We start from the raw sequence: 72,089 nt of genomic DNA on the forward strand, positions 1-72,089 counted from the left end.
AATATCAAAATTTAAATATCAAAATTCTCTGGCTAGGGTTTTCCCGGATAACTTCCGAAGCCCGCATTTACGAGTTTGGCTACTGAGTTCCCATCTTCCACTTCCCTTAAAGGAAGGGGTCCGCAGCTCAGCTTCACCGCAGTCGTTCACCGCAGCGCCAACTGCGGCCGCGCGCAATGCAGGAACGTTGAATGAACCAAAAAACTAGCGGCTGAATGAATGGGCTGCGTCCGCGCCCGGGCCTCTGTTACGTCGCCCACTGGTGCGGGCGGGGCGCCGGCCCCACAGTCCCACCACCGCGCGGCGAGCTCCGCCACGAGCGCCGGAGCTCCGCGCCGCCCGGCGCCGCCTCCCCCAACTCTCTGCCCCACCGGGACTCGTCACTTCCGCCATCCCCAGGCCGGGGTTGGGGCGGGGAACGCGGGGGAGGGGGCCAGGTCCGAGGGAAGCCCGCCCGCGCGCGAGCAGGGACTACATTTCCCGAGGGGCCTCGGCGGCGGCGGCGGCGGCGGCGGGCGCGGCAACGTCCCCCGGAAGTGGAGCCCTGGACTTCCACTCGTGCGTGAGGCGAGCGGAGCCAGAGTCGAGACCAGAGGCCGAACTCGGGATCTGACAAGATGGCCGGGCTGCCCCGCAGGATTATCAAGGTAACCGCCCAGGCCAACCCCCGGCTCTGTGCTCTGCTCTTGCCCGCTCGGCGGACCCGGCGGCGCGGCTCCTCGCTTCCTTCGGCCCGCGGCCGGCGCAGGGAGGCCCGAGGCCAGCGCGGAGAGGGTCTGGCCGCGGCGGCGAGGGAAGTCAGGCGCTGGGGAGGGGGCTCCGGGGAGACTTCCGGCCGCGGTGGGGCAGCCGGGCGGCGGAGACCGGGGGCTTCCAGGTGGCCGCCCCGCAGGCGGGGAAGGCCCGGCCTGCACATTGGCGGAGGGTGGGGCCGCTGGGTTGCGGGGCTCTGGTCTCGGGTGCGGGCCGGTGCGGGCCTCTGCAGTCTCTCAGACCACCTGGGAGGAGGCCGCGGGCGCGCGGGAATCGCGGCGGGGCCCGGACTTCGGGCGGGAGCTGTGGCCCGACACAGCTCCTCAGCCCTGGAGCCTTCTTTTGGGCCGGGCGGGAGCGCGGGGGTGCGGAAGCCCCGGATTCAGAATGAATGAACCAGGAGAATGAGGCCGGGCGGGGCCCTATGCACCGGGAGGCGGCTCCGGGAGGGCCGCGCGTCCTGCAGCAGTAGGCACATGTCCGCCGCTGGCTGCTGGGGTCCGGGGACGTGGGGCTCCGCGTCCCGCTGCCCTCGCTTTCGTGATCTCCTCCCTTTTAAATACGTTTCCGCCCGTTATCTCTGTGAAGTGATTTTACTCTGGTTGGCAAACTCTGAGAGCTGTTTTTGCTCAGAGGGAATAGTTTAACACAGCATTGGGGGAGGGGAGGGGCAGCGCAGGTATGGGAGACTGAAATCCTTTGCCTCTTGATTTTATGCACTTTTAATTTTAAACCATTCTTCGGCTCTTTATAAATACTACACTTTGACAAATGCATATGGAAGCATGGAAATCGACATACTTGTTTTGTAAATTCTTTACGTAATATCAGGTCCTCAGATGTGCAATATTTCTTGCAGTGCACAAAAACAAAACCTTGAACTTTCTTGTCATTTTTAATCAAAATTTTCGTTGCACCTCTATTGCTCAGAACCTCAGAACCTCTGTATGCGAGTTAAAGTGACTAACTTGCAGCATCGTTTCCTTGGCATAGCCTGGTTTGTTCTTCCAAAGTTTGCGGGGAGATTCATAGCAAGCCCAGGATCTTTTGAAGGATGATGTATTGTGTAGTGCTTCGTGCAATTGCACTTAAATATATCTGAGATGGCGAGGGTATCTCTAACCTAAAAGGTGCTTGATTTGGAGAAATAAGACGTTTTATGTGGTAGAAATTCTTAGAAATCAGGGAAGTAGCGTAGATTGTCATGGTATGCTGGAGTTTAATAAAGTGAACCTTCATAGTGAGAAATTTGTTGTATTATGGATTTGTCTCAGATTCTGCACAAGGCAGTTTAATTGCTGTGTGCACTGGATGGTTCTTAACGATGTAGTTTTGCTCATGTGGCCACATCATGTTTATTTAAGGCCCAGTTGAAAATGAGGGATAGAGGATCCCTCATTTAAATTTTTGTTTTCTGTATTTGGGTCATCAACTACATAATACGAATTGATATTCAAGATAATTCTCCAGAACACGTAATGAATTAAAGATTTAACATTTTTTTTTTCCAGTTTGCTTGACTCTGGACATATTCTGCAGTAATACAAAAGCCTTGGATGGAAAAATAAATTCTGTGAAACTTTGTTTAATGAAGTTACAGAAATGACTTATGACAGTGAATTGAGGTCCTCATAATTTAGTTCATTTGGCACACAATAATTTAGTTTACACTAGGTATTTTCATTTTACTACTTAACCAAGACAGTGATAACTCATGATCATGATTTTACAGTATCTTGTGGGTAGCACATCTCTATTAAGGGGGCTTGATTTGAGTTTTATCTTGTAAAAGTTAAGTGGTTTAACTTCAATGCCTTTTATAGCTTATCTTAAAAGAACTGTTTTCTCCAATCCCTTGGAAAGATTACAAGCCTGTAATGTTTTTCCTAGTGCCTGTTGTTGTTATGTTATGTATATTTTCCTTTACTCAGTAAAAGTGTTTTTAATGAATTTATTTTTTAATTTTCTAAAATTTACTCGCAAGTTAGTTAGCATATAGTGCAGTAATGATTTCAGGAGTAGAATCCAGTGATTCATCCCCTACATATAACAGCCAGTGCAAAAATGTTTGTTTTTTAATTAAAATTTTTTTATAAGTTTGCCTCCTCTTTGTCAACCACAATACAAGGTTCCATATAGAATGTGATGGTGGTGGTGGTGGTGGACAGCTAATAATAGGATGCTGTTTACCTCCAACTGGTCATTATCTACATTTGCAAAATTCTTTTATTTTTAAGTAATCTCTACACCCAGTGTGGGGCTTGAACCCACGACCCTGAGATCAAGAGTTGCATGCTCCACTGACTGAGCCAGCCAGGCACCCCTACATTTGCAAAATTCTTGAACCTTTTGATACTTGCAGATCTTGATCTTGTGAAGTAGACTACCTTTTATAGTCTAGAAATCATTCAAATGACTTTCCTGGGGCCTTAAAACTGGCAAGAGGCAGAACTTGGATTTTGACCTGGTGTGACCTTCCCTTGCCTCTTATTATAATGAAATTACATAATGTATGTAAACATACCTTGACAACTGAAAATAACTATACAAATATAAGGTGATTTTTTGAATTACTCTTCACACATTTACTGTCCCACTCAGATTCCCCTATACAATCCACTAGCAAATTCTCTAGGCACTTAACTTTCAAAGTACATTCTTTTTTTTTAAGTTTGTTTATTAAAAATTTTTTTCTTATGTTTATTTTATTTTTGAGAGAGAGAGTGACAGAGCATGAGCAGGTGAGGGGCAGAGAGGGAAACACAGAATCTGAAGCAGGCTCCAGGCTCTGAGCTGTCAGCACAGAGCCCAGCGCCGGGCTTGGCTCAAACCAAGAGATCATGAACCACGAGATCATGACCTGAGCTGAAGTCAGGGGTTTAACCCACTGAGCCACCCAGGTGCCCCTAAATTTTATTTTGAGAGAGAGAATGTGCATGCACGCCCTGCGTGAACACACATGGGAAGGGCAGAGAGAGAATCCGAAGCAGGCTCTGCACTATCAGTGCAGAGCCAGATAATGGGGCTCAAACTCACAAATCGTAGATCAAGACCTGAGCTGAAATCAGGAGTCAGACAGACGCTTAACCTGCTGATCCACCCAGACATATTTTATCAGACACATTTACTCATCTCTCTGAAATCACTTTTCAGTTCTATCATTTGCTGCCTAGTCTACTGTATTAGCCTCCTAAGCAGCTGCTAGTGTTACCTTTTAAAATACAGATCATGTCACTCCCCTTCTCAGAACTCTACAAAGGTTCGCCATCACATTTAGAATAAAATCTGGACTCCCCCCACCCCCACTTAGTTTCAAGGTCTGCCTTACATCTTCCTACCTCGGAGGTCATCTCCTGTGTGTCTCTCCTTGGGTCACTCCACTGCAGCCACACTGTTGCTTTGCTGTACACTGAACAATAAGAGACTAAGTTTGTTCCAGTCACAGGGCTTTCCTTCTGTTTACTGCATTGCTTGTTTTGGCTTATTGTTCAGTTCTTGACTCACGTGTCACCTCAAAACACAGTTTTCCTCTCCCCCTCCTCTGTAGTTCCTCTTTATTCCCTTTATTTCCCTCTCTGTGTAGCAGTTATCACTATTTGAAGTTATATTTTATACCATTTATCTCTGCTCCTACTAAATCTCCATGAAGACAGGGATTCTTAGAATACTTGGGCATTGCTCTAATATCTAAAGGATGTGGTAGGCACTGAACCGTTGGTTGAATGAATGAATGTGCTTTAATTTCTGGAAGACGTTTTAGGAGAGTTAGGCTATATCATAACTTGACATTGTTATTGCTTAGTAGATTCTGTCTAAACCAGTGTCTGAGCTAAAAGTCAATCTCTGAGCTAAAAGTTAATCTCTACTTCATTGAAAAGTAAGTCGATTTTTTATTCTGTCTAATAGGGAATACATACGTAGAGCACAGCACTTGAAAGGTTCTAAAGGGTATATGGAGAAAATTAATACTCTCCTCTGTCCTTCAGCATTGAAGTTCTCCTGCCCAGACAACCATTATTTTTATTGTGTTCTTCCAGAAAGACAGAGAGACTTAGTATGTATATAGTAGGTTTGTTCCCCTCCTCCTGTTGCTAATACCTTACTTAGTCTTTTCCCTCCAAACCAATATATCTTTGAGGTGACCCATTTTTTTTTAATGTTTATTTTTGAGACAGAGAGCGAGCAGGGGAGGGTCAGAGAGAGAGGGAGACACAGAATCCGAAACAGCCTCCACGCTCTGAGCGGGCAGCACAGAACCTGATGCCGTGCTCGAACCCACATACCATGAGATCGTGACCCGAGCTGAAGTCCGATGCCTAACCGACTGAGCCACCCAGGCACCCCCGGGTGACTCCTTTTTTAAAGGGGTTCTTTGTGGAACCGTATGGTTAGACCTTATTGCTGACTTTTAGATTGTCCTCCAAATTTGCATGCAAACAGTGCTGTAATAGTCTCATAGTTAGAGGTATTTTGTACACATGTGAGTTACAGTGAATCTTGGCAGTTTCATGTTTTGCTAGAATTTTTAGAATTTGCTTTTTTCTCTTTTCCTGGGCCAGAGCTTTTTTAGTCTCTCAAAGTGACTGAGCAATTAAAGCTTGAAATCACATTAAAAGACACCTAAAATAAAAGGTCCTCCCTAACCTACTCGTCATAAAGAATTACAGTTACTTGGGGGGCAGATAAATGAGATCTGTCGTTGTGGCCTTGGTCAAAAATTTATTTCAGATTTACATGTTACGTTAAGAGTGGTGTTCTTTTGGGGTGCCTGGGTGGCTCCGTTGGTTGAGTGTCTAACTTCTGCTCAGGTCGTGATCTTGTGGCTTGTGGGTTTGAGCCCTGTGTCGGGCACTGTGCTGACAGCTCAGAGCCTGGAGCCTGCTTCAGATTCTGTGTCTCTCTCTTTCTCTGCTCATCCTCCACTCATGCCCTGTCTTTGTCTCTTTCACTCTCAAAAATAAACAAAAAAATAAAAAAATAGAGTGATGTTCTTTTGTCTTCTCAAAATAAATCATGAAAACTAAAATATAGCCTTAAGAAACAGTAGTTAACTTACTCAAGGAGTTGACTTATTTGATTAAAACCTGGCAAACCAACCTGCTTAGATTAGATTTTTATTCTTCTGTTGGTGAGGTTTGGTTCCAGATTTTTAAAAACCTGATGTGATCTGACTCTGCATTTAGGCTTGAGTTGTGTATACTGTTTACTTTAATAATTTTGATTTTTAAAAATACAGATGTCACTTTTTCCCTATCACTGTTTATTTTCCTTATTTATTTTTTGAGAGAGGAGAGAGAGAGAGAATGGGACAGACAGAACACGTGCATGTGTGTGTGCGTGAGCAGGGGAGGGGCAGAGGAAGAAGGAGAGAGAGAATCTTAAGCAGGCTCCATGCTTAGCTCAGCCTGAGCTGAAATCAAGAGTATGGTGCTTAACCAACTGAGCCACCCAGGCCCCCCCTCCCCCAGCACTATTTAAAAGCCACTCATTTGATCATTGGATATCTATTCTAGTATATAAGGTAGTTTTTACTAAGAAAAATTATTTAGGAAACTGGCCCTTTTTTTAAGCCTTGAAAGTTCAATAATGTTTTTTTCCCATTTAAAAAAAAGCCATGAAATCCTTACGTGATGAGGATGGACTTGTTATATGTAATTAAAACATCCTTAGGAAACTGATAAACTTTTATAGTAAATATTTGACCAGAAACAGTGTGATTCTTGGCTCTTTTGGTTGTTGTCCCAATTTAAGAATTTTCTGACCATCCTAGGAAAATAAGCCTTACTTTTGCGGGTGACTTCTGGGGATTCAGATTTTTTTTTTTTTTAAAGTTCATTTATTTTTAGAGAGTGTGCACATTCTAGTGCTGGAGAGGGGCAGAGACAAAGAATCCCAAGCAGGCTCTGCCCCGTAGAGTATGCCAAAATCTAGTCAGGACGTTAAACCAGCTGAGCCACCTAGGTGCGTTGGGATTCAGATTCTTGACAAGCTTATTTGTAAATCATCTTGGTCTCCATGGATTCCAGGTTAAGAATCCCTGGACTACTTTTGGTAGTGATTAAACTTTCAGGTTATAAGGATATTGTTTAATATACTGCCTAATGTTTTGATTATGAAATGTGGGCATAATTGAAAGTAAATTAAAAATAGTTATTTATTTTTTAAGTTTATTTTGAGAGAGCATGAGCAGGGGAAGGACAGAGAGAGGGAGAATCTGAAGTGGGCTCTGTGCTGTCCGTGCAGAGCCCCATGCAGGCTCAAACCTATGAAACTGTAAGATCATGACCTGAGCCAAAATCCAGAGCCTAATGCTTAACTGACTGAGCCATCCAGGCGCCTCTCTGGTGTTATTTAAGCTTCTCTCTGTCAAGCACTTTCTTCAGTCCAGGTTGATCAGCTCTCCCACAATAGAAACTGAGTTTTGTCAGATTATCAAGCATTGCCTGAGTATCCACCATGCTGACTAATTATGGCATCAGAAATATGCATTTGGTTAGCAGAAGTTCATAATTTTTTCCACACTTGTGACCACTTCATAGGCATAGAGTTTTACACGTTAGAATGCCGATTGTTTTCATTCTCTGATGAGTCTGTAGGCAAAGAAGTTGGATAACTAGGATTCTGCTTACAAGTTGATATCTTTGCTTTTCCCCTCTATACCTTATAGGATGGTTTACTTGCGTGTAAGTGGTTTTAAGAAGAAAGTAAGTTGTGCTACAGATTCAGGTAGTATGGATTGTGAACATAACATTTAAATCTGTTATCATGAGTTACAGATACGTATGCACTAGAGAAATACAGAAACAAGGAGATGAGGATAGCATCCACCAGGGCTTTGGGCATTACAGTTGTAGTAATCACAGTTTTGATGCAGGTGCCTAATTACTATATAATTTCATTTTCCAAAAACAAAATAGATCTGAAAGGCGTATGTAGTAATTTTATATCAAGAATACTCCTGTATGAAAGAAGAGTTGGACTTGTATTTTATTATATAGTTGAAATTTTCTTTGCAAATTTAGGGTATGAAGGACATCAGCATGAATATATAAATTAGGAGGTGGAATAATAGGGAATCAGTTAACTTCACCTGAAGTCTTAGCAATTTCTAAAAATGCTTCCTAAGTGACTTTTTTTTTTTTTTTTAATGTTAAATAGTTCTCTTTAATTTGTGGATTAGATATGATGTAAGATCACCATAGTCTGAGAACTGGTCCTAGCATCTCTGGTGGCAGAAACTATTATGTGATTGGATGAGCCCTCAGAGAATCAACAGAAAGACTTCTTTGTCTTTCAGAGCTGTACCACACTATTCAGGGTATTGTATATTTGCTAAAGTCCTGGTTGTAGCTATTCTAAAATCCCCTGAGGATCCTTAGAGATCAAAATTTTTATAATTCTGACTTGGCCTACAACTCAGATGTTTCTAAATTATTAGGATTCAGCTATAATATAACATATTATATATATGTTATTATATAATAACATAATAAATATAATATGTTATTTATTATAAATAAATAAGTGTAATCTCTGTGCCCAACTTCAGACTCGAACTCATGACCCCGAGATCAAGAGTCGCATGCTCTATTGACTGAGCCAGCCTAGTGTCTCTAAAGTGCTTTTAGACATTGGTTTCAGAATCTAATGTTGACATATTTTGCTTTTTGGCTATTTCCTGTTGAGATTTTAAACTCTTAGTTTTCAGTATGTGTCTCTCAGTAATTTGGTCTGTTTTGGGCCAATCTGTTTTTTATTTTCAAAGTCTTTACAATCTAGTAACTGAAGGCATTGTACAATACCAGGAAAATACTAGAAGGAAGCATAACATGTTATTTTTATGTTTTGAGACTATGGGTGCCTTTATTTCTTCACAACTTTTAAAGATGTTTTCATTTATTCTAAGGAAAATGTCCCCATAAAGTCTGTGTTTTTATGACCCTTAAGGACATTACCATCCACTTCACCCCCTTAAAATAGGGCAGGGACAAAAGTGACTTTAGTAAGCTATTTAAGAGCCCAATACCGAGTTTCATTTTTCCATAACATTGCAATTTGTCTGCCTTTTTATTATCCTTTTTTAAAAATCCATTCTTAAGGCATGTTTCAGTTCAATTAAATGGGCATTTATTGAAATGCATAATGCATATTTAGCTCTAAGCTAGGTGAACAAGAAAGACATCCCTGTCTAAAGACAATCCCTGTCTAAGAAACACGTCATGAAACAAGAAATTAGGTGAGGTGAGTTGTGAGAGAAGATATACATGAGATTTACCCTAGTCTGAGGGTCCAGGAAAGTAAGGATGAGAGAATGTTATTAAAGTTGAAGAGAAGGAGGGAGTGAGTTTGGGTAGATGGAATAGCAGGTAGGAAAGCTGGAAGGAGAAAGGGAGTGGGAGAAAGTGCACAAAAGTATAGCATATTCCAGAAATCCAGTATGTGTGATGGATAGGGTCTTATATATAATTATCAAGTTCCCACAAGAACTATTAGTGTCCAAATACTACGTGTAGAGAGTTGACATCAAGAACTGTTGGGCAAAGAAAGCATTGTTAAGTTTTGAATTGTTAAATTCAGACTTAGGGTATGAATCATTCACCAGAATGCCGTGTGGCAACTGTTCTTGAAGTGAGATTGGTCATACGGTTTTTATTATGTAAGGAAGACATCTTTTATTGAGCACTTACTATGTATGATGCATTGTTCTAAGCATGTTACATGCATTAATTTATTTAATTCCAACAGCAATCCTATGATATGGATGTTAGTATTAGTCCTGCATTACAGATATAGAAGCCTGCACAGAGGTGTTAAATGGTTGGCGGAGCTGTGATACGAACCTCTGCAGTCTAAATCTATAGACTGCAGGTGCTGTAGATGGAAGGCGCCAGAGCTTATCTGCCCCTCGATAATAACTGGCACTGTATGTATTTTTATATTTTATCATTTGGACAGATGAAGTGGAAAAACATGTTCATGTGCAGAGTCTAAGTGCTTAGCTTTCTTCTTTTTCATCAGAAGTCTCCTTATTGCAGTTTAATTAGAGGCTTTTGCACAAGTGAGTCCCTGTTTAGTAATAGTTTCACATAGGACGGAATGCCTCTGGTCTGGGGCGGTATATTCCTCTCCTGCCCTTCTGAATCCTTGCATTTGGGGAAGTTTGGGGTTCTGGTGAGAAGGAACTAAAGAGCAGCTATTCCCTTCTTTCTTGCTATTTCTTACTAGCAAAATACATTTGAGGTATCACTGCATCAGAGCATAGTGTCTCTAATGTTAATTTTAAACGATATTTTCACCCAGGGGCACCTGGGTGGCTTAGTTGGTTAAATATGCAACTCCTGATCTCAGCTCATCTCGGGGTCATGAGTTCAAGCTCTGCGTAGGGCTCCATGCTGGGAGTGGAGCCTACTTAAAAAAAATTTTTTTTTCACTCATTAAGCCTAAAAATAGATTAGAATTATTACACTCATTTATACATTAAATTGAATTTTGTGTTTTCAACCCACGGTGGATATTTGTGTCTGACTGTTTTCCTCACTCTCATTTGGAGAGAGTAGGGAAGAGTGCTGTTCCAGTAGAATTTTCCCTACACACCTGCATATACTAGAATTCTTGTTTTGGCTTTTTAGAAAAGTCATTTTTTACAGTTGGAGGCACAGTGATTTACAGCTGTAAAGCTTGCAGTTTCTTGCCTTTACATTTTTTCAAATAAAGCACTCTGTCCACCCTGTCTTTATTGGTGCCCTTCAGGAAAGGGTTAAGCTGTGCTGCAAGCTCCATTCAGGTTCCTACCACTGATACGTTGGAGATCAGTGAATACTTGGCCAAACCTCGCCTGTTTCCTGTCAGAATCTTCTCCCAGTTTCATTGGGAAGGCTGCTGGTGTATGGGTGTAGAAACTAGAAGATATTTTCTGTGAACACTTGTTTATGATCTGAGTTCATGGTTGTACATCAGAATTATCCGGGGCATTCATAAATTTGACATACACCAGCCTAGCATGGTTTGTTGTTGTTGTTGTTATGTTTTAAGATCTCCAGATGGTTTTTATGGGCATTTTGCAGGTACAATGGCCTTGTGTGTGCTCCACTTCAATGTAAAGATGGGTAGAATGTGGGGGATACAGGATATAAGTAAAGTCACATAGCCAGGACCTTCTCATTTGTAGAAAGCACGGCATCAATGGAAACGCCAAAGACATGACAGTTTGGGGGTGGGGAAACCTTCAAGACTGGTTTAGGGAAAGAGTTTTTAGAATGACATTTGAGTTCACATTTGAAGGCTGAGTAGAAAAGTGAGGTGGGGGTGTGTGTGTGTGTGGAGAGTAGAATGTCATTTCAGGTTAGGCATCTCAGAATCTCCAGGAAGATACTTGAGCAGTGCTAAAGCTGTAATGTGAGTCAGCACTTCTTTGCTTGGACCACAGACATTTTAAATGCAGTCTTAATTTGAAAAATTTTTTTCTCCAGAAGTCTAGTTTATGAATGTATTCATTATAAACATTCAATTAATAGACTATGTTCTATAATAAAATAATACAGAATTATTTCCTCCTCATTTTCTTTTGCTATTTTAGTCTTCAGTTCATAGGTTGAATGACTAAAATCTTACTGAGTATGGAAGGAAAAACCTAAATGCTCCATTTATTTTTTTGAGATATAACTCGTGTTCCATAAAATTCATCCATTTGAAATGTACACTTCAGTGATTTTAATAATTGACAAAGTTGTGCAGCCATAACCACTAATTCCAGAACATTTTCATCACCCCGAAAAGAAACCCTACACCCATTAGCAGTTAATATTCACCCCTTCTCCTTCAACCTCCGAGAACTGTTTATCTACTTTCTGTCTCTCTGGTTTCATCTGTTTCTGGACATTTCATGTAAATGGAATCATAATACATGGCATTTTGTGTCTGGCTTCTTTCACTTAGCATGTTTTCAAAGTTCATATTGCAGTGTGTGTCAGTACTTCATTCCCTTTCAAAATTTTTAGCTGAAGTTTCCTAAGTTAATAACTTTTAAGAAATGACAGTGCTGAATGAAACAAAGCAGTACTTTCAGCAGGTAGGTAATCTGTATTTATTCCCCCAAACTAGTCACATTTGAAACCTGCATTGCTTTAGAACATTTAAGAAATATTCTTGAGCCTTCTAAGCCATTATTGTTTTTTTAAATTGTCAAAGGTAGTAAATCTTTATCTTTAAAGATTAGATTTGATTGCTGGACATTGAGAAAATTAAGCCAATGCTGGTGAACAATGGTTAGGGATCAGCACTGACTTTTATTCTTACCTCAAGGATTAAGAAACTTTGTGACCTTGGCCAAGTCACTTACTTTCCCTGAGAAAACAAGCATGGGAGGGGCGGAGGGAGGGAGGGAGGGAGGGAGAGAGAGAATTTTAAGCAGGCTCCATGCCCAATGAGGGGATCGATCCCATAACCCTGGGATCATGAACTGAGCCGAAATCAAGACTTGGATGCTCAACTGACTAGTCACTCAGGCGCCCCTCAAAGTCCTGTTTTAAAACTTGGTGATTATTTGATCCCTTTGGGCAGAATTTAAAACAGTGAGAAAAGGCCATGATCGCATAGTCCTGGAACTGATTTTCTCTTTTGGCTTTTAAACTGGATCTTAGGCAATCCCTCCCTCCCCCCCCCCCCCCCCCCCCCCCGCCCCATGTTAAAATGCTGAGTAGTAAGCAGTATTCTGAAGTATATGTATAGTTTTCTAGTATAACTAATATGCAGGCCTGTATCCTATCAACTTTGAAAGTTTTAAAGCCTCTTTAAATGTTTATGTTCTCTTGGGGTCTCCTTGGACCTTTTCTCATTATATATTCCTTTGAACACATTTATTTGCTTAACTTGGTTTCAGTCCACATCGATCAATTATTCCAAAATCTAGTGCAGAGTTTCAGGTCTTTCCAACTGCCTGCTTTTTATCTTCACTTAGATGTCTTGCAGACATTTTTTTTCCTTTTTTTTTTTTTTTTAATTTTAGTTAAATAACGTACAGTGCAATATTCGTTTAAGGAGTATAATTCAATGATCACTTGCATTGAAGTGCTCATCACAGCAAGTGCCCTCCTTAATACCCATCACCCATCTAGCCCATCCCCCACCCACATCCCTCCATCAGCCTTCAGAGTTCTCTTATTATCTCTTGTGGTTTGTTTCCCTCTCTTTTTTCTTTTCTTCCTCCTTTCCATATGTTCATCTGTTCTTCTTAAATTTTACATATGAATGAAATCATTTGATATTTGTCTTTCTCTGACTTATTTTGCTTAGCATGATACATTCTAGCTCCATCCACATTGTTGCCAATGGCAAGATTTCATTCTTTTTGATGGCTGAGTAATATTCTGTATATATATACCACATCTTTTTTTTTTATGTTTATTCATTTTTTTGAAAGACAGACACAGAGCACAAGCAGGGGTGGGGCAGAGAGAGAGGGGGACACAGAATCCGAAGCAGGCTCCAGGCTCTGAGCTGTCAGCACACAGCCTGATGTGGGGCTCGAACTCACGAACTGCGAGATCATGACCTGAGCCGAAGTCGGACGCCTAACTGTTTGAGCTACCCAGGCGTCCCTATACCACATCTTCGTTATCCATTCATCAGTCAGTGGGCATTTGGGCTCTTCCATAGTTTGGCTATTGGCTGTTGTTGATAATGTTGCAGACATTTTAAAATCAACTTTTTTTTTTTTTACAATGAAATGTATTCATATTGCTGTCTCCCCTCATGTGAGTCAGCATTTCTAGTGTTTCTTCTCTTTATTATGTCACCATTAACCCAGTTGCATGAGATTTACTCCTTCTCTTTCCTCCCCTTGTTTCTCTTCCACATGCAGATTGATTCAGCCTGACAAATGTATCTGGCATCTGTTAACCCATTCCTGTCTTCTCTCTTTCCAGTTGTCTTTGTTTGTGGGCCCTTATTCATCCTTTCCTGATTGTTTTTGCAATCTCAGAACTCCTCTCTCTGTCTTCACTCACTGCCAACCCTCTCTCCCCATTTTCCACACCATCATTCTAAAAACATTGATGTGATATGGCTCTCCACTGTATATAGGATGGAGTTCAAACTTTTCAACTTGGCATATATGACTTTTTGACCAGCTGGCCTTTTCATCTTATTTCATTGGCATCTCTTTCCTGTCTCCTCTTTCTTATACAACCTCCGATAGTGATGTTGTTTACCAGCCAAGATGATGTATTTTCTGGCTTCTGGATTATGCCATGTTTGCAAGGAAGCATCCCTCATCAAGTGTGACTGCCCAGCATTCTGTGTTGTTTGGGTTTGTTTCCTCTGCTCTCCTGGGAATGTTCTTAATAACAAGTAGATTGTGGTTTAGAACTAGAAATACTATTTTCTGTTATTTCTATACGTTCCATGAAAAGAAAATCAGGGATCAAATTTAAGTTCTTTGCTTTGTTTTCTGGGATCCTGTTGAGGCACTCTGGGAAACCCATTGTTGGGTCCTGTTGTTGAGTCATTAATTACAGTGAAAAAATATGTTAAAAAAATTTTTTTTTTACAAATTGTATACACTGAAGGTGTACAGCATGGTGTTTTGATATGTGTATGTATACCTTTTGAAATGATTACTACAAACATGTAAACGTAGGTCTTCCCATAGCTATTTTTTTTTGTTGTGGTCAGAACACTTGAGGTCTATTCTCAGCAAATTCCAAGTGTGCAATACGGTACTATTGTTACATGTGATAAATTAGGTCTCCGGAATTTATTCATCTTATAACTGAAAATTTTTACTTTTTGTTTTTTTCTTATTTTGAAAAATTTTATTCTCCGATTCATACCGTCTTCCCTTTTCCTCCACCTTCTAGCCTCTGTGGTAACCTCTATTCTACTTAGGGTTTGTTTGTTTCTTTTCTTTCTCAAGATTCCACACATAAGTGAGATCATGCATATTTGTCTTTTGGCTTACTTAGCATAATTTTATTGTTGCAAATGGCAGGATTTACTTATTTTTTTAAAGCTGATGAAAAAATATGTTAATTTGCTCTTTGTAACCATTGGAAAAATAAAATATTTGGCACTCCTTGGGTCAAAGTTTTAAGCACCATATATACTTATTAAAAAGCCTATATAGATCCTTGCTCTGATGGTTCACACACATACATACTAGCCTTTTTGTTTTCTGCTGTTTAATTGATAATAATTGATTAGTCATAACAGGACAATAAACAAAGGTGTTGGAGAATTCTGATGCTGGCCCCTCATTGTAGGGATTACCTTAGCAGGTTTTCCTGTGTTAGAATGCAGTGGGACCCTGACTGCCAAGAACCGAGTCCTAGTCAGTGAACAGGCTTTCGTTCCCTGTGTCCTACAGGTATGTATTTTAAAAATGCAGCTCTTTTAGTCTACTGTCAGTGAAAAAAGAAAGTGAAACTAGCATATGTTCCACCTTATGAGTAATCAAGTTATAGCAATTTTAATATTCTTAGCGTGCACACACATACTTCTTTACTCCAAAGTAGTCCTTTATTTCTTGAGTTGAATCATCAGGCCAGTTATGGTTATGATTTATGCATGTTAATTTTTTAAACATTACAAGTATTATTATGCTGAGTATGTTTGTTCTTTGTACTGATTATAGTTAGTTTTCTCTGTTTATGGCACTGAAAATATTTAATTCTTTCTGCTTCGTATATGTGAGCCACTTCATTTTGCCAATAGCTGGCATATGTAGTCAGAATAATTTAATATTTGATTTTAGTAAAATGAAAGCAAATGTATGGCTGGAGTGGGGGGGGGGGTAGAAACAATAAATTTAAGAAAAAGGGGAAGAAAGAAGGTTATTTTTTTTCTAAGACCCCAAACAGGTTGTATTCCAAGTCCAAAGATTCACTTTAAAATTATAAAATTATGAGGTATCTTGGTGGGGTACCTTGGTATTTCAGTTGGTTAAGCATCTGATTCTTGATTTCTGCTCAGGTCATGATCTCACTAACCAAGAGACCTTGCAGTGCAGAGCTTGCTTGGAATTCTCTCCTTTTCTCTGCCCCTGCCCCCAGATTCTCAAATAAATAAACATTTTAAAAAATTATAAAATTGTGCATGTTTCACATTATCATGCTGCCTCTTATATCGTAGAATCAATCCCACAACCTTGGTTGGAAAACAAGTATCTGGAAAAAATGTGATTAATTGCAAAGTACAGAAATGTTGCCCATTTCACTCAGTATTCAGAGTCTTGTTTTTATCTGTAATGAAAAAGCTTTATAATGGAACTGAGAAAGACTGAGAAGGGATATTTATTTATATCCTCTGGCAGGGAGATCCCAAGGATTATTCTCTTAATCTTGTTATCTGCAGTTTACCTTTTTCTGTAGATTCATTTGACTCCCATAGATGTGAAGGTGTTGCCTCAGAGTATTGCTGGACTCTAAATCTTCTGTCAGGGGTATTGGAGAAGTGTGGCTGGGGAGAAGTTGGTCGTATAGGGGTTGGGAATCTCAGAAATCTTGCCAGATTATGAAATTGGGTTGTTCACATTTGGGTATGGCTTGCGTTGAGCACGAATCATCAGATTGTTCTCTGAAGGGCATCTAGCTGTGGTCTGCTGCTTTAAAAAGTGAGGAATGGTGGATCTTAGTTGGTATAGTGTTGGTCTTGACCTCTGTGAAACCTATACATTGTTACCAGTAAACCACATTTTTAAAATGTTGAATTGCAGAGCGCCTGGGTGGCTCAGTCGGTTAAGTGGCCGACTTCGGCTCAGGTCACAATCTCGCGGTCCGTGAGTTCGAGCCCCGCGTCAGGCTCTGTGCTGACTGCTCAGAGCCTGGACCCTGTTTCGGATTCTGTGTCTCCCTCTCTCTCTGACCCTCCCCCGTTCATGCTCTGTCTCTCTCTGTCTCAAAAATAAATAAACGTTAAAAAAAAAATTTAAAAATGTTGAATTGCACTTGACACACAATGTACCATTAGTTTAAGGTGTTACCACATAGTGACTAGGACAAGTTTATACTTTATGCTGTGCTCACCACAAGTGTAACTAGAGTCTGTAACCATGGAAAGCTATTACATTACCATTGACTATATTCCCTGTGCTGTACCTTTTATTCCCATGACTTATTCCATTACTGGAAGCCTGTGTCTCTCACTCCCCTTCACCCATTTTGCTCAATCCCCACACCTTCCTCCCCTCTGGCAACCATCAGTTTATTCTCTGTATTTGTCTGTTTGTGCCTTTTGTTTGTTGTGTTTTTTTAATTCCAAATATGAGTGAAATTATGGTATTTGTCTGTATCTGATTTATTTCACTTACATTATACTCTCTAGGTCCATCCATGATTGTCTCAAATGGCAAGATCTCATTCCCTTTTTTTATAGCTTAATAATATTACACACACACACACACACACACACACACACACACACACACACCACATGTTCTATATCCATTCATCTGTTGATGGACACTGGGGCTCCTTTCATATTTTGGCTATTGTATATAATGCTGCAATAAACAGGGATGCATATATTTTCAAATTAGTGTTTTTGAGTAAACCACCCTTTGAATACTGAATTTGATTATTTGATTCTAGTTGTTAGATATGGGCATTGTGGCTTCTACTCATATCCAGTGGAAGGGCTCCCAAACATGTAGGGGCCTGAAGTACTTGCATGGGCACCCTCTAGGATTGGCATTTCCTTAACTGGCATAACTGCCCTTCTACTTCCCAGCTGTCCTTTTATCCTTTGCAGAGTGGAGGGCAGGAGTGGGAGGTTGGGGTGGTACTAAGTGGTGTGCAGGCAGCTGGACTAATCCTTAGTCTGGCAGTTCTGTGAACATGTGGGAACTATCACAGATAAAATGTGTTACCAGGGGGCACCTGGGTGGTTCAGTTGGTTAAGTGTCAGACTTCAGCTCAGGTCATGATCTCATGGTTTGTGAGTTCAAGCCTGGAGTTGGGCTCTCTGCTGTTAGTGCAGAGCCTGCTTTGGATCCTCTCCCCCCTCTCCTTCTCTGTCCCTCCCCTGTGTGTGCATGTGTGCGCTCTATCAAAAATAATAATTAAAAAGTGTTACTTGACTGAAAGGGTGAAAAGAGAGCTTTAAGGTATTGTGGTAGAATAGGAAGCAGGTACCACTCACAAATCTGGGAAGAAAACAGAGAAAAGATTGAAATTATTAAAATTTAGAAACTTGGGTTGAGGGGCCCCAGCTGGGATGTAGACATCTGAAGGGAGATAGGACAATTACACTTAGGGTAAGGGGACCCCTGCTGCAACTCCCCTCCCCCAACATACACACCATTTGACAGTCAGGATTTTTAAAAAGCAACATATAGGGGTGCCTGGGTGGCTCAGTTGGTTAAGCGTCTGACTCTTGATTTAGGCTCAGGTCATGATCTCATTGTTCGTGAGGTTGAGCCCTGCATTGGGCACCACGCTAACAGCACAGAGCCCAGAGCCTGCCTGGGTTTTTTTTCTCTCCCTCTCTCTGCCTGTCCCTTGCACGTGCACACGTGCTCTCTCTCTCAAAATAAATAAATAACCTTAAAAAAGTAAGCAACATATACTATAGAGAAGTGCCTTTGTTCCAAATCAGTTGAATCTTTTCCCCTGTATTTTGGACCAACCTTCAAATCTCAGGAAAGACCAGAACTGCGTGTCTTCAAGCTAGGATGTTAAAGCAGGGTTAGAGAGAGAAAAATGCCAAAGCAAATGGTACTTCCGCAGTTTATCCTTGGTGACTCTGCATCAGCTCTAAGGACACTTCGTATATTATGAGAACAAATGAAGAAACATTTTGTATTTGTAGCTCTGATACACCTTATAGTTCTGACTCTGTCGTTCACCTAACATGAGTGTGTGGATGTGAGTGAAGCACTGCTGGATGCTGAGGATTCAAAGTTCTGACTGTTGAGTGTAAAGAGAGCCCTTGACCGGAAGTGGGCTTCTATCCATGTTCTGTCACTTGTGTACATTTCCAGAGGTGGTTCTGGGGCTTAAATGAAACAACATGTGTGAACAACCAGGTCAGTTTTAAGGATTAATTCTGGTGTCAATCCCTACACCTTGGAGTTCTAACTAAATTTATCTAGCTTTCTAATTCATTAGCTTCTGAAAAGCCAGTATCCTTCCTAAGGTTTGGCCATTTATCAAGTAGTTGAAGGTCTTGAGGTTTCATTTTGCCTGCTGTTAACTCAGACACACGGCTCAGCCCTTTCAACAGTTTCCATAAAAGAATCCACTGTGTGATTGCAAGCATTTTGCAAGTTGAGTGATTTTTTTTTTTTTAATTTTTTTTTTTAACATTTATTTATTTTTGAGACAGAGAGAGACACAGCATGAACGGGGGAGGGGCAGAGAGAGAGGGAGACACAGAATCGGAAGCAGGCTCCAGGCTCTGAGCCATCAGCCCAGAGCCAGACGCGGGGCTCAAACTCACGGACCGCGAGATCGTGACCTGAGCTGAAGTCGGACGCTCAACCGACTGAGCCACCCAGGTGCCCCCTCAAGTTGAGTGATTTTTATTGGAGAGTTAGGAGTTTAAGCAGCCAATGGTCATAAGCCATGTCCTTGGCTCTTGGTGTTTTTCCTCTAGTTTCTTTCTTCCTGTGTTGCTCCACTGCTCAAATTCATAACTGCTTGATCAGTGTAACTCCTGCCTCTAAGTCTCAACAAATAGGTGAATAAAGAGCCCTGTCTACCCAAATTAAGACCCAATTGCTGCCCTCAATATGCTCAAGACACACACTACACTTTTTCCTTTTATATAAACTTTATTGAGGTAGAATTCACATACAAGTGATGCATCCATTTTAAGTGTACAAATTTAAGTTTTGACAACAGCTGTAAAACCAACATCTCGTTAAGATTTGGACTATTCCACCCCAGCACAACACTTAATTAAAAGATTATACTGTTTTGAAGTGTGGTTTCACTTTATATAGGGGGTGTCTTTCTTTGGTGTTACACATTACCTTTAACAACATCTTTTTCTCATAGGCTTTGGTGTGGTCATTTCTGGAGGTGTACTTTTGAACACATCCACAGGTTTCCTTATGATAAATTCCAAGATGTGAAATTTTAAAGATTGGGTTAGTTTGTAATCCATCCCACAAGTGATGTATGTGAGAGCCAGTTTTCTCCACAACACTAAATAACTTAAAAAGTTTGTCTATTCTGAGTTTTAAGGGTTTTCTTGATAATGAGACATTGCCACTTTCAGAATAGGGTTACTTAAAATGCTTATTCAATTTCCTTGGGTGATTTTATTTTAAAAACATTTTTTCTTGCTGTTTTTGGTAAGTAGCACTTGCATGTGTTACAAAATCAAAAGGATACTCACTGAAGTGTCCCCCACCTCTGTGTCTCAGTCATCTAATTACTTTCCTCAAAGAAACCACTATTGGACCACATAAATCAATTATTTTATAATTTTGTAAGCTTTTGTTATTTTTGTTTGAAATTTTGTTGTTGTTTAGGTGCAGTTTTACATGATATCATATTCACACTGCTAGCAAACCCTAAGTCCAGCATTCATATTGCATTATTGCAGAGACTAGCTGTCCACATGAAGTGGGTGAATCTGACCCAGTATTATACACAGACACTTTGTCATATAATATGTCTGCCTCGGTATGTGAATTTGTGGTTATTTCAGTTACATTAAAATCTGAGTTGTCTGGGTCATTTCCTTCTCTGGCTCAGTAGCACAGGACAAAATAATCATCTGAAATCACAGAAGAATAAAATATCTACTGAGTTATATACTCCAGCTGGATCTTTTGATATTATTTAATTTTCAAACTAGATTGGTAATGTGTGAAACATTAAAATTTCTAACCTTGGTTTCTTGAGAAGTTTCATTTCAAATTGTTCCAAAAACCTTGAGGTAGAAAACTGAATCTTTAATACATCAGCCAGTATTGAGCAAATGATCATTATTAAACTCGACAAAAATGATTATTAGATCATCAAAGCTGCTAATGGGGCAAAGGAAACTTAAGCCCGATACTCTGGTGCTTAGTGTTTGGTCCTTTAAGTGTACAACTTGTAAGGAAGATATCAAGGCCATGGTTTTTTTTTTTTTTTTTTTTTCTTTTTTTGTTTTTAATGTTTATTTTTGAGAGGAAGAGTGTGAGCGGGGGAGGGGCAGAGAGTGAGGAGGACAGAGGATCTGAAGTGGGCTCTGCATTGACAGCAGCGAGTCTGATGTGGGGCTTGAACTTATGAACCGTGAGATCATGACCTGAGCTGAAGTCCGACGTTCAACCCACCGAGCCACCCAAGTGCTCCAGGCCAAGGCTTTTAGCAAAAGTATGAATTAGTTCATAAAGATTGGGTTTAAAGCCTTAAAAAGTCCTTTTTTCTGCATACTCCTGGCCATTTATGGCCACTGTCTGGCTCCTTAAAGCCTTGGGCCTACCATTTTTGGAAGTTCTTGAATCCCCCTTTACCTGTCAATATATGTATATTTTTCCTCTCTAGGGCTTACTTCAGTAGTAGATATGTTCATTCAGCCACTATGGAACGTGAGACACTATGTGGTGCTCATTATTAGGGCTGCAAATGCTACACCTTGGCCTTGACCTATAGGGACTAGTGTAGCTGGGGAGTCAGACGGGGGAAAGTGCATAAGGGATAGTTTTTGCAGAAAGTGCACTCCTACTGCCCAATAATACTCTTGCTTTTTTAATTAGCATCTAGTTAATTGCTTACCTCTTAAGTGACAGTTGATTTTCAAAATGGTAGAAATGCTTCTCTGTGGGCAAAATAATGGTTAGTGTCTTAAATGTCTTAGATCTATTTGCTAATTCTCCATAGCAGAAGGATTTTGGGTATGTGGAACTAGGTGTGTGGGATATATGTGGTAGGAGCACAGGATGGGGGGCTGGGCTTTCTGGGCTTGACTTACAGCTGTGCCAAGTACTAGCTTGTACAGCCTACTTGACTTCTACTTCTTTATCTCTTTAATACATTAGTCTAGCTTTAGGGTGGTTGAGAGGGTTAGAGTGCAGAGGAGAGCCTATCGTAATGCTGAGCATTATAGTGTTATCACTGCTTTCTGATTTGCAAAGATGCTGCTTCACTGTGAATTGGGAAAGAATGAGTATCTCCTCAGTGTGGGTAAACTTCATCATTTATGTATTAGTTCCATAAAATAGATGACCTTAAACATAATCCCCTGAAATGGGACAAATCTTTATAAAGCACAGTCAATGCCCATTTGTCAACAGTGGGTAGGGAAATGGTATATTTGAGGTAAATAATACATTGTGATTTTATTAGAATTGTTTTGATTTTAGTATAATCAATTTTCCCTGAGATAGATAACAATAAAGCTGATTTGTACAGCTGCTAAACTGAAGTTTTATTCTTTAATCCAAAGTATTTAGGATCTTGCCCTGCACAGCTTCAGGGGGTGCTATTCATACAGATTGTGATGTGAATGGTCCTCTCTTGGAGTTGTGCAGTGTGGCAGGCTTCTTAAGGGATGCTTGTTTTGGGGGGAGACAGAAATCCTAATATCTGATCGCTTCCTAATTTATCTCAGAATTAGTATGCAGTATGTGAAAAAAATAATTTTTTCTTCCTGTGGTTTGGATTTTGGACAAAATTATGTCAGCACAATTGAATTAAGAATGCAAATCTGGACCAACTATAACTTGTTTTTGTTTGCCTCATTGAAAATTCAAACTGCTTTTGCTTCTGTCCATCTTCTTGTCTGTTAATGTAAGTGTAGGACTTTTAGTGGAGACCTAAGGCATTTAGCAGTTAAGTTTTATTGTGATTACCACATTTGAAACCTGATGTAACTAGTGATCAGGGATTAGGTAAGTGATATATGGTAGCTGTACAAGTGTAGCCACTAGCTTGTAGGCTAGTAAAAGTGCCTATTTATGCCATACAGTTGGCAAAGATTATTGATTAATTTACCTGTAAAGCAACCAGGAGAACAGGATGCAGTGACACAGTAAACGAAAAAGTATAAAAATATTAAACTGTTTTTAAGGGCTTTTATTTTTATCAGGATAAAATATAAACATACTAAAACGTTAATTAGATTTTGGCTATTAGGAGTGTAGCCTATTTAAGTTGATACTGTATTTTTCTTTAGTAAGCAGGTGAAAAATAATTCGGAAAAAAGCAGGTCTCATTAGCAACAAACTTCTTTATTTAGTTAGATATTGGGCATTGGTGTAGATGTTGGGGATACAGTCCATAATACCTCTTCCCTCAACAGGGAGGTCAAAATATTGAACAGTAATTGTAAGGTTAAAGAGTATTATAAAAGGGACCTTCTACTGGAAGGAGGTATATAGCAGTAAGATTTAACCCATTCCAGTAATAAAATTTCCAATCAATTTTAGTGCTAGAGAGAACCTTTGAAATGTTCAAGGGACTACATTTTTAGAAGGCTAGGGAGGTAAGTGAGTTTGTATGGTTGGGTAACAAATTGGTACAGTTAGAATTGGGATTTAATTTAGTAGGTGTCCTAGCTCCAAGTTTTTTCCCCAGTAGATGTACCAGACTGTCTAGTTGAAGTTGGCTCTCTTAATGTGAAATTAGCTCCCTCTTTAAAGGCTGTTATACTAGGTAGAAGTTCTTTGATAAAGAGATTAGCCGACTTGGGTGCTCTCCTTTGATCTCATTTAATCCCGAAGAGATATTTCACTTCTTAACCTCTTCATCCACACCCCACCCCCTAGTCTATTAATTCTTACCTTCTCTTCACTTTCTTCTCTGTCTAGCTTAGACTTTGTATTTTTAGCAAGCAGTGGAGGTCAACTTTGGCTAGGTTGAATGGAAATAGTATTTATTGAGTTATTAGGTACCTCACATGATCTTCAAAGGTGCCAACGAGGCATTCAGGATCCCGAGGCTCAGAATCCCATCATGGTGGAGACTTCACTGCCAGCATTGTATGCATCACACTCTGCAGTTTGATTGCAGATGCCAAGTACAGCATGCTACTCTAGAACCCCTTCCGTTGCTGTCTGAAGGTAACTACTCCACAGTGGATCTTTCTTGTGTATTTTAGCTTTGATACACAGGTTTTGACTGAGCCTAGGTCTTAGATGCTGGGCAGACAGCTAGGAAATCTTGTGAGACTAAAGCTGCTGTTGAGGGAGCTGGGAATCCATAAAGGCTAGGGGATTATTTATTTCACAACAAGGCTCTTTTGCTTGTCAGGTTGTTAAAAGGAATGATGAAGGTCCATTTTGAACCTCATTTTGCCTCATGCTGCCAGGCATTCCTTCTACGTGACTATAGATAAGTTTTTCTATTTTCAAACTTCCACATTCTTAAGCTCCCAGTTTCAGCATTACACTCAGGAAGGGGAGGGAAGATATGAATGAATGGGGGGGATTTTACTATTGCTTAATAGATGAGTTTGTAGACAAATGGCTACAATTACACATAAAGGCCTTAAAATGAATTATCAACTTCAAGTAACCAGTTAAAAGTTTAAGAAAGAAACCCACAATTGAGGTAATTTCTAACTTAAATGCTGAATTTTTTAAAAAGTACATGTTCACTGGTTTTTGCTAATACATCACTCATAATTTTAGTTCTCACTATATAGAAACAGGCATTTAAGAATTTTCCTATTTTCATTCAGGATGAATACAGAAGACCTTTCCTCCTCTGCCTACTAAGTTACATACGTCTTCCCCAAACCTAAAATATGCAAATATTTTAAAGATGCTTTTGATGGGTTTGTTAATGGTGCCTTAGGGACCTTGTTCAACAGCCCCAATCTCAGTGAAGTGTTACTAAGCCAGATCCTCTGTTCAGAGTTCTAAGACATCATTCCTAAGACACAGAATTCATTAAGACAGAAGGACAGTTACATTATTCAGATCATTAAAGACATATTTACAATTTTTGAGCTGGTGCTAAAGAAAGTCCAGGGAATGAAGTGTTTATATTATCCATCAAATCAGAAATCAAGAAAAAAATGGAGATGTTAACTTTCATGAGTCTAATTACAGTGCTGGGTATCCAAAGGACAGTTTTATCATTAAGAATTTCATGAGTGTTTTATGAAGGAGTAGTTGGCATGTCTTTAACTGTGATGCTGATATTTAGAAATCTTTCAAAAATAGAAAAAAAAGAAAGATGGAGATGTAAAGTTATCTTTCCAGAAATCAATCTTTCTTTCTTTCTTTCTTTCTTTCTTTCTTTCTTTCTTTCTTTCTTTCTTTCTTTCTGTATATTTATTTTTAATGTTTATTGTTGAGAGACAGAGAGAGACAGAGCATGAGCATGTGGGGGGGCGGGGAGCGGAGAGAGACAGAGACAGAGACTGAGAATCTGAAGCAGGCTCCAAGCTGTCAGCACAGAGCCCGACGCGGGGCTTGAACCCACGAACCGTGAGATTGTGACCTGAGTTGAAGTTGGACGCTTAACTGACTGAGCCACCCAGGCGCCCCCAGAAAACTTCTAAAATGTCTTTAGAAACCAGCAGGGACATAATGTACTTCTAGTGTAGTGCTGTTTTTCGTGTTGTTAGTATTCTTAATCACATCTGTACCACCTTCTCTAAGACCTTGACATACCCTACTCTAAAATGCATCTTCCAAAAATTGACTAGGGGAGCCTGCGTGGCCCAGTTGGTTGAGCATCCAACTCTTGGCTTCAGCTCAGGACACAATCTTTTGGTTGTGGGTTCAAGCCTTGCATCAGGCTCCACGCTGTCATCGAGGAGCCTGCTTGGGATTCATTCTCATTCTGTCTCCCTCTCCGTGTCTCTCTCTCTCTCCCCCTCCCCATCCCTCTCCCCTGCTTCTCCCTCTCCCTCTTTCCCTCCTCTACCTCTCCTCCTCCCCCTCCCCCTCCGTGGACCCCTCCCTTTCTCTCTGCCCCTCCCCCGCTCGTGTGCTCTCTCAAAATAAATAAACTTAAAAAAAATTGAAAATTGACTTTTATGTGTACTTCATACTCAACATGAAATAACTTCTTGAGGGGCAAGATCTTTGTTTTATTCTTCCTTTGAATTAGTTGATACCGTAATGTCATGTACAAAGTAAACAATAAACATTTGTTAGTAAATCCATATTTCAAAGTCATAACATTTCAGAGCATAGTGGTTTCATGTAATATAAGAGATAGGCAAAGTAGCTTATGTAATAGATAATTCCAGGTCAAAATGGCATACACCCAAATTTTCCATCAAAATAAAGCAGATTTATTCTATTTCATTTATGTTAATAAGACTATACTTCTTCAATTGCCAGTCCCAAAGGAAAAAAAAAAATGACATTATGGCTTAAATTAATTTACCTCTTTCATGAAGCATTTCTTCATGATTATGAACTACTGAAAATAGCCCTTGACTTCTGTGTTATTTACTATCCTGCCAAACATTTGACATTTACTGTATATTGTTAATTGTCTTTCTGTATACCATTGAGATTAAGCAGTCAGGCTCTGAAGCCAGACTGATTAAACCCAGTAATCTGGATTTTAATCTTGGCTCTGCCACTTGCTAGCTTTGGTTATAATGTAAGTGGTCATTCTTAGTTTCTCATTTCCCTCGTTTGTAAAATGGGTATGAAGATTAAATGTTAATAATACATGTAGAGCACTTAAGTCACTATTTGCCACAGTTCGTTTTTATTGTTACTTGATCTTTTATTGATTCTCTGCCTATCTGGGCATAGTGCTTGATAATTGCATAGAGTCCCTGCCCTTGGCGGAATTTACAGACTAGTGGGGGGAGGAAAAGAAACAGACTATAGTATAACCTGGTGTACTTATTAGTGGGACAAAAGAACTGGGAGGTGCTGGACAAGGAATTCAGGCTAGTGGTTTTCCTTATTGTAGGCACACTCTGTTAGTAGGATTTTCAGATTTTTGTCTTGTCAATGATTGGAATAATTTTAAATGCCGTTCCTGGGGTGGAAGTTACCAACTAACACAGTAAGTATAGTAATTCTCAGCTCCATGTGGTACCTAATCATGCAAGTATGTATTCACTGAACAAGCATTTGCTTAGCACTTCATTCACCACCACCATTTGGTAGCTGGAGTTCCTATCTTCAGACAATTTAGGGCCTGACTAGTCAGCTAACAGTTACTGTCCTAGCTATAGTAAGAGGAATGGTATAAATGCCCAGGAAACTGAAGTACAGGGAAGAGGCTTCCAGACTAATTCAAACCAGAGAAACAAGTTGGTTGACTGTACTTAGTTTTTCAGAAATCCTTCTCTGGCTTCCAGAAATTTGATAAAGTCAAATTATTGATATAGTCTTCGGGAGAAAAAACTAGAGCTTCTAGCCCAGGTTGTTCCGTCCCATCTTTTGGTTATTACTCCAAGTTGAATACAGAGTACAGTTGACCCTTAACACAGGTTTGAACTGTGCTGGTCCACTGACACGTGAGTCCACTCATACGTGCATCTTTTTGTTTTGATAAATTCAGTACAGTACTGTAAATGTACTTTCTCTTCCTTATGATTTTCTTAACATTTTCTTTTCTCTAGCTTGATTTAATGTAAGAATGCGGTGTATAATATGTAAAATTTGTGTTAATTTACTCTTACAGCTAAGGCTTCTGGTCAACAGCAGGCTGTTAGTAGTTAAGTTTTGGGGGAGTCACAAGTTAAATGTGGATTTTCAACCATGCTGGGGGCTGATGCCCCTAACTCCTATGTTGTTCACGGGTTAACTGCACTTTCTGCTACTTACCAGTCCAACTGGAAAAAAACTTTTCATTAAAGGGGTACCTTGGTCTGAACTCTAAGATGTAGTCCTTGATACCTAGAGCCTTTGAAACAGCTTCTTCCAGTTTTTCCTTCTTTTCAGAGAAGGAAATTGTGAGGTTGATGTGTGTGGGAGTAGAGGGAGAAAAAGAGGAAGGTGGAGGGTATGCCTTGAGAATCTTTATTCTCATCTGACTTCAGGATAAGCATTTTTTAAAAACTTAGTGAATTACAGGAAAATAATTTATGAGCCATTTGTGAAGGAAAAGGTGTTGGAATAGGTAAGTGAGGTCTTTCATCCACTAGGGGGTAGTGTGGACTGTAAAAATTAAAATTATTTCTCAGGGATTGACCCTTAATTTCCTCATGCGGTTACCTTGTTTGAATTAATTTTTATCCATCTAGGTTTTTTCGAAATTGCTGCAAATCATTATTTTCAAGCACAGTCTTGTGACTGTAACAAACTAACACCCACATTCCTGTTATTAGTGATTCCAATGGTCTGACATTACTTTTTGTGTAGAATTTTTGGAGGGGAAAAAGTGATGCTTTTCTCTACCAGATTTTACTCACTGTATGAAATAAAATTAGTTTAATAACCTGTAAGTAACATCATTCTAACAGGACTGTCTTGTGTTTTCAGTTTCCTGTTCAGTAGCCCCATGTGACTATTGAGCAGTTGAACTGTGGCTAGTTTGAATTGATATGTATTATAAATCTAAATTACTGGATTTTGAAGACATTGTATGAAAAAGATTGTAAAATATTAATAATTTATATATATATCTTAAAGTTTATTTATTTTGAGAGAGACAGAGAGTGCGCGCACGGTGGAAGGGCAGAGAGAGAGATGGAGACAGAATCCCAGGCAGGCTCTGCACCTTCAGTGCAAAGCCCAATGCGGGGGTTAAACCCATGAACCATGAGATTGTGACCTGAGCCAAAACCAAGAATCACGCTTAACTGACTGAGCCACCCAGGCGCCCCAATTATTTTTATGTTGATTATGTGTTGAAATGATGCTATTTGGATATATTGTTAACTACAATATTAATTTTACCTGTTTCTTTTTACTTTTTAAAGTGACTAGTGGAGAATCTAATTTAGTATTATATTTGCAGCTCATATTTCTGTTGGGCAGCACTGCTGTAGGGAAAACATTCATCGACCATTCTTTTCATGCTGTACATACCTCTAGCTGACTTTAGGATTTGTAGGGAAGTGTAGTAGGGAAATTGAGCACAACTTTGGCTCTGTTTCTAATCCCAGCCAGAATAAACACAGTCAATTCTACTATAAGGAGATAGTTTGCATTCCTAAAATTCATTGTGTTAACCAAAATTGTCAGTAAAAACCACCTGGCTCATGTATAAAATGTTAGGGGCATGACATTCAAAAATGTTGGTAACGTTTTTTTAAATGCCCACTTGTAGGGGGTGATGTTGCAAATACCCTTAAGTAGTTTACAATTATGTATATAATGATAAGTTGGCTTTTGCTTTTTCAGTAATCCCAAAAAAGGAGCCCTTGTTTGTTAATACTTTAGAATTGCTTAAAGATGTAGTTAACAGAGGTTGGAATAGACAGTAGGTATCACTGAGGCATCTGTCAGTTTTTCTAAGACTAATTGTGATAACAAAATTGATAATATTGTCCAGTATAGTCAGATGGTTCTTGGGTGAGATGATCTAAAATGTCTACAATTGGCATTATGAGTAATACATTGCATTTTGTGTTTCAGAGAATATTCTAAATAGGGGAAAACCTGAGTGCTGTAGATGTATGTTGGAAGTGTATAGAGAAAGTTAACTTTTCTCATATGCACATTACCACTCTTTTTCTAAGAACTCTGTTTATTATCTAGAATTTTACTGTACATTATTCAATCACTGCCTTAAAAAACATGTAAGACCTTCCATTGCTATAGTGAGCACAAGCGTTACTGAACTTTAAAGGGGGGAAAATACCTAGTTCGTGGGATTTAGTTGACAGACTGTCAAGTGTTACAGTTTACTGTGGTGTATAATTCTGGGATTTGCTCTTCAAGTCCCAGTAGATCTATTGATGATCAGATCAATTTGATGTTACTTAATTCCTTCTTAAAGTATTTATTGCGTGAAAAAAATATTTACAGCATGAATTATTATACTCCCTCTGTAAAATGAGTTTCCTTGAGACTTAATCATACTGTCACTTAAATTCATACTCTACTTTTATGTACTTCCTTTTCTACTTTTTAGTAACTAATTCCCTAAATAGTCTAGGGTACTTTTTGTTCTGTATGACCTAAACTCAGTTGCTACCTGGGATTGGGTCCTAGGATTGCTTTTAAACAAGTAGGTCACAGTGCAACTAATGGTTATTCTATTTTCTTTAGAAACAAACTGTTATTTAATAAATCTTAAGATTTGTTATTGTGCTTTGCTCTTAACATTCTTTTTGAGTTGGTTGTATAGGGCTATGGCCGCCTTATGGGATCTCATTTAAGTCTTTCTGCAGTATTACATTTTTTGATCTTCATAGCAACTCTGCATGAGAGGTAATCTTAATTATATAGATAAGGCAGTTGAGGCTCAGAGCAGTGTAAATTATTTGCTTAGAAATTGTAGTTAAGTAAGCAGTGTGGTAGGAATTTGAACCCATTACTTACAGACTTGAAGAAATCACAGTGTACTTCACTGTCTTTCTACCAAAAAAATAATATAAAACTAGGAGGTGTTTTATAGTTTACCATGTGTGAATAGTAAGTAATATGAACGATTTTATTTCTTACCCAATTTTGCCTTTTTTGGGGAAAACAACGGACTCCAACTTCTGTGGGTGAGACTTGTTCCATTTGGTTTGGATTTTATTTGTTTTTCCTCCTATAATTTATGCTGTGGGTTTGGGAAATCAGTGCCATGTAATCAAATAATTATGCATCTGTTCATTATATCAAAATCTGTGAGAACTTGAGAGCATATAAAAACTATTTGAAAAAGTCTTCCACACCTAAAAGCTTATTCTAGATTGTGCCCTGATGAAGTCTTGTAATTGACCAGGCCACGTGATATGTTTACGTGTACATTCTTTAGAAAGCCTCTGATTTTGCGGAGGAACTGAAGATGAGGAAGGAATGCAGTCTCTGACAGTGTGTTCTAAGAGTGATTTTGAGGCTATTTTGGGATATGATCTTGGAGGCCCTTCGGGAGCTTTTTATAGTCTTGACTAGAGCTGCTACTACTTTGTGTAACCAGGGAGTGGGGTTTGGGGCTCTTGGACCCCAGCCTTTTCTTTTTTTACCAATCTCTCTCTTAATGGGCTTCTAAAAATACGAAGACCTGGGACAAAATGAAAGGAGGAGGGAGGTGAGGAGAGGCCAGAATTCAGGGAATTTTACCATCCGTTTTTTTTCTCATTCTTTTATTTACTCTTACTCTTCATCCTTAGTATCTTCACTTTTTTGCAAAAAATGAAGACCGGCCTCTTGTTCTGATTCCATGTTGGAGGACTTCCCACAGTGGGAGGCTTCATTATTGTATCTTGAGATGTTTTTAATGCTCTAAACATGTTTTACTTTGAACCTTAGTTTACAGCATTTCAGCTTCCCATTTGCCCTTGCATTGCCATGATTAAAACAAAGCAAAAAACAAAAAAAACAAACCAAAAACCTAGTCTCTAATTAGAGACTAGGGTGTTTTTGGGTTAAGGCATTACTTTAAAATTTTTTTTTTTTCAACGTTTTTTATTTATTTTTGGGACAGAGAGAGACAGAGCATGAACGGGGGAGGGTCAGAGAGAGAGGGAGACACAGAATCGGAAACAGGCTCCAGGCTCCGAGCCATCAGCCCAGAGCCTGACGCGGGGCTCGAATTCACGGACCGCGAGATCGTGACCTGGCTGAAGTCGGACGCTTAACCGACTGCGCCACCCAGGCGCCCCAGGTTAAGGCATTACTTTAAATGGCTATGAGTTTATTAACACAATTTGGGAAAGGGTTTAATTTTTTATCTGGATCTTATGATTATTTTAGTATATGAAAGGTAAATCTTTTTTAGTATGTGCACTGTAGGCTTAGAGTGAAATGGTATTAAGGTGTATGGGTTTTCTGAAGTGAAGGCAGCATAAATACAGTATTCTCATTTTTTATATCTAAAACTGTTGATATGGCAGTGTTCTGAAACTTCTGATTGCACATGCTTATTCAAAATGTTGAAAATATATTACTAATATATGAAATTGTACTCAGTATTGTCCATTTCCGTTATTGCATGTTAACATTTTTTGGCTGTTTGTAAGTTGTTTATAAATAGAAGTTAGATTATTTCTTCCTATGCCTGAATGGATCCTTTTGTTTTCCTCCTCTGATGTGCACATCCTGCTTTGAATAACCCTGCTTTAATGTTAAAGATGAAATTCTGATAGTTGATGTGCACATCCTGCTTTGAATAACCCTGCTTTAATGTTAAAGATGAAATTCTGATAGTTTATTCCTTGTTCTTTGTGACATCAAATAGATTCATAATTCATCAAGTATTTATGGAACATCTGTGGTGTCAGGCACTGTTCCAGATGTTGAGGATATAGCAGTAAATAAAACAGGCACAAATCTCCTTTTATGGCACTTCCAGTCTGAACAAAATAAGTTAGATATGTAATATGTTAGTAGTGCTGTGGAGATAAAATAGGGGAACAGGGATAGAGGGAGGGTAGAGGTTAGGGTGGAATGGGGTTTTGCAGTTTCAGTTATGGAGGCTTCACTGAGAAAACACATTTGCATGAAGATCTTCGGAGCTGAGAGACAAACCACATAGAAATTTGGGGGAAAAGAGCAAGTGCAGAGCTGTTTGAGGGAGGAGTATGGCAGGTTGGAGAGCTACAAAGAAGCTAATCTGGGTGAAACAAAGTGCCAGGGTGGAAGCAGGTTGGGGGAAACATAGCTGAAGATGAGTTAAGAGTAGGCTGAGTGAGGGGATCGCGTAAAACCTCTTCTTGGGGGGCCATTATAAGGAATTTGAAAAGTCTGTGAAATACAGACCCAGGAGGGAGTGGGGAGCACGGTCAGAAGCAGGAAGTACAAAGTTAGGCTATTGCAGTATGCCAGGTGAGAGCTTGATGGTGGCTTGGATCAGAAGTGTAGCCGTGGGGTGGTAAGAAGTAGTCCAGCCATGGATATATTTTGATGTTTAAGCCAACAAAATCTGCCAATCAGGTTAGATGTGGTGGGTTATGAAGGACAATGTTTGATCCTGCTGGAAGGATGGATTTATAGTTAACTGATAAAAAGAAGGCATTGAGGGAGGAGCAGGTTGAGGGTGGGGAATGCTAAGTTTGGTGCTTATCAGATATTCAAGAAGAGCTGTTGAACAGGTCTTTATGGATGGAGGAAGTGTGATCCAGGGGAGAGATCTGTGCCGGATATGAATTTGGCAAGGCATCATACAGAGTGTATTTAGTATTTAGATTCATTGGACTACATGGGGTCACTATGGAAGTGTGTAGTTGAGAAGCCCTAAGACAGGGCTCTGGGGCACTTCAGTGCTGGGGAGATAAGAACCAACATGGAGGTTGCTGCCAGACTAATAGGAAGACAGGAGAACATGGCTAATGGAAGCTGGGTGAGGAGCAAGGAACAAGGAGGAGGGCAGACCAGCTAGAAAAGATGTTCCATTTAGGTCAAGTAAGATGAAGATTAAGCATTGTCCATTTGATTTAACTGTGCGGGAATCACCGCTGACCTCAACAAGCAGGTTAGTGGCTAGACCCTGATTGGAGAGTTGTGTTCAAGATAGGAGGGGAGGAGAGAAATTGGAGACAAGCAAGCATAGATAACTTTCAACAAGCAGCTGAGCAGTGGGGCAGTAGCTGGTCTGGGGAGAGTGAGGTCAAGGTCATTTGCCCCTCTTATTGGGCGAAATTATAGCAAGTTTGTACAGTTTGGGAAAAATCCAATAAAGAAGGGAAGATGATTCAGGAGAGGAAAGAGATGCTAGAGCAATGTCCTTGAATAGGCAAGAAGGAGATAAGATCTAGTGCTTTCTTTAGAGGAGAGGTTAGTCTTAGCCAAGAGTGATGGCCATTTTATCGACAGTGACAAGAGGACAGGCAGAACACGTGGGCACGCAGTTGAAGGTGGGTATACAGATGCTACAGTGGGAACTTAAGGCGGTGTCTTTTTTTGTGAAATAGAAAGCAGAGTTCTCAGCCAAAAGTGAGGGTGAGAATGAAGATGCTGGAGGCTTGAAGAGAGAGAACGTTCGAGTACTTTAGGAGAGAGGGAGAAAGATGGAAAAGAGAACTAAAGATTGATTGTTGGGGGAGCAGCGTAAGGGTTCGTCGTCAGGGTTGTACATATTTCTCTAGCCCTGTTGAGGTGCCTAGGCACTTGTCCCTACTACATTCCCTTCTGTTTTTCAGGGGAAAGGTTTTTAGTGACTTTTAGCACTAATTTTACTTTTTATTTATTTATTAAAAAGATTTTATTTTTGAGTCATCGCCACACCCAGTGTGGGGCTTGAACTTGCAACCTCGAGATCAAGAGTTTGCTTGTTCCATTGACTGAGCCAGCCGGGCGCCCCAAATTTTACTTTTTAAACAGCTTGGTTTTAGTGGAGTTTAAAGAGAGCAAGTTGCCTTTACTTATGTGATAATTCCAGTGTTATTTTCTTTTTTCTCCTCCCTCTCCCCTCTCCTCACTTCTCAACTTAATATAAAATCAGTTTCATTAGCCTAATTTTTATTATCAACATATTTTCAGATATTTGTAGCTACAGAGTATATGTGTCATCAGTATTCATTTGCTTTTGCATTCAGCTGATTGGGATGATTTAAATAGTCTTATAAAATGAATAAAAACCCATCAGGAGATTGGAGAGGTTCTGTTAAGTCCAGTTCCAAGAGGTGAACTTCTTAATTTTTAATTTGGTGTTCAGCAAAGTGACATTTGTTTGACGAATGCATTGTCTTTCTATTGTAGGAAACCCAGCGTTTGCTGGCGGAACCAGTTCCTGGCATTAAAGCAGAACCAGATGAGAGCAACGCCCGTTATTTTCATGTGGTCATTGCTGGCCCCCAGGATTCCCCCTTTGAGGGAGGGACTTTTAAACTTGAACTATTCCTTCCAGAAGAATACCCGATGGCAGCCCCTAAAGTACGTTTCATGACCAAAATTTATCATCCTAATGTAGACAAGTTGGGAAGAATATGTTTAGATATTTTGAAAGGTAAGTGTTACCTTTATTAATATATGCTATTAAGTAAGATTTCTCCTTTTTCTCTTAAGCATTCCATGTTGAGAATCTGAACATTGTAATCTTGCCTATTATATAAAGACCACAAAGGTCTGTGGGAATGAAATGCAGTAGTTCTGGGGCTGTTGTTTCATGCTTGATCATTCTGGGCCTGTTGCCTTCATAGATAAGTGGTCCCCAGCACTGCAGATCCGCACAGTTCTGCTATCGATCCAGGCATTGTTAAGTGCTCCCAATCCAGATGATCCATTAGCAAATGATGTAGCGGAGCAGTGGAAGACCAACGAAGCCCAAGCCATAGAAACAGGTATTTAATATCCATTCTCCTTCACACCACTTCCACTTTTTAAAACAAATACACACTACCTTTTAAAAAACTTCTTTTAGAGTCTTAGCAAAAAGAAAAAAAATACGTATCGAGAGGAGTAAGTCAGACCCCGCTTCTAGTATATGAGCACCTCTTAACGGATGTTTAAGCTCCAACTTACGGCCTGCTTCATGACCCCCAAATTAAAGACAGCCTGTAATTGGGGGAGCTCTTCAACTCTTGGATAACCTATACCTGGTGTATCAAATACCGTGTGTGCGCTATTTATCTAGCAGTACATAGAGAAAACGGAAAGCTTTTTATAACTCCTTGAGCTGCTTTTGTATTTCATCTGATTAATAAAACTATGTGTCACTTTCGAGCTAGGGAGTTTGAAATCAGTGAGCTTCTTCCTGCTACAGATTTTAACGAAATTAGTGGAGAGCATTATATATCTAGAAATGAAGGAGACAAAAGGAGACAAGTCTTTTCATCCTGTTGAATTCTGTAGAACTTCTGGATTCCATTGTAGTGTTTTGGTAATTAGACCTATATAGGCTTTCTTTCTGATCCAGATGACAGAAAGATGGCATGAATTTAACTTAATACTAAGTAATTTTTATAGAGTTTGGAAAGTAACATGGAGCTAAGTAAAATAATAATTGCATGTTTGTTTTTGTCTACAGCTAGAGCATGGACTAGGCTATATGCCATGAATAATATTTAAAATCGATCTGATCATCAAGTGTGCATCACTTCTCCTGTTCTGCCAAGACTTCTTCCTTTTTTGTTTGCATTTAATGGACACAGTCTTAGAAACATTACAGAATAAAAGCCCAGACATCTTCAGTCCTTTGGTGATTAAATGCACATTAGCAAATCTATGTCTTGTCCTGATTCACTGTTGTAAAGCATGAGCAGAGGCTAGAAGTACCATCTGGATTGTTGTGAAACGTTTAAAGGCAGTGGCCCCTCTCTGCTTTTATTCATTTCCCCAATGATGGTTAAAGTATAAAGCACTGTGAATGAAGGTAGTTGTCAGGGTTAGCTGCAGGGGTGTGGGTGTTTTCTCTTTATTATTTTTTTTGAGGGGGTGAGAGGTAGTTTTAATTTTATGGGCTCCTTTCCCCCTTTTTATGGTGATCTAATTGCATTGGGTAAAAGCAGCTAACCAGTTCTTTAGAATATGCTCTCTAGCCAAGTCTAACTTTATTTAGACGCTGTAGATGGACAAGCTTGATTGTTTGAACCAAAATGGGAACATTAAACAGACATCACAGCCCTCACTAATAACATTGTGACTTTGCTGTCAAGTGTAGAATCCTTCCTTCAAAAAAAGCTTGTGACCATTTTGTATGGCTTGTCTGGAAACTTCTGTAAATCTTATGTTTTAGTAAAATATTTTTTGTTATTCTACTTTGCCTTTGTACAGTTTATTTTACTGTGTTTCATTTTCCCAATGTGACAATCGTATTTAAAAATTAAAACTGATGGAACATTCTGTTTTGGTCTTCACCATCTGACAAGTCGAATGACAAGAGGTGGATTTTGCCAGTTTCTTTTCACTAATACAAACTTGTGTTAAGATATCACTGAATGGAGTATTTATAAGCTGGCCCTGAGCATGCATAAAGCATTGGTATCTGATATTTTTTTTACCTCCTAGAAATTTGAAATAAATGTGTTTGTGTTGTCTGATTAGTTAGATGATCATTGGTGTCTTGCCATGATGTTTGAAAATTACTGTACAGGAGAGTCACAGCAAAGCAGCCGTTGTGACTGGCTTTGTGTAGGACTCACATGTGCCACATTGGTTTGTCTGGCATTTCGGTTATGACCTTTTTCTTAGTTTTTGTCTGAAAACTTCATGTGTAACCACTGGTGTATGATACTATTAGGAAACACCAATCTGATAATCATTTGGGATTTGCTGAGGCATTTATGAGTCTTCCTTGTAGACCTGACGAGCAGATCTCAAGCAACAGCTTGCATAAGTGTCATCCGAAAGGTTTCTTCCTTTGTGAGCATCAAATCCTCAGTTCATGATTCTTACTTTCATCCTTCAGTATTTGCTCTGGGAGCTATTGTTTGATATTAAGTAATTTTTTCTGCATTGACAGAGTTCCTCCCCTCAGAAGAACTGTTCTTTCCCACCCGTTTCCATATCTGATTTCTGATCCTTGTTATTTTTAAGTCATCAGTGTAGCCAGTCCTAAGTATGTAAATGTTAACCTGCGGGTTGGAACCTTTGTCTCTTGCAATTTAAGGTAATGGATATTGTAGCCCATCTGAACTTCCCCTACTCTTTATTCTCATAACTTCTGGAGTTTCTTCAGAATGTGGTGTATTTTATTGTGCTCCTATGTAAGATGAAGAATTATCTATTAAAATTACATTTTCAACATAACAAAAGGTTTTGATGACTGGTAACTGGTATCCTTCCAAATAAAATGCATTGCTTGGAAACAAATGTTAGTTTAATTCAGAATAAAATTGTTCGTAACCTTAATGTTGTAAATTTAAAGCTCTTAGGAGCAGTTATCATGTATAACAATTCTTGTGCTTGTACAGAGGGTGTCTTGCAACTAAGGAAACTGAGTCTCATTCTGGGGCCGAAACCAACACTCAGGCAGTTCAGTAGAGAGCAGCTTTATTTTAATGCGGGTGACCCTGCTCGTGATGATAGCTAGTATCACATAGTGATTTGTAGGTCATAAAATTCCAAATTTAAAGCCATTGTACCATAAAAATATGTCTAGAATAGGACTCTGATGTCTGCTGAATTAGAGTTATAGAAGTACTGAAATGGAATAATTCTGTTTTTGTTTCTAACATATGAATTCCTGATTTCATGGCATCATGTTTTTCCCTTTGTAATTTTGCTAAGAGTCCCCATTGTTTTGATAAGACTTAAGCAGTGAGATGAAGGAGACAGTTTGTTGATTGAACTTGCTTAGGATTAAAAAGGCTCGGGAAGGCCAGGGTAGATTTCAAAAACCGGCACCTACATCTGGCTTTTGGGCCTGTTTTCCTTGGCCCACACAATGTGTTTGGTTAAAATATTTTGAATTCGGTGCTAACGTTTTTAAAAGTCAGGAGATGCACGTGAAAACCCAGAGTTTTGGTGACCTGAATGATCTGAACATCTGGCTACTGCAGACATGACCAGTCTTTGTGCACAGCACCGTCTGGGAGGAGCTGAGCAGCAGCCGCCCTAACAAAGAGCTTGTCATTCTTTTCTCATCCAGTGACTCTCCAGTTGGTTAGAGTCCCCTTCCAGCCCGCTTGCCCCTTCATGTAGTCTTCTTCCTCTTCCCTTGTGAGCCTTTCATTTTGTGACTCCTAAGCTTAAGGAAACCGGTAATTTGACAGAAGCTTAATATGCATCCAACACTGTACTACTTGGGGATGATTAGATGAATGAGATAGGCATGGGGCTTTCCCTTTTGGACCTTCTGATGGGCCAGGGGCACGGACAAACAGCAGTTCCAACTTTGCCTGGAGAAGGGAAAGGAAGTACTGGGGAAGGTCTGCTCTTCTGGATTCAAGCCAGATGAACACCTCCAGGCAGGAGGAACAGCATGTGCAAAGTCCCGGGGGAGAAGAAAAGAATCTGAATATGTAAGTGGCTTCTTAAAAATGGATTCTGCCTGTTAGGAGGAGCTTTTCTGAAATCCTGAGGCATTCATAAGAGCTTTTATGTTTTTTTATTTGATTTTTTGTTTTGTTGTACTGCTTTGTTGTTTCCACACTAGTTATTCTTGGTCCTGCCTGATAAGATCTTAGATCTGAAGTGTATAGAACTTAAACCCTGCTCTAGACCAAGAACATACTGCAATACAAAATTGCAGAAGCATTTTATTTTATTCCCTGCCCTGCCCCCTACAGAAGTAATTTAAAATAAGCTTAAATACAAGCCAGGATAGCTACACGTGCTGTATAGTTTAGCACTGTTCAAGGAGAATAGGGGAGGAAATCTGGTATTCTGCAAGACATCATAAACAATTTTAGCGAAATGGAACTATTGGTGTCCTAGGAATTGGCATTATTTTTCTATTTGATGATTCAGGAATCTCTTGGCTATGCTAGCCATACCGATTTTTGTTAGTTGCAGCAGCAAAGGTTTAGAAAAGTAGCCTTATCTCGCAAAGCTGGCCAAAAAACAATTGAAATGCCATGATTATAGGGCAGCTAATTCATCAGCCGATTTAAGGAAAATGTAATATTTCATTGGAATAATGTATTTTTGGGCTGGGGGTAATAACATTTAGCTATTTAGCATGCTGCTTAGTTTAAGGAATTATATCGGGGGTTTATTTTTTAAATGATTTGATGATCACAAAAGCAAAACCTGTTGAATGTAATAACTTGAAAAAAATATAAAGAATAAAAACCTGTAACCTTCCACCCAGACTGATGACACTTTGTTTGATACTTTGGCCACACTCCCATGTGTTAATTTCATTTCTCATTGATGTTGGAAATTAGGAGGATTTGTTCCAAGGGTTAGCTTTGCTACAGCTTACTACAAATTGGGTAAATTTCCCCTGGCTGCAAAACTAGAAGTTGGGCTACAGTTTTCCTGGTAAGTGTAGAGCTCAGCGTGAAGAGTTCAGGTCTTCCTTCCCAGTTACAACTTTGGCCTCCTTCAGCTGGTCTTATTTCATCTGTGCCGTTTGGTGTGGTGTTTCAGTTGTCTGAATGTAGACTTGCTACACTGCCAAGCCTCTCCTGATTTGATGTAATTGTTTCAAGGGTCTGATATGTTGTAATAGACTAATTGCTTGAATATTTAGACCTTGCTTATTGTCTCTTGTAGCAGAGCAGCAACTGAAGTCTCATTTTCATTTGAAAGTTCATTTCATCGTGTTCATTAAGGAGCTTTTAACACTTCTCCCTTGCTAATCATTTGTATCTATGGGGTAAAACAGGTCTTAGAAATCAGAGATTGATAACCTCACCTCATCTTCCTGCCATGTAGAATAACTAGCAGGTTTCCTTTTTGCATACTCTGATCCATTCTTACCCGCCATATTCCATGAAATGGTTCATGATTGGGGCACCTGGGGAGCTCAGTCAATCAAACGTCCAACTCTTGATTTTGGTTCAGGTCATGGTTGCACGGATTCTGAGATTGAGCCCCACGTCAGGCTCTGCACTGACAGCCCAGAGCCTGCTTGGGATTTTCTCTCTCTCCCCCTTCCCTTTTTTGTGCCCCCATCCCCACCCCCATATGTAAACAAAGTATTCTGGCTTGAATTCAAGAGTAGACTACTCAAGACCTGAGAAAAGCAGTTTAGACATGGTAGATTGCTTGCACTAGATTTGAACTTGGTGCTGTTTTCCTTGTTTTGGCAGAAAGCATTAGGACGGTGAGTAACCAAGGGAATGAAGAAGGACCAAAGTCTCACAATCCGTTTTTTCCTTCTACAAGAAAATATTGGGGGCTTTGTGGCCATAGGTCTGTCCAACCAAATTACTCACCTCTGCCATTGTTGTGAGAAAGCATCCATAGAGCATTTTAAATGATTGGACATGCTATATGCTGTGATATAACGTCAATTTTCACATGTCACAAAATATTTCCAACTACTGAAATTGCGGGAAACAACAACAAAAAAACCGAGTTTGCAAGCTGTACCAAAATAGGTGGGGGGCTAGGTTTGGCCTGTAGGCCGAGTTACTCCCGCCTCACACTAGGCAGTGACTGATTATTCACTGCTCTTGTATTAGAACCAAATGTTGTGTCTCTCCAACCCCCTCCTCCTCTAAAAAGTGATACATTACTGTTGTTCCAGTAACAAAGATGGTACAGGTTTCTTTTTTCCCCTTTTGCTGTTAATATGTACATATTTTGATAAAATTTATATACAGATTGAGCATTTATCAAACCTAGTTTTTTCATGCAAGATTATTGAACATTTTCACATTTAAAATTTCTTGGAATGCTAATTTTAAAATTAAAATCCTACTGGTTTTTAAATAAATCTGGGTTTTTAAAACAGTGACCTTTAGCAGGTAATGCTGCATAGTTGTGCTTTTTGAAATGTGTTCTTGAATGTTTACACTGTGGCATTGTATTTCCTTGGTATCCGTATAGTATCTGTTGATCCTAATTTAATCCCATTTGCACATTAAAATTTTTTTAATGGTTATTTTTGAGGGAGAGGGAGAATGAGTGGGGGAGGGGCATAGAGAGAGAGAGGGAGAGGGAGGGAGAGAGAGAGAGAAAGAGAAAGAATCCAAAGAAGGCTCCAAGCTCTGAGCTTGTCAGCCCAGAGTCCAACATAGGGCTCGAACTCAGACCATGAGATCATGACCTGAGCTGAAGTTGGACATTTAACTGAACCACCTAGGAGCCCCCCCCCCATTTGCACATTTAAATTGATGTCAGTTTTACAAAGTCTGCAATATGCATCTTTAATCATATTTTGTGCATCTTGTCTATTTCTGTTGACTAGATTCCCAGAAGTGGAGCTGTTGGGTGAAAGGTTCATATGCATTTAAAATTTTGATAGGTACTACTCAGCTGTTCTCCAGAAGGCTATACTGATTACATGCGCAGATCCTTACCTGACCCGCATTGTCATTTATGTCTGCATAGTATTTCATTACATAGACATATTACTTATTAGTTAACCATTGCCCCTTTAGGCATGAGTATGTTATTTCCATGTCTCACTTGAGTTGCCTAATCTTGGTACAGAAATCTTTGTCGGCATTCTTGGACAGAAGTTGGATTCCTAGTGTAATAATTTGATCAAGAGATATGTTTTTAAGGTTCTTGATACACATTAATGGTCGAAGTATTCTTTTCATTTTAATTCTTTCAAGGAATGAGTTTTATTAAAAATTGAGAAAAACAGGCACCTGGGTGACTCAGTTAAGTGCCTGACTCTTGATTTCAGCTCAGGTCATGGTCTCTGGATTCTGCTTGGGATTCTCTTCCTCCCTTCTCTGCCCTTTTCCCTGCTCTCCTCTCTCAAACATTAAGAAAATTTTTGAGAAAACCAGGTTTACAATACTGGCATTGGTGTTTTAATAACCAGGAAGTATCTCCAGGGGGTAGTTAGTATTCCATATACTGGTAAGAGTAGCTTTGGGGCTCATAATTAGTTGGAATCATAGCAAAGTAGAGAAATTAAGACTGGCATCTGGCAAAAAGACCATTGAGCCTTTGAATAAATTTGGGTCTTTGTATAATGCAATGCTAATAATAAGACAGGCCTTAGGGGCCTTCTCACCTTACTGCTGTTTAGCCAATGGCACTAGTCAGGAAGGTATTAAAAGGGGGGAAGGTAGCACCAGGGAGATCATTTTCAACCAGTTTTTGTTTTTTTTTTTATAGCGCGACATAAAATGTTGCTAAGTACTGGAGGGGGGGGTTGCATTATTAAATAAAATGTTGCTTAAGAAAGTAACACCTTGAAAGACGTTTTAGGAACTTATGTAAACACCTAGATAAGTCACTTATCTCTACTCCACTGGACTATAAGCTTCTTGAGGGCAAACTTACTCTGTGCTATATAAGCAACAATGCTGGGCATAAAGCAGATGCTGATTATTGCACAGCTTCTGATAAACACCAAGAACTTACGAAACAAAGTATTAGCTGGAAACTTCATTTGAGACAGAATCCACTTAGGGCATTCCCGCTTTCAACCATTTTGAGGAGAGTAATAAACTCGACTAGGGTTTAGGGTTTGTCTACGAAGTTCAGCTTAGAGGTACCTGCAGAGAATTCTTGTATCCCAGTGTGTGAAGACAGTATTGGAAGATGCCAGGCTCCCCCCCCCCCCCCCCCCCCGCAATAGTCCTAGTCAAAAGCCAAATGAGGTTTGAATGGAACTTTTACATGAGGATTCTTAAGTTGGTCTTGGGCAAACAGTATTTTGGGGAAATACAATGGTGGACAAGGTGACTAGCCATTTACCCTTCTAAAACAGCTAAGTGATGGTAGTATATAAAGTTATCTGCAGCATGTTATAGCAGAGTACTTACGGAATAAAGTCTAGAAGAACTTGAAAATTATTAAGAAACAAAATCTACAGAGGAACAGAAATGGCAATAAATAAGACAACCATAGCATGGCACCACGAGAATGGTATCTAGTAAGACAAATATCCATTTGGGAGAGTAATGGCAGGTAACACCTGACTGGCAGGAAGTTCCTTTAAACCCAGTTAGGAAGTGGGAAGTGTATAAAGTATAAACTGAGAGATGACCTTTACGACCCATCAACGAGAGAACAGTAACATTTTTACAATGGAATGCCAAACAAGTTTTCCACTTGGACGATGTTCAGTTATGTTAAAAAAAAAAAAAAAAAAGGGTAATTTATTTCCATTTTTATTTGGTTTCCAAATATAAAAAAAGTCAAGATTCTTACACCAGTTATCTCAAATGAGACCATGCAAGGCAATTTAGAGTGTATACAACAGTCATCTCCACCCTCCACCCCCACCCCTTCAGTTTTGCTACTTTATACAACTGTGATTGACAGAAAATTGAATGGCATGTGCCCGTTTGGAATATTTCACCTGTTTATTTAAAAAAAAAAAAAAAAAAGCCACACACACAAAACTCCCCAACAATTATTCAGGATAGTTGCTACTTTGTGTCTGCAAGTCAACTTGTAACCTAGTTATTTTATTTAGGAGGCACATGGGACTGAAAAATTTAGCTGCCAATTTCATCCAACTACCCCACAGAAAGCACAAATGATTCCCAACAGTGTAAACTTTGGAGGGTTGAGATAGTAGACACTATTTGTTATGTGTAGTAGATTCAACTGTTGAGCCTGACAATGTTGGCTTTTTCTCTTCACAGAAATCTTAGGGCCTTTCCTCTAATTTTGCTAGACTGGGTTCCAGAAGAATAGTAAAGAATCCCTCATGTGAAATTCGAAGTGTAACAACTGTATTCTGTTGTGTCATACCCATTTTTGCTAGTTGCATAGACTAAAGACAGTTGGTTTGCTAAATGGCACTGAAGAAAATCCTGACCCGAGTGGCACTACTTAGTCCAAATGCTTTTGACCAAAGAAAATTATACAACAATATTTATAGGCTCACTTTTTAAGAGGTGGCGGACATTAATACTGTACATATTTTACATGTCAAATACATAGTCCAAGAGTTTATAAAATAAGTTCATGCATTATTACCTCTAAGAATATCATGTACAAGAAACCTCCCTCCCCCAGTACTTGTGACAGCATTTCAGGTGGACAGTTTTATATACAAAATCCAGTTTCTCTGCCGTGTTAAGGTATGTAATTTAAAGAAATTTCAGATTACTGAAAAAAAATCCTAGTCCATTGAAGAGTGATAGAAAGTGTCAATCTGTGGATTTAAAATGCTTCTTTTAAAAACACCCAGAATGGATAACCTCTGTACAAAGAAAAATATAAAAACTCTGGATGATCATGTTTGATCACACTACATAATTTCAAATGAAATGTCATTGATTAAAAGTTTTTCTACTTTGCTCATTCCTCCGACAGCATTAATTTGTGAACTAATGCTTATATTTCAGCTGCATTTATGGCACAAGATCTTTTTTAGAACAATGGCACTGATTTTTCTTAAGTGTAACAGCACTATTTAGCAGCAATTATAAAGGTTAACAATTTGTGGAACAAATGTACAACCATACTTACTTTCTACTCTATACTCACCAGTTACAATATTTACAAGGCTAACGTCTACATAGATCTTTCACTTGCCCCCCAACCCCATGTCTTATTCAAAGTTTGTTTTCCTCCCATCTCATTTGTGACTTGGTGGTCGGCGAGTACAGGAGTTTCAGACAGGGTACCTTACGTGTTTTTCAATAGGATTCTTGGTGGTGAGTGAGTATAAAGACAAGTGTTAAGACGAAATTCTTAGCTCAGGTATGTTCCAGTGCCCCAAAAGTTACAGGATAAACAGTACTTATTGGCAATCTATAAAAGATGAGACATTCTGAGGTGTCCTAATATCTAAGTGTGTAACAGCTGAACAGTAAGAAGGCCATTTTACTCAATTGTGATGCAGTCACCACTGATCAGCATTTGAGGTTAGACTCTAATCCTGTGGTTAGTAGTACCAGCAAGTTTAACTGAAGAGGGGTCAGTAAGTTCAAAAACTGGAAATGTATCTTTAAAAGGAATTTACATCAAGGGTATTCTGGTTCTCAATCAAGTATTCTGTGTAAAGAGATTATAGATAAAAGGAATTGGCAACCTAGCATGCTAACTCAAGTTCCATGAACACAGTTTTTCATGATAAGATGTATTTACTGCGTGCATTTTTCTTACAACACCTCTCTAAAAACCACTCTATATAGTTAAACTTTGTGTTAAAGGACTATTGAGTTATTGGGCGGGGCGGGGGGGGGGGCAGGAATTGGCCATATTGGGTAGCTAGTGACATAATACCAGTTGTGAAAACAGACAAATGAGTTAAATTTCTGAAAATAGTAAATTAAGTCCTTTGTCAAAACAGTTATTGAACCATAAAGTCCAAGTCTGGAATTTATGAATTAAAACTGTGATCCTATGAAACAAGTTTATGGACCAGTAGATTCGTTTAATATCAAGAATTATTTTCATAAATCTCCACAACAGAATTTGTTGAATACCTTAATGCTGTGAATGAGAAAATAACTTAGAGGGAAAAATATACCCACAAGTAAGGTGATCTGGCAAAAACCACAGACTGACATCAAATGGACAAAAAAACTGAACAAAATGTTGTGAAAAAATGACAACTAAAATGGGGGGTGGGGTGGGGCCGGGGGCATAGTTAAGGCATCTAAAAAAAATTACACATGGCTTTGGCTTATTAAAATATTTTACACTTTTTTTTTTTTTTAAAGAAGATTTGAAAACATCTGAAAAACATGCAAATTGTTTGAAAATCCTGCATGGCAAATTCAGACAGTTTGCAGGCGTCATTCAGATGTTTGCCAAGGAAAATACAGACCTCTCCCCGTGAGACTGCACATGGGAGGCCCTCCCCATTCTATCTTACACTGGATGGCAACCCAGAGGTCTGTGCAGCAGTCACAAACAAGGTGTTGTTATCTGGAAGGGAAGGGACCGTGGAATTTCCATTGGTTGGAGAACAACCCAGCTTTAGTTTTTCCAGATACTCTGCATGTACAGGCTTATGACACTGGAGAACTTTGATGGCATCTTCTACTTTGAACCATTCTCTCTTCCTTCCTAGAAAACAGTATGACATTGGTCAGTATATAGTAAAGTCACTTAAAAAAACTAATAAGCCACATCCTTTGACAGTGCCCCTCACTCCTCCCCTACAAATAATAGCTTTATTGTTTTTTGGAATGGCTTAGACAATAAATAATATGTTGGGGGAAGAATTTTGATGTAATTCAAATGTGGACATACTGATCTTATTAAAAAAAGGTAACCCAAAATAATTTAAGACGAAAACTCTACAAGCACATAGTAGCAGAATTAAGACTCTGGATGGCAAAAGGAAAGGGAACTTACCTATATTAACAGAATCTTCCCAATCTTCTAAGATTTCAGTGACAGTAAGAACATACACATACGTTCTGTGCTTTCGGTCTTGGTTCTGCTTGAATATAAAAAGAAAAGCATTTTAATCTACAGGAACTAGCCATTACACATTTCCGAGGAGAAAAATTCAGTTGTGGCATACTGCTGACTAGCACATAGTCAAGCATACACGGTTGTCTAACCCAGTACAGAAGGGAGTTTTCTGTAACACAAAACATTTAAAATGCTGAAATTAGCTCCCCACAGGAAACATTTAGCACCTTTGATTTCAACGTATGTGTTTTTTAAGAGACTAATTCAATTAAGTATTGGCAGTTTAAAAGCTGCCAGGTGAACTATGCACAACCAAGGTTGAGAATGGGCTAGTCATTTCTGGAATGTTTTAGTCCTATATGCTGAAACTCAATTTTTTACCCATATTAAAACTGCCACCTTGTGAAAATTAAACATGAGTTGGTCTTAAAATGAAGGGGCTCACTACTTTCATCTTGATTTGTTAGCCTCGTTTACTATAGTCTAGGACTTCAGATTGTGTCTGAGTTTTTAAATTTCCTTTTTAAATGTTTATTTATTTTGAGGGGGGAGAGCCAGGAGGGGCAGAGATAGAGGGAGAGAGAATCCCAAGCAGGCTCCTGGCTGTCAGTGCAGAGGCTGACACGGGCTCCATTTTACAAGCTGCAAGATCATGACCTGAGCTCAAATCAAGAGTCAGACCTTAACCAACTGAACCACACAGGTACCCCCCCCCCCCCCCCCTTTTAAGGTAAACTTTCTACATCCTACGTGGGGCTTGAACTCATGGCCCTGAGATCAAGAGTCACGTGCTCTACTGACTGAGGCAGCCAGGTTGCCTGATAATTGCCCCGATTTTTTCCACCACAGACAACCTGAGTAATACACTCAATTCAAATAGCGTATTAGGTCTTTGGGAAGGAATAGGAACAGCAAAAAATGAGAGGCATCTCTCACATAAAACATTACTAGTCGGGGCGCCCGTGTGGCTCAGTCGGTTAAGCGTCCGACTTCGGCTCAGGTCGTGATCTCTTGGTCCGTGAATTTGAGCCCCGTGTCGGGCTCTGTGCTGACAGCTCAGAGCCTGGAGCCTGTTTCAGATTCTGTGTCTCCCTCTCTCTCTGACCCTCCCCCATTCATGCTCTGTTTCTCTCTCTCTGTCAAAAATAAAGAAAAACGTTAACAAAAAATTACTAGTCATTATTATTAAGAACCCATTGTCTTATCTCTGTATCTGGAAAATAAATACATTTATTATTCTATGTTCAAAAATTCATTGAAATCACCAGAGTGAATAGGCAGGACAATTCTAATTTTCCCTTATATCTTCTAAGGAGAAAGGTACGTTGGTTACTATTTTCTGTTCAGATTCTATGAAATGTAAATAGCACTTGTAAGGCAGTTAATACTATTATCTTTCTATGTTATATAAGCTTTATTTATAATGTGAGACGTTTTCTTCAAAAATCTTACCAGCATATTGACAATGTGCTATTTGTACCATGGCTATTCTGAATTACAGAAAATCTTCAATGTATTTTTCATTTCAACCAGGAGATGGTGCTGTTCAATTGGGTAAGGCAAGTGCTGAATTCTGGGAAAGTCTGAATATTAAGAACTTCACTACTAACATTGTATTCTGGGAGTCATCAATTCTACCAAGTGCTCCACAATCTGAATTTCTGAATTCTGTAAAAAGCCTTAAAAATCAAATTTATATGGTTCTACCAGAAGGACTGAACGAACCCTTAAATATTATCTTGAAAAAATATGTCACGATGTGTCAGGTATACAGGTATACCATATATCTATGTCTGACTCTTGGAAGAAAATACATTTGAGAATAGTTTGGGTCTCATGACCTGACTACATTTCGCCTTACCTTCCACAGAATACCTGCCAATTCCAAATTCCTTCCACAAATTCCATTCTGCCTTCAGTAATAATAGATTATACAGGAGAATTCTATGCTGTTAGCATCTATTCTTTGTATCTTGAGTTTTCTACCTTCATACAGTCCTCTAAGGATTAAGTCATTATTCGTGTATCGTCTACATGTTATGCACTAAAGGCACAGGGTACATTTCCAGACAGTATCCACAAGAGACCTAAGTCCTTCGGTGATACTGAGGACACTGTACCTCCTAAAAAGTTTATACCTAAACAATATACAGTGAGCCGAGAGATCTTTCTCTATCAGCTCCACTGTATTGTCATATATAAAAGTAATTTAATGCTGCATAAAACTGATGGCACATCAAAGTTAGGTAACTTTTACTTCCCTTCCCCCTAATCCTTATAACTTACTTGCTTACTGATAAAAGGAATGTCTAACTTGGGCTGCTGCCAGATTATCTGGCCAGTTAGGAAAGAATCATTAATTCTGTTATCAGCAAGGATTACTTTTGTAACTCACCTCAAATATGCCCAGGAGTCTGCCTAATTTTCCTTTGACTCCAGCCTATTATAAAAAAGATGCAATGTAAAACTGTTAGCTTTCATAAGAAAGGTTACACGAACGTTATTTTCTAGCTATTTCAACTCAAGGATCTAAACACAATAGGCCCTTCCATACCAACCCTGCCTCTGTGAAGGTTTTTTGGCTATGCCAAGATTCATGACCTATGGTTTGCTATACAACATGGTTTAATTTATTCCATATACAAGTTCAGACTGATCAGATTTGTTGTCATTTATTTTGTAAGAAATGACAGGGATTGACCAAAAATTAGACTTTCTACCAATCTGGGACAAGCTTCACGAATGAAAACAGACTTTTTTCTGAACCAACTGATCAATCCCCTTCTTACTTAAAGGACTGTCTTTCTTGCTTGCTTTTTTCACATGGCTTAGGAAGTACAATTCTTCCTCTAGGTTACTCTCCTACTGCAGTCCTCATTACTTTACCGGGACTGGGACAGGTAACAGACTGACGGGAACTGCAGTGTGAGCCCATGCCCATCCACACTGCATCAGTGCCCGCTGCCGCCTCTACCTAGGGACGCGCTCTTCCCTCAGAAAGCTGCTCATCCTTCGAGACCCATCTCTCTGAGACCTTTCCAGCTACACACCAAGACCCAATGGGAGCATTAGCATTTGCTTCCCATTTACACCCTCACTGCTGTTCAATAACTCTTATGGCACTTAATATGCTGTTTTGTCTCTGAGTAGAAAGCAAGTTCTATCATCAACTATAAGAAGACAAGCAGGCCGTGTATGCTTCTGTGCATGTGCGTGCGCACCACTTTTTACTGAACTTTATGACAAAACGAGAATAAAAGCAATTTGCTTCTTACTCATTTGAAAAAATTACAGCACGTGATTAATGTCTCTGAGCATTCTTGCAGTGCATTGCAGTGTAATATTTATTAACCTTGCTCTGAGACAGGGCCATCCTGTTCTACACTGATCACTGATCAGGCTTACTGCCTGTTACACGATGGCATGTTACACAATTCTGGGGGACTTCTACATTCATTTTTAGCTCTCTTTTACCAGGCTTAACAAATACCTGCTTAACAAAATGCTAGCTATGGTCACCCGCTTAAAAATCTTCAGTCAGACAACAAAAAGAGCACTCATGTGACCTGCCTTGCCTTCTTCTCAGTGCACGTAGCCAAAGTGCCACAGGGAACACACCGTACAATCTCAAAATACGGTGTGTGTGAAAGGAGAGCAAATAAGCTACTACTCGTCTCACCTCTTCATAAACTTCCCTGACGGCAGCACCACCAGGTTCCTCCTCTGGCTCCATTCCTCCTCCCGGGACAATCCATTGGTCTGGGTACCGACTGCTGCTCACCAACAGCACCTGCAAGACCAACCGCGAGTGTAGGCCCCACAGCCTGCGAAGCACTACGGACGTAACGTTCTCAACCCTTTACAAGGCTGGAAAGCCCTTCCTGATTAGCCCATTTGTAATTTCATGAAAATTATTAGGTATACACATTATACCACAAGAAAGCGCAGTTGACAGCCTTTGTAAACACTCTTGGAATTCAGAATTCAACAATAATGTAATCACACCACGAAATCATTCTGAACCTAATGAAATGACTTCAACTACCAGACTCAATTAGTAAAATTCTCTAAATCATGGATACCAATGAAAGATAAAAGTGGATACTTGGGTTTACTAGCCCCAGAACTGCGTGCACTTAGGTTTGTGGTCGTATCTGCTATTCGTGAGTTACAGAATCTTATTCTTCTCCAAATTTAAGGATATGTGACCCTAGGCAGGTCACCCTGTTCTTACCTATAAAGAGTAAGGATACTTAAAAGATAACAGATACTGTGAAAAAGGAATAGGGGAATTCATTAAGTCAATGCCCGGTATATAGAGAGTTCTTGTTATTTTTACACTTATGATTAGGTGGGAAGAAGTACCCTTCATATTCCAAACTTCTATAAATGGGTAAGAGTCACTTCTTTTGATATCAGGCAGCTATAATTTATGATCTAGGAGAGACGGCAAGCTACAGTTGAGTGCATTGCTTGTTTTGTACAGTCTGTGAGCTAAAAATGGTTTTTATATTTTTAATTATATGAAATTCAAATTCCACTGTTCATAGATAAAATTTTATGAGAATCCAGCCACACTCATTCATTTTTCACATGTTGCCTATGGCTGCTTTGATGCTGTAACAGCAGAGTTAGGTAGCTGTGACAGAGACTGCATGGTCCACAAAGCCTAAAATACTATCTGGCCCTTTATAAGAAAAGTCTGCAGACCCCAATCGAGAATAGCATTAACCTTTAAATTTGCAAATGCTTTTTAAAAAACAAACATTACCACAGAGTATCCTAGAGGTTCACTACTTAAACAGTACCTGAAACAAGTATTATATACCCATCTTCTACATGAAAATTTGTGGGCTAGGTTAGGTTGAAATGCACCCAACTTAAAACAGCAACAAAGGCTTGGCTACTATGATAAATAAGCAAAGGATGTTTATATGAAGTAACAGGTGTCTTAACCAACTTGAACAAAAATGGTTACAAAATTCCCTTAGTATATTATCTCTAAGTAAACAAAGAACATTCTTTCCAGATAAATCAATCAATTCAGAGCAAAGTATGATCCCTGATGTGTACTGGTCTTCTGACACGCCACTGGTCCTATCTGCCCAGCTCCCACTCTCCTGCCGCAGGAACTGCTGGCACTTGAGAGTTCATAGCCAGCACAAGGATTCACCTCCCACCTGAGGAGGCTGCCAGAAACTCAGCCTTCCCCCAGGATGACAGTAACTCCCAGAGTTCAGCAACTCCCATCTTTCCCCCAGCCTTGAACACACTGAGTTGGAAGATAAGGGAACGTCTATTCAGGCACCTATCCCCTCAATCTGAAAACAAAGCCGCACACTTTTGCCTATGGACACACCATCATCGCAGAGCAGTGATCAATTAATGCTCAAGGGGTCTGAGTGTTGTTTCTCTCATCCTTTAGCTGGACAGGACTCCATTGCTTCTGCCAGCTTCATTCCTTCAAACGAATAACTGGCAAAACAATGCAAATCCAGAGAAAGCACTGTAAATTAACAACAGCTGATAAAGCCTTAGCTAAAATATGAATGGCTGACTGTGAGGGTACCACCAAGTCCAAATATAGCAATTTTGGTCAAATGAAACATAAAACAGCTTTAAATTTAAAGTATTAGCAAACGGGGCTTACATATCAAAATTAGAAACTAAAGAGCCAGAATAAACAAATCTAGCAAGAATTAGAAAATACTGGTTTAAACTCAAAGATGTTTTGCAACTGTAGAGATCATACCCAAGATGTATTTCATTCCTTGATGCACCCAATGATGGGCTGATAATCTACCATTCAGTACACCAGTTTCCTCCAAGCACCTATCCTTATAGAATTACTGAGTGTTTATGAGACTTAAATACCTTATATCCTGGCCTAAGCACTCGATGTTGGCCATTACTAGCTCTTCTGCTTTCCTACTAATTGAATTGCATCAGCCTACCAAGAACTAGGCTTTTCCCCCAAATTTTGCCAGTTGCATTCGTTTTATAATTATTGAGAATTAGTGATGAAATGAGGGCAAAAAGGAATTATCAAAAAAGACTTTGCAAAGATTAAAGGTAGGTTATTATTAAAAACTGCTATTAAATATGGATGAGACTACTGTAAAAAGGAAATTTAAAAATCCAGAAAGAGCCTGCAAGTCTTCAAAGTTCAATTAAAATTCTTTAAACAAAGTGAGACTGCGAATCAGATTTCATCTTTTGTTTTACTCAAAAAGGAAGCTTACCAAATATCTATGGTATTCCAAGGCTTTGGCCTATATATTGAGATTGGCAAGTGTAAGTTTTTAAGTTAAAATAAAAAATGCTTAAGGTATAAAAGCATATGTCTTGCATCAAGGGAAAAGTAAACTGTACTGTTTCTGACTGCAGAGTTGGGGGCTTCTTTTCCTGGTCACTAGGTGTGGGTTACGGACAATCTAGTTTTTATTGCCTGGGTGAAATTCTTCTTATTATTTTTTAAATATAATTTCTTGTCAAGTTAGCTAACATACAGTTATATAGTGTGCTCTTGACTTTGAGAGTAGATTCCCATGATTCATTACTTACATACAACAACCGGTGCTCATCCCAACAAGTGCCCTCCTCAATGCCCCTCACACATTCTCCCTCTCCCCATCCCCCCATCAACCCTGTTTGTTCTCTGTATTTAAGAGTTTCTTATGGTTTGACTCCCTCAGTTTGTAACTATTTTTTTTTCCTTTCCTTTTCTTCCCTCTGTTAAGTTTCTCAAATTCCACATATGAGTGAGAACATGTATCTGTTTTTCTCTGACTTATTTCACTTAGCATAGGTCCATCCATGTTGTTGCAAATGGCAAGATTTCATTCTTTTTCATTGCCGAGTAGGTTGGATGAAATTCTTAACTACCCAATTCCAACTTCCTTGATTACCTTCATAATGGGACATGACACTGCAGGGGCTTGCTAAATGGAAAACTACATTCTTATTTATTTAGTAAACAAGGAATTTCAAAACCATCAATATTCATAAAGTTGGAGTCCTGAAAAAATGAAATTCAGTGTCATATATCTAGGTCAATGATAATTCCCATCTGTCCCAAGATAGTATTTAAGAGATAAATTATATAAGGTTAATAATGTTGAATACCCATTAGTATAGTCTGTGCCTGCTTTTCTGAACACTTATGCTTCTAATTGAAATCAAATCTTTAATCTGCAGCCTACAGGACATAATTCACATATGACTGAACTCGTCTTCCAAAAGTCAGTGACAGGAAATCCCTACATGCTTCCACAGTTCCCTTCATAAATTACTTTTTCTAAAGCCTCATGAAAACAGATCTGTATGGTTTTGGACAAACGATTTAGCAGAAACTGAGACCTTATCGTGCAAGAATCCCCTGAGATTCCAAAATGATTAAATTTGATCAAACCATTAACTTCAAATGTATCTTTCCAAAATAAATGAGTAATTAACACCTGTAGTATAGAATGATCAGCATCTAAACTACTAGTTTAAAACATTTGATAATGAGCCTTTGGTAATGAAACAGATTTGAAAACCAGTATGTTTCATTATGAATTTGCCTACTCATCTAGAGTACTTCATTCGAAGTTCAAGTGAGGTCAAGGCCACATTATGTTTGTTGTTTGTTTATGGAGTGGGGAGTGGTGGTGATTACCTAGCAGGGTAGAAGAAATGAATTTGAATAGCATAAGCAAAGACCATTAAAATCCCTACTACATGTTAGAAGAACTGTATCACAAATCATTATTATTCCATATCCTCGGGGAGGGGGGGGGGGAAGCCATCTAAACATTTCTACAACATCCCCAATCTACTAGATCTGTACTTTAGCATGCTTGGTAATGCTCTAAAAACATTATTTAGGTTATAAAATCTTAGTAAGGGATACACCAATAGCTGACAAATCCAGACCTGGTTGTTCATAGGTTTTAAATTCCTTTTCAACTACCTGTGTAGGTATATTACATTTTGTGTATCCAACAAGATGACAGTCTGCCACATTAGTGACAAGGTGATGGAGAGGAAAGCAGGCATTCAACTTTCCAGATAGGCCAGAGCTGAGTCCAAAGGAAAGATTTACAAGAAGGTTAGTCAATCCACCAGGCTGCAGAATTAGACTTGAATCAGAGTCAACCTGAAAGCCAGTGCTGTTGTCCACCTTCATATAAGCATTCCTGCTACTATACTATCTGACCTCAACCTTCCTTCCATGTGTATCCAACATTCAACATAAAACACCATTCACCTGTCATTGTTAAGAAGCCATTTCCCACATTTGTCTTTTTCTTCGATTCCTAATGTTTTAAGCATTTGTTATATAAGTACTTCTCACTTTAAGTAGCAGTAGTGTAGTGATAATGGTCTACTTGGAACCAGCCCTGAGTCTTACTAGACAACAGTTTGTCTATGAATTGGAATAATCTACAGTATAGATTCAAAACCCTACTATCACCTAGTAAGTCCTCCTCACTGGAGGTGTGTAAGAGCTTGCAAACTAAAAAAATGCTGTTCAAGATTTGAGCATGGAGGTAAATTAAATTCTTAGCTCTATACACCAAGTGGCCCCCAAATGCCATTTGTGTTTCAGCTTTCACTCTTATAACTGTTCTTGGTCACATCTTGCTTCTGGGAACAACTAGTCACTACAAATGACTATTTCTTCCCCAGAAAAAAAAAAAAAGGCTATCTGGAAAACCCCTCAAGTGATCCCTAAATTAGGAATGAAGAGTTTTAAACTGTAGCTATTTAGAAGCTGTATTGGGGTTTTTGTTCTTTCTTCACATGTTATCATGAACCAGGGTGCATGAATGGTTTAAAACTACTTTACCACAGTTAACTGTATTAGGGGCTCTTAATCAAAATTAGGCCAGCAAGCAGTATATTATTAGGAACACCCAGTATGCACACAGACATTTTAAAAGATCTTAAGTTACGGCAGTGGTTACTGTATCCATTAACCAGCTACCTACTGCTACTATTAAACAAGTTAATAGTCCTATTTTTTGGACTATTGAGGCACAGTTGTATAGGAGGGTCAGAAATAACAGCTCATTTTGGGAAAATGTGTTTAACTCAGATTATTGCTAGACAAGAAAAGATCAAAATTCCAAATTCGAGTACAGTTTCTCTTGAATGCGTATTGCTTTTATACCATCATAAAGTTGAAAAATCACAAGTTGAATCATAAATCAGGGACCATCCTTATGGGATTGGTAGATAGAAGAATGCTAAATTGGACTGATCATGACATTTTCTTGTAGCACATCAATGTTTTGAAATGATGGGCTTAGCTTTTACACACACTGGAGAAAGCCTTCGTGATATATACCAAGAGCCTAAAACAGATGCAAATTGTACAAAAATGCCTTCCCTTGAAGGAAGTGGCTGCTTAAGTGGCCCAAGAAGCCCTTTATGTCTAGGAGAGCTGCAGGCATAGATGATATTTCCCTCCGTTTAGAAAAGATTGCCTTCAGATAGTTATTTAATTTTCATTAGAAAGTGGTCTCCACTTGAAGCAAGTATCTTCAGAGCCTTAAATCTAAAAGGACTTCTGCAGAAGTATGAGCCCCAGAGTGTTTATCTGAAAAGGCAGACTGCCTGTTGACCCCAAGCATACAAATGTTAGTACATATACACATACATACAAATACTGTACTAGCATTTCTTATTAAGATTGTTTTTATTAGAGCTCTGGTTTTAGAGTCCCACAGGTTTTAAGACCGCTTTTCCCAACCAAGTCTTAGTGCATGATTTTGTAGAATTCAGGCATTTTAGTTAATACACATTTGGCATTTGGCAGGTGGTAGAATGCAGTCCCTGGCTCAAGGAGCTTAAAAGCTAATTAGGGCAGTAAGTCCAAGTGGAAGAGTAATAGGCAGTTCTTAAGACAGTTTTGTTAGTGTTTCTCACAACTGTGCCTGGATTCCACCCAGAATCAGTCACTTCTATTTCTCTTTTCAGCACTCTATCTTATATTGCTGCTAGATGATCCTCAAGCTTGAATACATTTAAAATGTAAATGTTCCTGTCTTGCCTAGCAACTCCTTAGCCTTATATATTAAGGTGCTCTTTTTCAACCATTATTTGTTCAATGCCATCCCAAGTTGCAGTTCAACTAGTCCACAGCCCCAAGTCTTGCTCTGTTTGTGATGCTTGGTCCTTCCTCTCTCACTCACTGAAATCCAGCTCCAGTGATCTTAACCCTGCTGTCAGTACCTGATGATACTCTTCCCCTACTTGATTTCCCTTTATGTCAGTTTCTGTCTGTCCAAACACTACAGAATGTTTCTCCTATGTTTACTCCTATGTTTCTTAGGAGCTGATACTTTTCATCTCTGCATCCCTGTTCAGTTATATGCAAATGTGTTGAACAGAATCCATTTCTGGCTACCTTTTGTGAATGTACTGTCCTCTTTCACTGTACACAGTATCCCAGCTACTCTATGGGATGCTTATTTGTGGGCTTGTGTGGAAGCCCAACCACCAAAACTAAGGGTGGTTCCCTACAGAACCAGAGACAGGATCAAATGAACAGGAGATTTAGAAATAAAGGACCTGCGCTCAAAAAGATCTGCCAGCTTCCATGATCTTGGGACAAGTTAACTCTGCTGCCTAATTTCTTACTATACAAATCCTAATGCTTATTTACCTCGCGGGGAAGATAAAATGGGCAAATAATAAAACCACCCCCAAGAGAACATAGACTGCTGTTTCTTCCCTAAAACAATCTGTTCTCAACTAAGGGTTACTGAGAAATCCTTCAGTACAAGGAGAGCCATCCTGGAGCACTGCATAACTTTTTGTGGTCAAACAGCAATTCTTATTTTATTTCAATTTATACTTTATAAACATTTCGTCCTTAAATAAAGCATACATTTAAATCTCCCAACAGGGATCTAGGTGTTATTAACCCAGGAGGGGGAAAAAGTCTCATCTATTAGCTAAAGAGGTGGATTCAGGCTGTTTTGTATCTTATCCTTGGAAGGCTACCAACGTAATTTCAAAAGAGTGAAATCAAATTCACAGCAAAATAGCAAGATGTTCAGGAAAGCTAACAGATTCATCTTTGTCACTATTATATAATAGAAGGAGCCTCAACTATATACAACTACAAAAATGAAGATCCTAGACCACACATTAAAGTTGTCTGTGCATTTTACTTAGAGAATTCCAGAGCCTTCCCTCACAGCGTATTCTCTAACCAACTGACTTGGCTTCTCAACCTGCACGGTACCAGATTTATTTACATAACAGATTTCTCTAATAAATGCTCCAGAGCTTGCTCCTTACTTCATTTTATCTAATGGCACTAGTCTGTGGACTCAACTCGAGGCTAGGAATTTAGCATTTATTACAGTAGGAACAATTTCCAAGCACGAAATAACTCCTTTATCTGTTACAGGAATTTCTGAAGTGTTCTTCAGGCTTTGCTTTACCATTCACACAATGCAGATCATTTCAATTTCCTATTTCCTATATCTTCCCCTGGGAACCGTTTTTAAAGCCTGAATTCCAAGTTCAGGTTATGGCAAGACTTCAAAGTCATCACTTCCAGAAAGGCTTCCAAGCTCAGCCTCACAAAATCTCTCATTCAGCAAATAGTGTGCACCCAATTGCTATGGAGCCCTGTGCCAAGAACCCAGCATCAGAAACAGGGACTGGATCCTGAATTCCGACTCTACCACTTCCTAATTATGTCATTTGGGCAAAGTACTTAGGCCCTGCAACCCTCTCCTCACCTACAGACCAGCACAAAGAGGATTAAATGCAGCAAACTTAAAAGGTCTTCAGGCAAGTCCCACACAGTAAAAACACTCAACTAAGAATGTGATTACACAATAGTGAGCAAATTAGACAAGATCCTTGACCTATCTTGATCACTCTGGGCGGCTATTATATGCTTCTATATTCAAAGTTTGTTTTTTCCTAACGGGGCTTCGATGCACTTAATGCTTATTGACTGTTACTCTGTAAATGTTAAAAACAAAACAAAACAACCCCACAAAAACCTATCTCCTTCTAGTTTCTAGCTCTCCTAAGTGGCCTCAGGTCATAGAGTAAGAACGACTACACCACTGAGTGTACACTATGTCATATTCATCCTAACTGCAGGGATTAGCAATAAGGAAGCCATTAAATTCCTGTCTCCAGTTTTAGCCTGGTACTTTATTGGACACAGTTGGTTATGGAAGCAGAATTCAGATTAATTTTTTCCAGGTCTAATCATTTTAGGAGTGGCAATGCTTTAAAAAATGAAAAAAAAAATTTTTTTTTTAAGTTTATCCATTTATTTTTGAGAGAGAGGCAGGGGAGGGGCAGAGAGAGAGAGAGAGAGAGAGAGAGAGAGAATCCCAAGCAGGCTCCACACTGCCATCACGGACCCCAATGTGGGGCTTGAACCCATAAACTGTGGGATCATGACCTGAGCCGAAACCAAGAGTCTGACACTTAACTAAGCCACCCAGACACCCCTAAAATAAATTTAATGTTTATTTGGGGGGGGGGGAGGGGCAGAGCATGAGCAGGGGATGGGCAGAGAGAGGGGGAGACACAGAATCCGAAGCAGGCTCCAGGCTCTGAGCTGTCAGCACAGAGCCAAACGCGGGGCTCAAACCCACCAACCGTGAGTCGAAGTCAGATGCTTATCCGACTGAGAGGAGTGGCAATGCTTTATAAAATATTTTCTTGGCCACCTTGCTTTAAGTAAATTTAAAACAGTGAACCATTTTAAATTAAATGGAACTGAAACAAGGAAAAACTGTTCTCCAGGAAAACCTTGAGAGCCTCACTATCAACCCAATGAAGAAAGGTAAATTAAAGACTGGCTGCTTACTCTCAGAAAAAGAAAGGCTGCTCGTCTCCAGATGTCAAGCCAAATTCAGCAAAGTTAAGAAGCCTTGATAAATATGCTGAGAGCTAGAGGTTACGGTCTGAAAATGGCAACTCTGCCCACCTCTAGTCCATCTTCTTCCTCAGGCATTATTCCACATTTTTCACTAGCCATCTTTCTACAGTCAGAAAACTTTAAAAAGAGGCCTTTAAATATATGTGTGTGTGTGTGTGTGTGTATATATATATATATATATATATATATATATATATAATAATTATGCCAAGTGCTTGCGAGTTAAAAGGTCCACTTAAGAGTGGGATTGAGAAAACTAGACCGAATGGGGTTTTATTTTAAAGCACGGGGATTGCCTGGCTATTCCACAAACATCCCTAGATTTAATCTGAAACCGCAAATTGCCGTAACATGGAAGGGAAATGTAACACAGGCAGAAGGGCTTGGGCTGCAACACTCACGCCATTTCTGCCGCCTCCGTTAGCACTCAAGGTTTATCTGGCTTTACTCAATTCGCTAGTTAAAATGGTGACTCCCGCCCGAAGCGACCTATACGGCCCGGGACCTTCCCGCCGGCCAGGAGGCGTCTCGGCCTCAGGTCCTCACCATGGCCCGGCAGAACACTGGGCTGGGCGAGCCCCTTTGTCTCCTCTATCAACCCAGAGAAAGGAAGGAAGGAGGGAGGAAGGGCGGGAGGGAAAGAAGGAGGGGGCTAATCCCTCCTAGCCTGGTGGCCAGACGAAGGGTCGGGCGAGCAAGGTGAAGGGCTAAGACCCCCACCCCGACCGGCCCTGGCCCCCAGCCCCCAGCCTGTCCCGGCGCCGCCGCGGGAGGCGCAGAGCGTGCTGGTCGCCCTCACCTCGTCCTCCTGCTCACTCCGGAAGCACAGGCACGCCGCCCGCTTCTTGAAGCCCTCGCGGTCATAGGTCCGCGTCTGGTTGGGCTTGAACTTCATCATAGAGGCGGGCTCTTGCTGCCGCTGCTGCTCCGGCCGCCGCCGCGGGGGCCCGGCTGCCGCCACCCCGCCGGGGAGTTGGGGCGTGGGCGAGTCGGGGCGCAGGGGCGCCGGGAGGCGAGGCGGCGGCGCGGGGAGTGACAGCGAGGCCGGTCGGTCCCGGAGCCGGCGGCCGCTTCGACGCGGAGGAGGGCGCAAGCGCCGGTCACTGCTGCCCGGGTGTCGGAGAGGAAGAGCCGCCTCTGCCCGAGCGTCCGCCGCTCTCCATGGAGCCCGCCGCCCGCTCGCCTCCGCTCCCTCCTCCTCCTGCTGCCGCCACCGCCGCCGCCGGGGGAAGAGCGAGGCTGGAAGCTCACGCCACAAGGAGGCAGTTTCGAGGACTCGCGGCAACCGGGCAGCAACGCCGCGGCAGCTTCGCACCGCCCCCACCGGCTCTGTATTTAAGTGAGCCCGCGCAGCCCCGCCCCTGCGCGTCCCGCCCCGCGCGCGCCACCGCGCCTGCGTGCCAGGACCGTTGCGGCGGGGGAGGGGCCTCGGCCGCGTGGCGTCCAGTGGTCCGCGGTACCTGCGGGCTGGGGCTGCCGCCTCCAAACGCGGGATGGAGGTGGCCGGCTAAAATGTCAGCTAAGAGGCAAAGACCCCTCCCTGCCTGTTTATAAACACCACCACTTTCCCATCTCCCATAAATGCCACCTCCAGGAGAGGAGGTCCAACTACGTACATCCTCACAAAGTTGCACCCGGGTCAGGAAATGCCTGGCTGCACCGCAGCGATTGCAGTCTCCGCAGCAACTGACGCCCAGAGTTCGCTCATGAAGTGCGGGGAGACACGAAGGTGAAGGCCCGGAAAGGGGAAGACGTTGGTTCAGAGGTTTTCGTTTGGGGGGGGTGGGGAGGTGTTGCTTTGGGGGTTTTGTTTGCTTTCCAGAGAAAAGAGGGCAGGCAAATTTCCTTTTTTTTTTTTCCTTAAAAAAAAACACTTTGGTTAGGGGGTCGTTTGTATTTTTTTTTAAGTTTATTTATTTACTTAGAGAGCTGGAGAGGGGCAGAGAGAGAGAGAGAGAGAGAGAGAGAGAGAGAGAGAACCCCAAGCAGACTCTACGCTGCCAGTGAAGGGCCTGCTGCTCTAATTCACCAACCGGAAGCTCATGACCTGAGCCGGAAGCTCAACCGACTGAACCGCGCAGATGCCCTCTGCGCCCCCCCACCTCCCCCCCCCCCCCCCCCCCCGTTTGTAGTCTTGCGAGAGTCCATTCAGTCTTAAATATTTCTTTGAAGCTGTGGATAACATCTTCCACTTTGTCCCACCCTCTGGAATGTATTCATTAATACTGGCAATGACTAATATTTATGAAGTGTTTTGCACGTGTATTTCATGCTCAGTGACAGGCAGCTAGGTACTGGGGCCACAACACTAAATATAATGGGATTTCTGCTGTCCAGGAGTTTAAAGTCTTCTGGGGACTTGGGACAAACAATCTTTCCATTTCAGAGTGTCATTCAAGGGTTAAGATAGGAACTGGGAGGCCCAGTGTTTAAGAAGCTAACCCAGTCCACCCTGACCCCTCCACAGAGCCCAGGCTACTTAGTTCCACACATACTTGACTGTTCCGTTTTCATTCCTAGAGGGCCTACTGTGTGCCAGGCATTGGCATCTAAAACCAGTCCCAGCCCTGTCAGGATCTTAAGCACCTGAGAGCAGACAGTCAAATATCAAACAATCACACAAGTACATGTAAAACTACAAATGTGATTAGGTTGAAGGTGGTAGAGGGTTTCAGAGGCAGATATGACCAGACCTGCAAGTCAGAAAAGGCTTCCTGAGGGCAGCAAGTCAGGAGCTCACGGCTGAAGGAGGAAGTGGAGCTAAGGCCACTAAGAGCCTGGTGAACTTCAAAGCTGAGGAAACTGGGACTTCTATAGAGTCCAGTGGGAGAAGGAACCAGGAGAGTTCATAGAAATGAGAGAAGGCCCATGTGGCTACAGACGGGGTGGGGGTAGCTGGGTTCCACCTTTGGCCCAGAGGGTTGTGAGGCCTGACCATTCAGAACCTGGGGACCCTTGGTGAGTCCAGAGTAGGGCACTGGTCTTCCTGTTCTAGATTCTAACCTCCTTCAGGTTCACGACTGCTGCATCTAACTTTATCACTTTCTTAACTCCAGAACCAAGCACAAGCAAGTTTGTACAGTAAGCTAATGTTGAATGAGTGATTTAAGAAATGAGATTTTTACCATGGCACACTTGGAAATCTTATCAAGTCTATGCAGAGACATTGTCCAAGCCTTACTTTCTTACAGAAGCCACTTGAAGTGTGTTTCCAGATTTATAAACAGGGACTGAACACATCTAGCTAGGGACTCCATTTTGGCCAATATGCAAATATTATTTTAGATAATTGGTTCTAAAAATTGATAAAGTGATTAATCTCACCATAGTCTTTCTGAATGATAGAGAAGATTAAGTTTCCCTTTGCTTAAAAATTCAAAGGTCTGGCTTCTAGTTTGTGTTCAGTGAATATTAGTTGATTGGATGTTGGTTTACTCAAATCTTTCCCATTTAGTAATTACACGAGGTGAAGCATGAATCAGAATTAACTGAGGAGGAAGGAGGAGGATGCCTGGAACTGACTCACTGAAGGGAGGAAAAAACTGCACAGAAAACTGGTGAGCATGAACCTGGGACCACTCGTGTCAGGTCCCAGACCATTGCATTTGGTTGAAAAGATCTTGGGTTCAGGTCTTACTGCACCGATCACTATATGTCACTTTTCTCATCTGTCAAATAGGTATAGTATCGTTTATACCATTTCATAAAAGACCACAGTGGATCTGAGAGTGCATTAAAACTATAAAGCACTTAAACAAACATGGAATATTATTAACAAGGAAGTTTTCATTGGAGGTCTGCCCTCCTGCTCCTTTCCTGCTCTTTTCCTCAAGTAGTTAGAGGAGTAATGGAGAGGGCCGGGTGCTTGGGAAGGGCTGTGAATTTTCACACTGGGAGGGAAGGGTTTTATTTTAAAAGGAATTTTGCAACAAATGATTTGAATGGAAGAATTCTATCATATAAATAACCACCCCTTACTTTTTTGTTAGTTAATTTATTGAGTTAGTTTTTGTAATTATTTGAGAAACAGCTAAGAGAAAAGGAAATTTGTCTGACTAAAATGATGGAATAGAGGAAGGCAGAATTACAATGCTGGATCTTCATTTCCGGTGTCAGTTCCTCAGTATTTCCTCAGTATTAGGGTGCAGCCTCCCCCCTCCCTAAAGCTCCCTGCTTAGTATTGTCTAACAGGTATTATGCATCTGAAATGCGCTTAGGCACTGTTCAGAGCTTAGATCATATCCAACCAGATCACAGTTGAGATAGACACATGGTGTTTTTCCTCTGCAGGGCCAGTAAGGACTGGGCTATACCAGCCTGTTTCCTTGGGGATCAGAGTCCAATTTCAGGTTAATCTGTTTAGTTCACTGAGCACAGTCTTGTCTTACCTAGAACTAATAGTACACGAGCTATTTCTTGTACTATTTTCAAATATTTGGAGCCATCAGAGAGGGGAACCAACTTTCCCTCTGCAGGGTATTTCTTTTCCCTCAGTCTTTTCATGGGAGGCAGTGGAATAGGGGTGTGGTTCAGGGAGCTTGCTGACTTCCCTTATAGCTGACTCACAGTATTATCATAAAGTAAGTTCTGTCTCTCAAGGTAAAACTGATCATGACAAATGATCCCTTCCTATGTCTTTCCAGTGATAATCATAGCTAGTCATTACCGAACATCACTCAGTGCTGGGTGCTTTTCATGATCACATTTGAATAATCCCAGCAGCAGCAGTATTTATTGTCCCCATTTTACAGGCAAAGAAACAGGGGCAGCCTTCTGTCTTTGTAGCCCGTATTCTTAACTCCTGCTTAACTCACTGTAAGCTTGTCTTGCCTCTTCTATTCCCTGGTATTTATTTTGTATTTGTTGTGTTCTGACACTGGGATTTTTTTTCCATTTTAAAATTAAAAAGGAGCTTTGTTTAAGGTGGGATGGTAACAGAAACTCTTACAGTGCAAAATGGAAGTCTTGATGACAATTTCATGTCATCTAAAATGATTTTCTTTCTTTTACGAAAGGCACAGATTAGAATGGAATAAGCAATAGTTGAAAATTCAAAAGGCTTAAATTAAATTAAACTAAAACTTTAGGATTAAAATCCTAAAAAGGTTGAATGCAACTAGCATTTGCAAAACTTTAAGAGACTGGTTTGGCTGTTTATAAGCTTCCCTTCACTGAAGTAAAGAAATGATTTTCAGACTTACAGCTCCTATTTCCTCAATTCCTATTTAACTGTACAGGCATCACCTGTATGTGCTGTTTTGGAGGGCTGATAAAAATGTTTCCCGGAAGCACAGCTCCCCTTTCTCCTTCTTTATCATTCAGGGAAAGGTATATGCCAAGTGTTTATCTCCTCTGCAAAGGCAATGACTTGACATTTTCACCACCTTCTTCAGGACAGCATTTTAAACTTCTGCCTCATTCAGAATTGCTTATTTTTGCTACATAAAAATACTGCATTTTTGTTTGAGGAAAAAGGCTAAAAAAAGAATGTTTGATATAAGAGACATGTTAATTATAACGTATGGACCTTGTTTTGACATAGATTAAAACAAACTAAAAATAAACGAGAAAAAAGACATTTTTAGGACAACTAGGGAATGTGGACAATGAACATTTTATGATATTAAGCAACTATTGTTATGGGGGGGTATGATGATGTTTAAAAAGGGAACTCCTTACCTCTTACAGGTATTCAGAACTGAAATGATATGCTTTCTGAGATTGCCTTCAAAATAATCTGGGCTATTGGAACAGGGAAGATGGGTTGGGAGTGTGGAGGAAACTAGATAGGCCCTGAGCTGATTGTTGTTGAATTTGTAAGCCATTAGGAAAATGGAGGAGAGGAAGGAAAGAGAAAGGAGAAGAGAAATGTTTTATATTTCATGGGGTGTGGAAATAAATCTACGTTGTTAGAAAGAAGTTGTATACATTCACGATACAAATATTAGAGTCTAGAATGATTAGAATAACCAAAAGTGCAGTTTGCAGGGCGCCTGGGTGGCTCAGTCAGTTAAGTGTCTGACTTGGCTCAGGTCATGATCTCGCGGTTTGTGAGTTTGACCCCACATTGGGCTCTGTGCTGCCAGCTCAGAACCTGGAGCCTGCTTCGGATTCTGTGTCTCCCTCTCTGTCTGCCCCTCCCTCGCTCATGTTCTATCTCTCTCAAAAATAAATAAACATTTTTAAAAAAATGGAGTTTGTAAAATATGCAATATGTTTATAAAATAAGAAGGTATGACAAAAATTACTCACTATGCAAAAAAATTTTAGCCAATATTATTCCATGAATTGAAAAACTTATAATGGTCATTTCTATGTGAAAATTTAATGGTGACTGATTTGGTTATTAGCGTTCACCCTGACTTGTGAAGCAAGATTTCATTCTTATAACTAGATCACAAGTCCTAGGAGTGCAGAAACCCAGGTGATCCAGTGATACCTTTGTGTTACAAATGAGTTACAGGCTGTGAGGCAATCCATAGATGGACTTGTTGGCATAGTAACTATATCATGTATCATATTCCACTATAGAAAATGCAGATAATCTGTCTCTCTCTCTCTGGCTATTTATGCTGATTTTTAAATCTGTCCTTGATTTTTGTTTATTGTTTTGGTTTGGGGACTTCAGCTTCTGAGGATTGAATTGATCATATTCCTCAGAGTAAATATATATATATTTTGCTCTTGTATATTATTGTAAATCATATATTGTTTTATGTAGATGTATTTTTAATTTATGCAAATCACATATCTTAGTTTTGTCACCCAGTGACTAAAATGTGTTTAGTTATTTCCTGTAGATTCTGTTTTCTAGCTAATGAGGTTAGCTTTCTCCTTCCTCAGTGAAGGATTCCCAAACAGAAGAGAAAAAGCAACACATGTCCAAATAAAGAGGGAGTATTACTTAACTTTCCCATTAAAATATTACAAGAATCCTGCCTTCTTTGCAATAGCAGTAAAGCATTACTCAAAGTGCCACTTGTTTGGAGTTAGAGAAAGGACTTAAGGACTTGCATCAGCCTTTTGTTTTGTGTGTGTTGATGTGGCTTAGGAGGATTTTGACTTCTATGTTCAGAAGTCAAATGGGTAGGTACTCACTGCTAAGGTTCAGGTAACATAAGGACCAATTAGAAGTACATAAAGCAACACGGGTTTAAAAAAAAAAAAGCAACATGGGTAGATCTTAAGGACAGAATCCTTTTGAGAAACCTAAGAAGGAGAATAAGGTATATTATCATTTACATAAGTTACAAATAAATCTGTATGAAACAAGACATAGTTTGTAGTAGTAGGTAAGAACAAAGGATCTATACATTTACCCAGAAGTATAGCTGCTGTTTGTGAGGAGGGGATTTGGAGTGAGCTATGAGGACAAAGGGACATAAATAATTGGGGCCTCTCAAGGATCAATGATGAAACGTGGCTGTCTTAGTCTATTTGGGCGGCTGTAACAGAATACTATAAACCAGGTGGCATGTAAATTGCAGACATTTATTTCTCACAGTTCTGGAGACTGGAAAGTCCAAGATCAAGGTGCTGGCAGATTCAGTGTCTGGTGAGAACTCACTTCCTCATTCATAGATGTTTCCTGGTTCCTTGTGTCCTCACAAGGTGGAAAGGGCGGAGGAGCACCCCTTAGTCTCTTAAGGGCACTAATCCCATTAATGTGGGCTCTACCCTTGTGACTTAATCATCTCTTAAAGGCACACTTTTTTTTTAATGTTTTTTAAAAATTTATATTTATTTATTTTGAGAGAGAGACAGCATGAGTGGGGAGAGGCAGAGAGAGGGAGAGAGAGAATCCCAAGAAAGCTCCACATTGCCAGCACAGAGCCCAGTGCAAGGCTGTATCTCAAGAACTGTGAGATCATGACCTGAGCTGAAACCAAAGTCAGAGGCTTAACTGACTGAGCCACCCAGGTGCCCCTTAAAGGCACACTCTTTATTTTAATTTTTATTTTTATTTTTATTTTTATTTTTATTTTTATTTTTATTTATTTATTTATTTATTTATTTATTTATTTATTTATTTATTTAAATATATGAAATTTATTGTCAGATTGGTTTCCATACAACACCCAGTGCTCATCCCAAAAGATGCCCTCTTCAATACCCATCACCCACCCTCCCCACCCTCCCACCCCCCATCAGCCCTCAGTTTGTTCTCATTTTTAAAAAAAAAAATTTTTTTTTAATGTTTATTTATTTTTGAGACAGAGAGACAGAGCATGAACAGGGGAGGGTCAGAGAGAGAGGGAGACACAGAATCCGAAGCAGGCTCCAGGCTCTGAGCTGTCAGCACAGAGCCTGACGCAAGGCTTGAACTCACCAGCCGTGAGATCATTACCTGAGCTGAAGTTGGACGCTTAACCGACTGAGCCACCCAGGTGCCCCTGTTCTCATTTTTTAAGAGTCTCTTATACTTTGGCTCTCTCCCACTCTAACCTCTTTTTTTTTTTTTTTTTTTCCTTCCCCTCCCCCACAGGTTTTTGTTAAGTTTCTCAGGATCCACATAAGTGTGAAAACATATGGTATCTGTCTTTCTCTGTATGGCTTATTTCACTTACCATAACACTCTCCAGTTCTGTCCACGTTGCTACAAAGGGCCATATTTCATTCTTTCTCATAAAGGCACATTTTTTAATACTATCAACGTTGGGAGTTAGGATTTTAACATGAATTTTAGAGTGACACAAACATTCAGTCTATAGCAGGTAGCTACACAAAGGACTGTGGAATTTCTTTTCTTTTTTTTTCGCTTAAAAAAATGTTTTTTAATATGAAATTTATTGTCAAATTGGTTTCCATACAACACCCAGTGCTCATCCCAACAGGTGCCCTCCTCAATGCCCATCACCCACTTTCCCTTCCCTCCCACCCCCCCATCAACCCTCACTTTATTCTCAGTTTTCAAGAGTCTCTTATGGTTTGCCTTCCTCCCTCTCTAACTTTTTTTTTCCCCTTCCCCTCCCCCATGGTCTTCTGTTAAGTTTCTCAGGATCCACATAAGAGTGAAAACATATGGTATCTGTCTTTGTATGACTTATTTCACTTAGGATAACACTCTCCAGTTCCATCCACGTTGCTACAAAAGGCCATATTTCATTCTTTCTCATTGCCAAGTAGTATTCCATTGCATACATAAACTACAACTTCTTTATCCATTCATCAGTTGATGAACATTTAGGCTCTTTCCATAATTTGGCTATTGTTGAGAGTGCTGCTATAAACATTGGGATACAAGTGCCCCTGTGCATCAGCACTCCTGTATCCCTTGGGTAAATTCCTAGCAGTGCTATTGCTGGGTCATAGGGTAGATCTATTTTTAATTTTTTGAGGAACCTCCACCCTATTTTCCAGAGTGGCTGCACCAGTTTGCATTCCCACCAACAGTGCAAGAGGGCTCCCGTTTCTCCACATCCTCTCCAGCACCTATAGTCTCCTGACTTGTTCTTTTTAGCCACCTGGCATCAGGTGATATCTCAGTGTGGTTTTGGTTTGTATTTCCCTGATGAGGAGGGACGCTGAGCATCTTTTCATGTGCATGTTGGCCATCTGGATGTCTTCTTTAGAGAAGTGTCTATTCATATTTTCTGCCCATTTCTTCACTGGATTATTTGTTTTTCGGGTGTGGAGTTTGGTGAGTTCTTTATAGATTTTGGATACTAGCCCTTTGTCTGATATGTCATTTACAAATATCTTTTCCCATTCTGTAGGTTGCCTTTTAGTTTTGTTGATTGTTTTCTTTGCAGTGCAGAAGCTTTTTTATCTGAGGTCCCAGTAGTTCATTTTTACTTTTAATTCCCTTGCCTTTGGGGATGTGTCAAGTAAGAAATTGCTGTGGCTGAGGTCAGAAAGGTTTTTTCCTGCTTTCTCCTCTAGGGTTTTGATGGTTTCCTGTCTCACATTCAGGTCCTTCATCCATTTTGAGTTTATTTTTGTGAATGGTGTAAGAAAGTGGTCTAGTTTCATTCTTCTGCATGTTGCTGTCCAGTTCTCCCAGCACCATTTGTTAAAGAGACTGTCTTTTTTCCATTGGGTATTCTTTCCTGCTTTTTGTCAAAGATTATTTGGCCGTACTTTTGTGGGTCCAATTCTGGAGTCTCTATTCTATTCCATTGGTCTGTGTGTCTGTTTTTGTGCCAATACCATGCAGTCTTGATGATTACAGCTTTGTAGTAGAGGCTAAAGTCTGGGATTGTGATGCCTCCCACTTTGGTGTCTTCTTCAATATCACTTTGGCTATTCAGGGTCTTCTGTGGTTCCATACAAATTTCTGGATTGCTTATTCTAGCTTCAAGAAGAATGCTGGTGCAATTTTTATTGGGACTGCATTGAATGTGTAGATAGCTTTGGGTAGTATTGACATTTTAACAGTATTTATTCTTCCAATCCATGAGCACAGAATGTTTTTCCATTTCTTTGTATCTTCTTCAATTTTCTTCATGAGCTTTCTATAGTTTTCAGCATACAGATCTTTTACGTCTTTGGTTAGGCTTATTCCTAGGTATTTTATGATTCTTGGTGCAGTTGTGAATGGGATCAGTTTCTCTATTTGTCTTTCTGTTGCTTCATTATTAGTGTATAAGAATGCAACTGGTTTCTGTACTTTAATTTTTTATCCTGTGACTTTGCTGAATTTGTGTATCAGTTCTAGCAGACTTTTGGTGGAGTCTGTCGGGTTTTCCATGTATAATATCATGTCATCTGCAAAAAGTGAAAGCTTAACCTCATCTTTGCTAATTTTGATGCCTTTGAACTTCCCTGATCTTGGGAAGGAAACAGGCATTGAAATCCAAGAGGCACAGGGAACTCCATTCAGACGTGACTCGTATCGATCTTCTGCACGACATATCACAGTGGAACTGGCAAAATACAAGGATAAAGAGAGAATTCTGAGAGCAGCTAGGGATAAACAGGCCCTAACATACAAAGGTAGACACATAAGGCTAGTAGCAGACCTATCTACTGAAAATTGGCAGGCCAGAAAAGAATGGTAGGAAATCTTCAATGTGATGAACAGAAAAAAATATGCAGCCAAGCAGCAAGTCTATCATTCAGAATAGAAGGAGAGATAAAGGTTTTCCCAAACAAACAAAAACTGAAGGAATTCATCACCATTAAACCAGCCCTACAAGAGATTCTAAGGGGGACTCTGTGAGTGAAATGTTGCAAGGACCACAAAGTACCAGAGACATCACTGTGGAATTTCTTTTTAGGTGGGACTTAGGGCTGGTGGTTCGGTTGGAAGAGGGGACTTTTTAGAAGCACAGTTTTTATAGCATTTAACATAATGCTGAGAATATATCAGTTGCACATATAAAAGAAAAAAAGCGTGGCTGCTTTAGTGAGCATTAATGGCAGCTCATGCTTTCCCCAAATATCCCTTTTGCTGCCTGAAGCTAAAATCACATTTGGCAGGGGTTTAGGCAAGTAGCAGGAAGGGTCAAGTGGGTTTCCACACGGGGTGGACAGCAGAGTCCTACAGTTTTGAACTGGAAGTGATCTTAGAGCTCATAGTCCAATCTCTTATTTTCCAACCATAACCTCTCTCTCTGGCTGTCACCTCTTTGGCTAACTCCTGCTTCAGGACTCAATTTAGAGAGGGATTAGGCATTACCTCCCTCCTCCTGCAAAGTCTGGTTGCCATCCTTCTTTAGGTCCCCTGTACTTCTTCCGTGGTCACACTCATCACTTGGAATTAAAATACTTATTTAATTTAATTTTATTTTACTTTGTTTTGTTTTATTTTACTTTAATTTTTAAAAATACAATTTATTGTCAGTTGGTTTCCATACAACATCCAGTGCTCATCCCAACAAGTGCCCTCCTCCCTACTTTCTCCTCTCCCCCCCCATCTACTTTGTTTTGTTTTATGTTATGTTATTTTTGTTATGTTATTTTTATGTTATGTTATGTTGTGTTGTGTTATGTTATGTTATGTTATGTTATGTTACTTATCTGTTGCTCCTAAGAGACTCCAAGGACAGGTCTTTGGTGTATCTAAAGCCAATTGTAGGGCCTGCACATAGTCATTCTCAAAAAGTATCAACTGAATAAAGGAATGTGCTTGAAAAACTCTGAGGCAAAATCATTGAGGTCTACGGAGAGTTTGCTAGGGTAGAGTAGACTAGATGACTGGACCAACAGTGACAGAGCAGAACTAACAAACCAGAAAACCTCATGATAATGATAACAATAATATAGAAAGAATAGAAATGATAGCATCTCCTGAGTGCTTCCTAGGTGACACCCTGTGTCATCATACTTTATAGGTATGAACTCATTTATTCTCCACCAATGTGCCCATTTTACAGATGAGAATATTGAGGCACAGATGAGTTATATAACTTGCCCAGTTCACAAGACTAGAAGGTGGCAGTGGAGCCAAATGTTCAACTCAGTCAATAGAATTTCAAAACTAATTATCATCACAATGACAAACATTGATGGCAGACCTAATAATCATAAGACACGATATCAATCTCTGATAGATCCTTGCCTTCAGCTAGAGTCCACACTGTGTATAAATGAAGAGACTGGCGGGTGAATCTGTAGTCAGAGTGCAGACATGTATAGGCCTAGGGCGTCTTAGGTAGTCTAGAAGTGTCTTACATCCCTAAAGATTGA

At 40.0% G+C, this 72,089-nt stretch overlaps 2 protein-coding genes across 2 annotated transcripts; one reads left to right on the plus strand and one right to left on the minus strand.

Annotated features, from left to right (window-relative positions):
• Positions 1–434: 434 nt before the first annotated feature.
• On the plus strand, positions 435–36,402 carry UBE2N (ubiquitin conjugating enzyme E2 N). Its single transcript, XM_019446426.2, has 4 exons — positions 435–647; positions 34,406–34,652; positions 34,846–34,986; positions 35,673–36,402. The coding sequence occupies exons 1-4, from the start codon at positions 618–620 to the stop codon at positions 35,711–35,713; spliced, it is 459 nt and encodes a 152-aa protein (XP_019301971.1). The 5' UTR covers positions 435–617; the 3' UTR covers positions 35,714–36,402.
• Positions 36,403–43,322: 6,920 nt separating this feature from the next.
• NUDT4 (nudix hydrolase 4) lies at positions 43,323–60,779 on the minus strand. Its single transcript, XM_019446425.2, has 5 exons — positions 60,259–60,779; positions 50,229–50,339; positions 48,945–48,989; positions 46,487–46,574; positions 43,323–46,195 (listed from the first exon to the last, which is right to left on the minus strand). Exons 1-5 carry the CDS (start codon positions 60,355–60,357, stop codon positions 45,993–45,995), a joined length of 546 nt encoding a protein of 181 aa, XP_019301970.1. The 5' UTR covers positions 60,358–60,779; the 3' UTR covers positions 43,323–45,992.
• Positions 60,780–72,089: the final 11,310 nt, after the last annotated feature.

Source organism: Panthera pardus, unplaced genomic scaffold, assembly GCF_024362965.1.
Source record: "Panthera pardus isolate Hobbes unplaced genomic scaffold, ASM2436296v1 HiC_scaffold_6, whole genome shotgun sequence".
Taxonomy (NCBI): Eukaryota; Metazoa; Chordata; class Mammalia; order Carnivora; family Felidae; genus Panthera; species Panthera pardus.

Coding starts and splice junctions, on each gene's coding strand:
- UBE2N (XM_019446426.2), top strand. CDS start 618: ATGGCCGGGCTGCCCCGCAGGATTATCAAG. Junction 648..34,405: donor TGCCCCGCAGGATTATCAAG/GTAACCGCCCAG, acceptor TTTCTATTGTAG/GAAACCCAGCGTTTGCTGGC. Junction 34,653..34,845: donor ATGTTTAGATATTTTGAAAG/GTAAGTGTTACC, acceptor TTGCCTTCATAG/ATAAGTGGTCCCCAGCACTG.
- NUDT4 (XM_019446425.2), bottom strand. CDS start 60,357: ATGATGAAGTTCAAGCCCAACCAGACGCGGACCTATGACCGCGAGGGC. Junction 50,340..60,258: donor GGAGTGAGCAGGAGGACGAG/GTGAGGGCGACC, acceptor TTGGTCTTGCAG/GTGCTGTTGGTGAGCAGCAG. Junction 48,990..50,228: donor TCAGGGAAGTTTATGAAGAG/GTGAGACGAGTA, acceptor TTTTTATAATAG/GCTGGAGTCAAAGGAAAATT.